This window comes from Heloderma suspectum, chromosome 6, assembly GCF_057233095.1.
Source record: "Heloderma suspectum isolate Gila_16-S chromosome 6, 16-S_ref, whole genome shotgun sequence".
Lineage (NCBI taxonomy): Eukaryota > Metazoa > Chordata > Lepidosauria > Squamata > Helodermatidae > Heloderma > Heloderma suspectum.
The window spans coordinates 85,612,672-85,674,211 of record NC_139463.1 but is presented as its reverse complement, the minus strand read 5'-3'; the positions used below and the strand labels follow the sequence as shown (position 1 = coordinate 85,674,211).

General features: G+C 45.5%; 1 protein-coding gene across 9 annotated transcripts; it reads left to right on the top strand.

Moving 5' to 3' along the window:
• Positions 1-27,487: 27,487 nt before the first annotated feature.
• Positions 27,488-61,234, top strand: LOC146341676 (butyrophilin subfamily 2 member A1-like). Of its 9 annotated transcripts, none has more exons than XM_084805138.1 (14): positions 27,488-27,560; positions 29,418-29,571; positions 31,790-31,885; positions 33,309-33,665; positions 36,365-36,649; positions 44,860-44,958; positions 45,565-45,591; positions 47,378-47,404; positions 48,490-48,516; positions 49,492-49,518; positions 54,177-54,203; positions 54,567-54,587; positions 54,767-54,793; positions 59,103-61,234. In XM_084805138.1, the coding sequence occupies exons 3-14, from the start codon at positions 31,816-31,818 to the stop codon at positions 59,657-59,659; spliced, it is 1,551 nt and encodes a 516-aa protein (XP_084661264.1). In that variant the 5' UTR covers positions 27,488-27,560; positions 29,418-29,571; positions 31,790-31,815; the 3' UTR covers positions 59,660-61,234. The 9 variants fall into 9 exon arrangements, with proteins under 9 accessions (XP_084661264.1, XP_084661267.1, XP_084661263.1 ...); XM_084805141.1 differs by having other exon boundaries at positions 33,110-33,665; positions 59,103-61,227; XM_084805137.1 differs by having other exon boundaries at positions 29,190-29,571; positions 59,103-61,227.
• Positions 61,235-61,540: the final 306 nt, after the last annotated feature.

Genomic DNA, 61,540 nt, shown 5'->3' with positions numbered 1-61,540 from the left:
GTAGGACTTTTTTCTGTCTAAACTTGCATAGGATTGCGCCCTAAGCGATTTGTAGACTGTGAGTCATGAGGCAAAGGGGCCACAGAATATAGGAAGGTGGTGGGGGAGCTCAGTTTCTCAGATTCCTTTAAACTAGCCACCCCAGGCATTGGCTGACTACTAGCTGCAATATTTGATCCAGCAGCCAAACATTGTGTATCTTTTACAAAAGACAAAGTGGTACAAAATGTAAATGGAGCATCCACTTATCTCTACTCCACAGGTCCCCAAAATATGACACACTCCTCAGGTAAGTGTTTGTTTTTATATTATTAAATCTAGATGTCACCAGACTTCTGTCACTGGGCAGGGTTACAGAGAGCAGAAAAGAATAGAACAAGAAAAGTAAAGCAAAAGGACTGTGGATGACAGAGCCAAGAAGCCCCTGATGCTAAACCAGCTTCATAGAATAGTAGGGCTGGAAGGGGCCATTGGGTCCAACCCCTTCCATACTGCATGGGTGGGATCCAGTTTTAATCAGAGTTAAAGGCCCATCAATGTCTTCCTTCTCTGAGTAGGACTACAATTGAATCTAAGCTCCTGGAGGCAATGGCGCATACTCACTCAGTCCTCATAGGCAGTGGCAGCAGCAGCTGGGGTGTGTGTGTCTTTTCCTTTTCTTTTAACTTAATGTTAATATTTTTGGTATACCAGGTGAGTCCCCAAACTATGCAGAAACCCTTATGTGATTATGATATTTTAACAGCAAGGGTAGACAAAGAGCTAATGCTCAAATTTATATAAAGCAAAACTGATAAGAAAGCATGGAGGCCTTACAATAACTGGCTACAACATGGACTAAATGGTCAGAGCGGGAAGGGTTTATTGCTTAATATATTGTTCCTTGTAATGTTGCAAAAATCAATGAAATTCTAATATTAAAAAAGAAATGTCACTATATCAGTCATTTGCATCTTATTCACAGATCCCCAAAGTATAACATTTTCTCTAGGTAAGTAACTATTTTATAGTTAACTATATAAGCTAGCTACTATTTGCTTGTCCCCAGATCCCTTGCTTGCAAGCATCCTTACTGAATGTGTTGTGAGCTGCTCCGACATCAGTAACAATATGCCTCAAAAAGCCCTTTTAGCTATTGGCTGAGCTACTGTGATGTCAGTGAACAAAGGTGAGGGCAAAAGGTTTGAATGAAAGAGAGTTGGAAGAATCATATATTTAAGGGAAAATTGGCCAAAGGGAATAGAGGGTGCTGTTGGAAAAAAAATCAGAAGGAGACAAGTAAGACATGAGTGCAAGAGCACTCTCTTGCCCATGTTCCCCAGCAACTAGTGTACCAAGCATACTGCCTCTGATACTGGTTTGAACTAGCCAGCTTAAACTGTGGCTGCATGTCTTGGTATTTGATCTAGCAGCTCAGGTGTTGCATGTAATTTATTCCTGCTGTTGAAAACAGATGCTTGCTGGGCTGTTCTTGGACACAAATGAAGCTTTTTACATATTGTAGCACTTAGTTAAGGGAAGGCTCAGTGCCATAACTTGGAATGTCTACACATTTTGGCTCATGAGTAGATATGTAAGCACCTGAATTCTTCTCTTCAAGTGAAGGATTTTCCATCCCAGACTTTACCTGTTGATGTTATTGTTTTTAAAGTAAATTATATGAACCAGCTTTGCAAGAGGGAGGGGGTTAAGTTTAACTTCATTGTCGCTCTATAATATATATATATATATATATATATATATATATATATATTAGAGAGTTCTTTCTCTCTTCCTCCACCCTATTGTTTGAGATTTCTCCCCCCCTTTTTTTACAGGGTTCTCTCCCCCCCTCCAAGAATGTTTCCCTTTCCTTTCCCAGTTTACTTACTTGTAGCTAGCCCCCCTCATTCTGGTGCTGTCCAGCTTAGTTATGGGAAGTGATTGCCCTAGGAAGAAGTAAATCAGGCACTGAGGGGAATTTAAAAGCTACTGATTTCATGAAGACATCCTAGTTTTTCGCAAACATCTGCCATTTTCTTGAATCTTCAGATGCATTCAAAAGGGCAAGACAAAATGGAAGGTACAATGTACCTCAGCTGTTTCTTGGTGGAACTGTCTGGAATTTGTGCAGCTTACAATGCTCAAAATGTAGCTACGCCATGCCAAATTTCAGAAAGCTGGACAAATCAACTTCATTTTATTAACATGTTCAATGTTCAGGCTTTAACATCTTGGAATGTTGTTTGACCTATTCACCTTAAGTATAATGACCCTACCGTGCCTGTGTAATATTACTTGCCATTTTGTTCTCTATTCAGTGTCTTTCCATTTTCATCCTGTTGAATATATGTTTTTCTGCCCTTAGCATTAGGAGTTGGCATTACAACTGTTTCCATCTTTATCTTTGCTGCAGTCTACTACATGCTGGAGAAGGGAGGTAATGTTCAAGCAAAGTATAGCAGACATGTTTAAATCTAGGTATTGAAATGTGATGCCTCTAAAATCTTTGCAATCCTAGTGAGCTATGATTTATGTGATAAAGTAGCAAAGAACAAACTCAGTTTTAATGTTTTGATTTGCATCTGAATAACTAGTATAAATACTTCCTATAAATATGTGGTGTGATGCTGGAATTTCAGTCATCCAGCAGGAATTTAAACAATATAACATTTGAGTTCAAAATGTAAAATCCACAACTTACTTACATCAGTGCAGTCCACATAGGGCCAAACCAGTCCATGCGCTGAACCAGATTTAATCGTACTTCGAATAAACCCATCGAAATCAATTGAACTTAAGGCAGTCATGCCTAACGTAAGTCTCACTGATTTCAATAAAGTATGACTAAGTATGTCCTCTTTTCCAACCATTATACAGGTGGATAATGAAGTTTCCAGCATGACATCCTAGAGTTGTATTGCTCTGGGATTGATAAGACATAACATTCATACACTACAGCAACTACACTGTAAGGTGCATACACTTATAATGATTGAGATGTTGAAGAAATGAGTACTACTACCCTGCTACCAGAGGAATAGGCAGGATAGTGCCTATGGGAGCTCTAATGGACGGTGAATTTTTAGTAGCTGTCCACAATCCCCCCCCCCCCGTCCAATTCCATTATGTCCACCACCTGAGGCAGGGCTTTCCCCTGTATCTAATGAACAACATGGCTCTATGAAAAGAGACAGATCTAAGGCAATTCAGTGTACATTCTCTCTCTCTCTCTCTCTCTCTCTCAGATATAATAAAATGGAGAGCAACAAGGTAGGTGTAATGTTATCTTCAATACCTGATACTTCGTCAGCTTAAGTGTCTGATCACTAAATCAGTGAAGAGTGATGCAGGAAAAAAAGGTTACTTGTATTTCCCCCAGAACAGCCTATATGGGGGAATAAGATCCCATCTTACTATCAGCCAGGCCCATGCCTGCTTCCTGCCAGAAGTGGATCTCTATCAAGTGCTTTCAGATTATTTTCCAGATGCAAATTACTTTCTTAGCATATGCCCATAGCATGTGCCCATAGATACACACAACATCTCCCACTCATCACACTAAATAAGTGTATTTGAGGAAACAAAATTCAAGGGGTCAATTCAGACAGCCATTTATCAAACAATAATCATGTACTGTGATACATATCTTTAAAAGATTAAGCTGATTTTGTTCATATGGAAGGGTCTAGCTCTTTTAAAAGGCCCTGGAGAAGATGGTGTGTGGATCTAGTATCTCCTCCACTGATGCTCTGGCAGTCTGTTTTCTTGCTCCCTTTTCCTACTTGCTTTGCCAGTAGAACTTCCAAAGGCAGATTTAGGGGAGGGCTGGTTCACTGCAGAAGAGAGGGTATTTGGCTTTAAGTGAACTTGGCTCCTGAAATGTTATCATGGACAGGAAAATGGACCACCAGCCAATCCTTGATATCTGTGTAACAGGCTGAGATGCAGACATTCACGTGCAAATTTGAAAAGTAAGAATTTGAGAATTTCCCTCAACCTTCATTTCAGTTCCAGCTTTATTCATCTAAACTTCACTTTTCAGAGAGCAAGGTACACCCACCTCACATACAGGAACTGAAAACCAGCCAAGTAAGCATATGCTATATTTTTTTTTCTCTTTCTCTTCCTGTATTGTCAGGCTCATGTATTTGACTGATACTATGTCTAATACTGCTCACAACATAGTTAGGAAGTTGTTCTTACTGTGAATTTCCCTTCTGTCCTCATGATGGGAAGGCAGTCAGAAATGTGTTCAATCCTGTGCACCTATATCGGAAGGCATGGCTTAAAAACTTCTCAAATCAGATGGTTAACAGTGGCCTCATTCCCCAGATTCAGATGTAACTTAATTTGAGAAGCTCTTAAGAAACGTTTAACTTCCAATTGCTAACTACCTTCTAAAGGCAGTCTTTTGATTAGAGACCCATGGACAGGAGACAAGGAAGATGAATAAGAGAGTAATCCTGCCCCTAGGCAGAGTCTGTGGGACCATAGATTCCCAGCCCCAAGGTCATAGACAAAGCTATGACCTTGGAGCTGGGAATTGGAGCTCCATGGCCCCTCCCCCTCACAGCCGGCACATAGAGAACCACGCCAGCAGCCTCTATGAGCTCACAAATGTGAGCTCATAAAGGATGGAAAGGGGGGGGGTTCTATGGATGGGGAGGAGAGGAGACTGGTGCTGTGTTTCCACCAGTGATTTACTCCAGTCTGGCTGCTCAGTGAGGTCTCTGTGTTTCCATGACATCATGGCCATTCAGCCCCAGCCCCACATTTTATCACGGAAAAACCACTTCTTCTGAGACTGGTTATAGTCCGACTTTTCGAGCTTGCTTCGGTTCTCTGAGCTGTTTCCACAACTGCACTGGGTTCAGTATCATAGTCCTGCACATGGGGCGTGTAGCCCAGCCCTTGTGGGTATGTTGCTCACCTGCCTGTGACCTCATGGGAAGCAGCGTGTGAAGGAGAGGGGGAGATGATACTGGAGGGAGCAGGCAGGCAGGGATGAAGAGATGCACTCATAAGCACCCCTGGCATACAAGTGCAGTGTCCACCCACCCTGGGCATCCCCATGAAGTTCCTGGTGGTGGCAGGGAAATTAGGGATGTCCGTGGAATCCACCGCGGACTTCAATGAGGCCGAATTCCAGTGAATTCAGTCCTGCAAAGTCTGCAGCAGAACGGAGCACTCATCTACAGTCAGCTCAGATGCGGATTGAATCCCCCCCCCCGGGCGGTTCTGTTCTGTCATCTGCATGGAACCTGGAAGTGATCGGATGCAAATGGCGTCCCCGCTACGCCATTTGCATCCCTGTTTTTCCTCACGATAGGCTACGCGCCTGTATTTACGAAGATACTTACGTAGCCTATCGTGTGAAAAACCAGGGACGCAAATGGCATAGCTGACGCCATTTGCGTACCTGGTTTTTCACGCGATAGGCTATGTAAGTAGAGATGTACGAAAGTCACTTACCTTTTCGAAGGGTGACATTCGTGGGGGGGGGGCGCTCCGTCCCTCTCCCTGAAATTCTCTCCTGCCGGCTCCACTCTGCGGAGATTCCGCGGAGCTGCCGGCCGGGGCACCCCGCACCCAGACATCCGGCCGCTGGGCAGTCTGCAGGGACGCAAATGGCGGCAACCGTAGCCGCTGCCATTTGCGTCCCTGTATTTTGCCGTGATAGGCTATGTAAATATTTACGTAGGCTAAAACGGCAAAAAAAAGGGAACGCAAATGGCGGCTGCCATAGCCGCCGCCATTTGCGTTCCCTAAGTTAAGCCGTGATAGGCTACGTAAATACTTACTAGCCTATCACAGCTTCCACAGGGACGTAAATGGTGTCCCTGCGTTAGTCGTGATAGGCTACGTAAGTATTTATGTAGCCTATCACGGCTATATGGAAGAAGCGAATAGCGGCCGCAGATGCGGCGACCATTCACAAGTCAGCGCAGATAGCAGCAGGTAGGTGCTCCGTTCCGAGCCCATTTCGCAGAGTAGGGGGCAGGGGGGCTTCGTTCCGCCATGGATTTCGGGGAGCTGAATGCACTGGCATTCGGCCTCACCGAGATCTGTGGCGGAATTCTCTGACATCCCTGTACATAAGTATCTTCATAAATACAGGCGCATAGCCTATCGCGAGGAAAAACAGGGATGCAAACGGCGTAGCTGACGCCATTTGCGTCTGGATGACTTCCGGATTCTGCACAGACAGCGATACAGATTGCAGTGGTGGCTGTATTGCTTCAGGGATGGAGCTGCCCGGTGGCTCTGCGGACTTAACGTGGAGCGGAGCTGTCCGGCTCGGATTCCGGGGGGGAGGATCGGATCGCCTCCCCCACCAGCAGACCTCCCCCTACGGACTCAAGGTAAGGATTCGTACATCCCTAAGGGAAATCAGGACAGCTGCAAAGATGGCTTCACTGAGAGTTGTTAAGTCATTAAGGCAGCTTCACAGAGAGAGGGAGAGTTATTGAGAATTAAGTCATTAAGTCGCATCCCCGCTTTAGGGGAAGAAAGGGTTTAAAAGGGAAGGAGATGCTGCACACAGCTTTTTTGCTCCTTCGTTAAAGTGAAAGTGCCCTTTAAAATTCACTTTAAAGGGGGAAAAAAGGGCTGGAGCCAAGCAGAAGCGGGGGGCGAGGGAGGCAGAGATGAAGAGATGCACGTCTAGTATATCATCCACTGGCTGTCTTCGCCCTTTCCTCCCTGTGTATTGATTTCCCCTTTAGTGCTTTGTCGTGCTTTGTATGGGCATGTGCTAGGGGGTGTTACTTCTGAGTAAACCCATTGGCTGTATGGTTTTCCTTTCCTGGGAGTAAGCGCCATTGAAATCTGTGTGGCTTGCTTCTGAGTAGGCATGCATAGGAGTGCATCCCCTTCAATGCATTTACTTCGGGTCTCCCTTCTCACTTAGCCATGCAGGAGAAAGGCTTGACAGTTAGGATTTCAATGCGTATTAAAAGTGCCTTCGATTGGGAAGCCAGCTGTCAAGGGCTCCTTGGAGGGCTCTCAGTCTAATCCAGTAGCCAAGTCCAGACACAGACAAAGGGATTCTTTTCAAAGCTTTATTCTTTTTTTACAACTTAACAGCTCTACAGGTAGCAACTAGATCTGAGCAGCAGCATCCCTATGCCCTAAGTTAGAACAGTTGGTCCCCGTTTGAAGGGCAATTACTGGCAGACCCCTGAATATAAGGACTAGGGAGAATCCCTCCACTTTTCCCTTGGATTCTCTGGGCGCAACCGTTCTTTGAGCGCGAACCATTTGGCGCCGCTCTCTGCGTCTGCGCCGCGCATCCCCCCCAGTCTGCTATCTGTGCTGAGTCACTCCCTGGACTGCTTTCTAAACTAGGAATGTGGGTGGGAGGAAGCTCTGTCAGCTGTTGGTCCTGGGAAAAAAGGAGCGCGCTCCTCTCCCGAAGGAGCGACTGCTCTTCCTCAGCATCAGAACTACTCTGGGATTCTATGGGCTCAGTGTCCACCCTGACACCAGCCAGCCACTACTTCTTCTCCTAGCCCACCTGCAGGGTCATTGGGAAGCTAGAATAAGGGGGGAGAACAACAACAACAGTGCTGGGGGGCAGGGAGAGAAAGCTAGCCACTATCTCTTCTCCTAACCCATCTTGCAGGGTTGTTGGGAAGCCAGAATAAGGGGGAGAACAACAACAGTGGGGGGGGGGCGGAGAGGCAGCCACTAACTGGAGCGGAGCACAAGGAGGTGAGGGAGGGGGAATCAGCAAGAGGAGGAGGCAGGAACGCTGATGAGGTAATCAGACCCAACCCAGACTCCACCCAGACGCCACCCAGCCATCAAGAAAATAATTCGATTAGTGCTCAGTGGAAAGAGCACAGAGCCCCAGGCTATAGCAATGATAAGCTAGCTCTTTAAGGACTGTGGAAACAGGAAAAGGAGAAGATGCAATTGGGGAAACATCACAACAAAGTTGCAAACAAAGTGAAGCTGATAGCATGGAAACACACCCTGAGGCAGCTGGCTTACGAAGAATCCTTCGGCCACCCCAGCTTCCTTCCCTCCCCCTCCGCAAAGCCCCCAGCTACAGTACATGGCTGAAATGCCCATCTAGCTAAAATAGAGCGTTAGGAGCACAGAGGCAAAGATTACCTCTACACGCTTCCCGCACTGCATAGAATTCTCATCAGCCTCCGAATTTGGAGGCTGATGGGAATCCCGAAAGGATTGCACCCTGATAGACATTTCCAGGAGGCTCTGAAATAATGAACCAAGCTTCAGTGCATGCCCAAAAAATAACCCCAGGGACACTTCAAGCATCATTGAGAAGATCAGATTCTCATTTGGTGTAGCTGAACACCAACCTACGTTGCTCACAAATCTACTGTTTTTTTGTGAGCATGCTAGGGATGTCAGAGAATTCCGTGACAGATCTCAGTGAGGCCAAATGCCAGTGCATTCGGCCCCCTGAAATCCATCGCGGAACGAAGCCCCCACCCCCCCAACCCACGAAAGGCGAGTGGGACGAAGTCCCTGCTGCCCCCACCCCTTGAAAGGCGTGCGAAACAGAGCACTTACCTGCTCCCATCCACGCTGCTTTGCGAATGGCAGCTGTCCTGCGGCCGCCATTCGCTTCCTCCCCTTCATAGCCGTGATAGGCTACGTAAATAGTTACGTAGCCTATCACGGCTAACACAGGGACACCATTTGCATCCCTGCGGAGGCCGTGATAGGCTACGTAAGTATTTACGTAGCCTATCATGGCGGGGGGAGGGGGGAAACCCAGCGTACACAAATGGCGGCGGCTACCACCATTTGTGTACACTGGGGTTTTTTTCCCCCTGCCAGGATAGGCTACATAAGTATTTAAGTAGCCTATCACGGCAGGACTCATAGTCAACAAATGTAGCAGTCATAGTCAACAAAAGGGTGGGAAAAGCTGTACTGGGGTACAATCTCAAAAACAATAGAATGATCTCAGTACGAATCCAAGGCAAACCATTCAGCTTCACAGTAATTCAAGTCTATGCCCCAACCACTGAGGCCGAAGAAGCTGAGGTTGATCAGTTCTATGAAGACCTACAACACCTTCTAGAACTAACACCAAAAAAAGATGTCCTCTTCATCATAGGGGATTGGAATGCTAAAGTAGGAAGTCAAGAAATAACTGGGAAAACAGGCAAGCATGGCCTTGGTATACAAAATGAAGCAGGACAAAAGCTAATAGAGTTTTGCCAAGAGAACACGCTGATCATAGCAAACACTCTTTTCCAACAGCACAAGAGGCGACTCTACACATGGACGTCACCAGATGGTCAATATCGAAATCAGATTGATTATGTACTTTGCAGCCAAAGATGGAAAAGCTCTATACTGTCAGTAAAAACAAGACCTGGAGCTGACTGTGGCTCAGATCATGAGCTTCTTGTTGCAAAATTTCGGCTTAAATTGAAGAATGTAGGGAAAACCACTAAACCATTCAGGTATGACCGAAATCATATCCCTTATGAATATACAGTGGAGGTGAGGAATAGATTTCAGGGATTAGACCTGATAGACAGAGTGCCTGAGGAACTATGGACAGAGGTTACAATGTCCGTAACATTGTTCAGGAGGCAGCAACTCAATCCATCCCGAAGAAAAAGAAATGCAAGAAAGCAAAGTGGCTGTCTGATGAAGCCTTACAAGTAGCTGAGGAAAGAAGGGAAGTGAAAAGCAAGGGAGAAAGGTATATCCAACTGAATGCAGAGTTCCAGAGAATAGCAAGGAGAGACAAGAAGGCCTTCTTAAATGAACAATGCAAAGAAATCGAGGAAAACAACAGAATGGGAAAGACTAGAGATCTCTTCAAGAAAATTGGAAATCTCAAGGGAACGTTTTGTGCAAAGATGGGTATGATAAAGGACAAAGAAGGCAGGGACCTAACAGAGGCAGATGAGATTAAGAAGAGGTGGAAAGAATACACAGAAGAACTATACAGGAAAGATCTGAATGTCCCTGATAGCCATGATAGTGCGGTCACTGAACTTGAGCCGGACATCCTCGAGAGTGAAGTCAAGTGGGCCTTAGGAAGCATGAGTAACAACAAAGCTAGCGGAGATGACAGTATTCCAGCTGAGCTATTTAAAATCCTAAAAGATGATGCTGTTAAAGTGCTGCACTCAATATGCCAACAAATTTGGAACACTCAACAGTGGCCACAAGACTGGAAAGGTCCATTTACATTCCAATTCCAAAGAAGGGCAATGTGAAAGAGTGTTCAAACTACCATACAATTGTGCTCATTTTCCATGCCAGCAAGGTTATGCTCAAAATCCTACAAGCTAGGCTTCAGCAGTATGCGAACCAAGAACTACCAGAAGTACAAGCTGAGTTTCGAAGAGGCAGAGGAATTAGAGATCAAATCGCCAACATTTGCTGGATCATGGAGAAAGCAAGAGAATTCCAGAAAAACGTCTATTTCTGCTTCACTGACTATGCTAAAGCCTTTGATTGTGTGGATCACAACAAACTGTGGCAAATTCTGAAAGAGATGGGAGTAGCAGACCACCTTAGCTGTCTCCTGAGAAACCTGTACGAGGGTCAAGAAGCAACAGTAAGAACCAGACATGGAACAACCGACTGGTTCCAAATTGGGAAAGGAGTACGACAAGGCTGCATATTGTCACCCTGCTTATTTAACTTATATGCAGAGTACATCATGAGAAACGCCAGGTTGGATGAATCACAGGTTGGAATTAAGATTGCCAGGAGAATTATCAACAACCTCAGATACGCAGATGATACAATCCTAATGGCAGAAAGCGAAGAGGATCTCAAGAGCCTCTTGTTGAGGGTGAAAGTGAAGAGTGCAAAAGCTGGTTTGAAACTCAACATTAAAAAAACGAAGATCATGGCATCCTGCCCCATCACTTCCTGGCATATAGAAGGGGAAGAAATGGAAGCAGTGGCAGATTTAATTTTCCTGGGCTCCAAAATCACCTCAGATGGTGACTGTAGCCATGAAATTAAAAGACACTTGCTCCTTGGGAGGAAAGCTATGGCAAACCTAGACAGCATAGTAAGAAGCAGAGACATCACCTTGCCGACAAAGGTTCATATAATCAAAGCTATGGTTTTCCCAGTAGTAATGTATGGCTGTGAGAGCTGGACTCTAAGGAAGGCTGAGCGCTGAAGAATTGATGCTTTCGAACTGTGGTGCTGGAGAAGACTCTTACAAGTCCCCTGGACTGCAAGGAGGTCCAATCAGTCCATCCTAACGGAAATCAACCCTGAGTGCTCATTGGAAGGACAGATGCTGAAGCTGAAGTGCAAATATTGTGGCCACCTAATGCAGAGAGAAAACTCTCTGGAAAAGACCCTTGTCCTGGGAAACACTGAAGGCAAAAGGAGAAGGGGACGGCAGAGGATGAGATGGCTAGATAGCATCACCAATGCAATGAATATGGACTTGATCACGCTCCGGGAGAGTGCGCAGGACAGGAAGGCTTGGCGTGCTATGGTCCATGGGTTCATGAAGAGTCGGACACGACTGAACGACTGAACAACAACAACAATCATGGCAGGGGGGGAAAAAAACCCAGCATACGCAAATTTCGGTGACTACCGCCATTTGCGTACGCTGGGGTTTTCCCCCCTGCCATGATAGGCTACGTAAATATTTACGTAGCCTATCATGGCTCAATACAGGGACGCAAATGGCGACAGCTACGACAGCCACCATTTGCATCCCTGCAGGGCTGCCCAGCGGCCAGAGCCGGCCAGCGGCTTTGCGGCTTGGCCGCGGAGTGGAGCCAGCCAGGCAGGATACTGGGGGAAGGGACGGAGCACCTCCCCCCCCGTCGAGGATTCCGGGAGGAGGGACGGAGCGCCTCCCCCCATCACGGATGCCCCTGCGCGAAGCCAGGTAAGGGATTTGACATCCCTAAAGCATGCCCTTCAATCACCCACAGAACTTTGAGAGATTTTGTGGAGGTGGAAACTGCATAAATTCTGGTCAAAAACAAACTGAAAGAAATTTCTCAAACATTCCTAATCACACATTAATGCCATTTTGCTATTGGCTACAAAATTGCATGCATAATTTTGGCTGTAGAATTAGACATGGGATGGGTAAAAAGTGAAGAAAAAGTTTATTTATTTATATGGCACCATTAATGTGCATGGCACTTGATAAAATACAAGAGGACATACCTTTCCCCCAAGAAGCTCACAGTCTCTCTCTAAAGAGAGAGAACAGATTAAGGGAATGGGGCCAGAGGTGAACTTTCTACATTCAAGAAGAAGGTCAAGACACATCTTTTTAACTTGTCTTTTGAAATTGTTAGTTTTTAATATTGTGTTTTAATGTTTTTCCGGTTTTTTATGTGAAGATGTCTTCTGTGTTTTGAATTTTTTGTAAACTGCCTTGGTTGGCCTCAAAAAGGCAGTAAAGAAGTATTATTATTATTATTATTATTATTATTATTATTATTATTATTATAAATTAACAGACCCTTCCATCCCTAACTGAGCTACTAATTTTAAATGAGCAGCCTAAATGTTAAAATTCTCATCAAAACTATTGTTTCTAATAATCATGTTATGTTGTCCCACCTCAGGGGACCGATCAGTTGATTCATTAGATGAGGATGATTCACAGGGCCATTCTATGCATTTATATTCAGAAGTAAGTCCAGTTGAGTTCAGTGGAGCTTACTCCCAGGTAAGTGTGTACAGCATTGTAGCATCAGTGAGTTAGTTCTTTCCCCACCTCAAAAATAGATTACAATCCATTGCTTTTTATTAATCAGTATTCTTATTTTTAATTTATGATGACCAACCTATTGTTCTCCTGAACTGTAATGATTCTGCTTTAGGGGACTGGGTAGATACACTATTTCAGTACCTCTTGATCATCAGGGTCCATATTCCATGGTACTCTATGCCTTCTGTTCTGGTATTGAAGCTGTGATGGGAGGAAAAAAATCTGCAGACACAGAAAGTGGAAAGATAAGGCAGGCCAGGTAGTGTTTAGCTCCTCTTACCCACTGTGGAGGTTTGAGGCAAAGGGAAAAAAGGTCAGGCTTAGAGGCCTGGAGTTTTCTCTTTGGAGGGGGTAACCCTGAGAGAAGTAGTTTCATTTCTCTGGCTAAGTGTCAGTTTCAAGTCTCCATTCAAGTTTCATTTCTTCAGGTTTGAAGTAGTACTTTTGGTTTGGGGGGAGGGGGGTATAAAAAGAGAGAGTCAGTAAGAGCAGCAGCAGCAGCAGCAGAGAGACAGCCAGAGCCTGAAGTGAGAGCAGAGTCTGAAGAGTGAGCAGGACGAACCAGCCTAGAAAAGTCTAAGGACAACTAGGGTAAAGGAACTTACATTTTGCAACGTTTATTTTCTATTAAGGCCTTTTGTATCACTCAGCTCTTCGTGTAAATACCTTTAGTTGTAATTTGTTTGCTTTAAATCTACTCGTAAACTGTTGTGGTTAAAGCCTGTGTCTAGAGTGTCAGTTACCCCACTTCTGTAGCCTAAACTCCATGTTACTGGGAAAGGGAAGTTTAAAAGAAGGGACTCTTAAGGAGACAAGAGATCCTTAAGGAGTTCCTCAGGGGGTCCAGGTCATAAGGGGAACCTTGACACCCACACAAACTTTTTGGATTTATTTATTTTTGGTAAAAATTAGACACACACACACCAGTTTTATATGTGAATGAGGCAGACATGTGGATAACAAACATGGCAGCTCCAAACAGCCATGTTTCTAGTTTGGTCCCTAGAAATGAATCACAATTATGAGACCTAGAAACTTAACAAATAAAACTCGGATTCTCATCATCATACAGAGGCATGATGTGACTGATGTATTCCTTTAATAGTGAGGAGATGCACCCAATTAGATATTGTTTGGGATGGCTTGGTGGAAGGGTTTTGTTCATGCTGTCTAATCACCATAGGGCATATTTGAGTTTAGGGAGGAAGGTTTTTCTCAGGTCAGACTTCCCAGTGATCTTGGAATTGTTCATATCTCTATCTCTATCTCTATCTCTATCTCTATCTCTATCTCTATCTCTATCTCTATCTATCTATCTATCTATCTATCTATCTATCTATCTAAATAAATAAATGTACACACACACACACATATGAAACAGTGTATCCCTTGGCTCACTTATTAGTCATGTTCAGGTTATTTGCTTTATAAGCATCTATCTTCCTGCAGTGTGGCATATAATGGTTCAAAGATTGACTGGGAGTGATGGATGGGTGGTTCTATATTGGGGCAGGAGATTATTATATCTAGGGATGCTTTCATAATCTGCCTCTCCCATATTCGTACAGATTTTGAGTTTTTCCTTTATTGGATATGTTGCTGGAGTGGAACTTATCCATGTCAGAGAATTAAGGAATTCTCTCTACCCCCCACCCCTGCGCACATTTCCAATCACCATTCTTCTTTTCTTCTTCCCTCCCCTCCCCTCCCCTCTCCTTTCTTCCTTTCTCTTCTTTATTCCACCCAGAGCATATCTTGGGGAATTCTTAAAGAGAATTCTCTTCGGTGGACAAGAGAAGTTCTGAACTATATTTGACTTTATACAAACAGACAAGAGGTTTGGTTTTTCTCCTTCTCACTCAAGCCTTTGAGAAAAGTAGGGATGTACGAAAGTTCTGCCACGGATCTCGGGGAGGCTGAATGCCAGCGCATTCGGCCCCCCAAAATTGGTGGCGGAATGGCCCGCCAACCCCCCCGGGACGGGACTTACCTGGGGTGGATCTTCCTGGCAGCGGCAGCTCCGGCGGCGGCTCTGGCGGCGGTTCGGCGGCGGTTCAGCGGCGGCGGCTGCGGTGGCTGGGCTTCCAACCGGCTGCCGCCGCTGCCTTTTCTAGATTCAAAAAAAAAAAAAAGTGATAGGCTACATAAAGATTTACGTAGCCTATCACAGCTAGATTTTAAAAAAACACCGTGATAGGCTACGTAAATGTTTACGTAGCCTATCATGGATGACTTAAAAAAAAAAAAACATGCGTATGCAATGCGCCATTTGCTTTCCTTATTTTGGCACGTCTTAGTCTACGTAAACATTTACGTAGACTAAGACGGCGAAAATAAGGGGAACGCAAATAGCATAGATGCTACGCTATTTGCGTTCCCTTTATTTTCGCCGTCTTAGTCTACATAAATGTTTACGTAGACTAAGATGTGCCAAAATAAGAAACGCAAATGGTGGCGCCCATGGGCGCCGCCATTTGCTTACGCGCGTGTTTTGTTTTGTTTTTTAATCAGCCGTGATAGGCTACGTAAACATTTATGTAGCCTATCACGGCTGACTGCAGGGACGCAAACGGTGGCGTCTATGGCTGCCGCCATTTGCGTCCCTGTTAGCCAGCGGCCGGATGTCCGGCTGCTGGAGGAGCTGGCCGGCGGCTCCGCAGAATCGCTGCATAGCACAGCCGGCCGGCCAGGATTCCGGGGGGGAGGGAGGAACGGAGCGCTCCCTCCCAGGCGAGGATTCCGGGGGGAGGGACGGAACGCCTCCCCCTGCACCATCAGCATAATCCCCGAAAGGTAAGTACCTTTCGTATATCCCTAGAGAAAAGTGGGTTCACATGGTTGCAAACAAACAAAACTGGGACAGTTTTGTTTGTCGGTTGCCATAATCCAGCAATAGGAAGGGCTGTAGCTCAGTGGCAGAGCACATGCTTGGCATGCAGAAGGTCCCAGGTTTGATCCCCAACATCTCCAGGTAGGTCTAGGAAAGAATCCTGCCTGAAACCCTGGAGAGCCGCTGCTGCCAGTCAGTGTCAACAATACTGCACTAGATGGACCCAGGGTCTGACTCAATACAAGGCAGCTTCCTCTGTTCCTCTGAACAGAAAGCTTTCTTAACAATAGGAGTTTTTGGTTTGTTGTTTAAGTGGAGGGGAGATAAATATTGCTAATTTATGCAATCCTATGTATGCCTACTGAGAAATCCCATTATGTTTAATGAGGCTTACCCTCAGGAAAGTGTGCATAGGATTCCAGCACAAGTTACTTTTGCAGGGAGGGTTGCACCTAGGGGTGTACAAAACCTACTTACCAGCCCGCTGAAGGGGTCCGTGGGGCGGGAGGTGATCTGTTCCCTCCCCCCGGAATCCTCCCCATCTGCAGCCAGACTGGCCCAACCGCAGGCAGACTTCTGTCTGCTGCCACGGAAATGGCATCCAGCATAGCGGACGCCATTTGCGTCCCTGCCCTTGGCCATGATAGGCTATGTAAATATTTACGTAGCCTATCACAGCAAAGAGCAGTGATTGGCTATGAAAAGAGCAGGGACTCAAATGGCATTCGCTATGCCTTTTGCATCCCTGCTCTTTGCCGTGATAATATTTATATAACCTATCACTGCCAAGGGCAGGGACACAAATGGCATCCTCTATGCCAGACACCATTTGCGTCCATGGACCAGCAGCGGATGGCTGCAGACTGAAGACGACGGACCCAGACCAGCCGGCGCCAGTTAGGGTCCGTCCTGACCGGAGTTTGCGAGGTGGCGGGGAGGGGAACAGTCCGTTCCACCACAGACTCCGGGAGGCCGGATTCTAAAGAATCCAGCCTCACTGGAGTCCGTGGCGGATTTCTCCACCATCCCTAGTTGCACCTTGATGTTCTGCGTGTTTACTCAGAAATAAGTCCTGAGTTGTGAGCATGGTACTGCAGACTTAATACAGTGCCTACCCAATTCTGTCTAATGAATTGAGTACCCTTTCAGCTCAGTCTTCTGCATGTTTTGTCATTTGTGGGTTTGGGGGGGGGGGTTTGCATGAACTTCAGTGGTGAGGGAAAGGCACACAGTGCATTCTCAGAGTTTCTCCATAACTGAGCCCTAGTTTTGAAAACAGACTCATTGGCTGAATCCTGGTGAAGTCTTGGCACAAATGAAGTTATGGGGAGGAAGATACAATGAGAGCTTGTGCATAGAGAGGACTTGCACAAAATTTGTTGTTGTTTATTCGGTCAGTCGCTTCCGACTCTTTGTGACTTCATGGACCAGCCCACGCCAGAGCTTCCTGTCGGCCGTCACCACCCCCAGCTCCCCCAAGGTCGAGTCCGTCACCTCCAGAATATCATTCATGCATCTTGCCCTGGGTTGGCCCCTCTTCCTTTTGCCTTCCACTTTCCCTAGCATCAGCATCTTCTCCAGGGTATCCTGTCTTCTCATGATGTGGCCAAAGTACTTCAGTTTTGCCTTTCATATCATTCCCTCAAGTGAGCAGTCTGGCTTTATTTCCTGGAGTATGGACTGTTTGATCTTCTTGCAGTCCAAGGCACTCTCAGAATTTTCCTCCAGCACAGTTCAAAAGCATCTATCTTCCTTCGCTCAGCCTTCTTTATGGTCCAGCTCTCGCAGCCATAGGTTATTACAGGGAATACCATTGCTTTAACTATGCGGACTTTTGTTGTCAGTGTTGTCTCTGCTGTTAAGTATTTTATCAAGATTTGTCATTTCTGTCCTCCCAAGAAGTAAACGTCTTCTGATTTCCTGGCTGCTGTTAGCGTCTGCAGTAATCTTTGCGCCTAGAAAGACAAAGTCTGTCACTGCCTCCACGTTTTCTCCCTCTATTTGCCAGTTATCAATCAAGCTGGTTGCCATAATCTTGTTTTTTTTTAGGTTTAACTGCAAGCCAGCTTTTGCACTTTCTTCTTTCACCTTCATCATGAGGTTCCTCAGCTCCTCCTCGCTTTCAGCCATCAAAGTGGTATCATCTGCATATCTGAGATTGTTAATGTTTCTTCCACTGATTTTAACTCCAGCCCTGGCTTCATCAAACCCAGCACGTCACATGATGTGTTCTGCGTACAGGTTGAATAGGTAGGGTGAGAGTATACAGCCCTGCCGTACTCCTTTCCCAATCTTAAACCAGTCTGTTGTTCCGTGGTCTGTTCTTACCATTGCTACTTGGTCGTTATACAGATTCCTCAGGTGGCAGACAAGATGACTTGGTATCCCCATACCACCAAGAACTTGCCACAATTTGTTATGAGCCACACAGTCAAAGGCTTTAGAATAGTCAATAAAACAAAAATAGATGTTTTTTCTGAAACTCCCTGGCTTTCTCCATTATCCAGCGGATATTGGCAATTTGGTCTCTGGTTCCTCTGCCTTTTCTAAACCCAGCTTGTAACCTCTGGCAATTCTCGTTCCATGAATTGCGGGAGCCTACCTTGCAAGATCCTGAGCATTACCTTACTGGCATGTGAAATAAGTGCCACTGTTTGATAGTTTGAACATTCTTTGGTGCTTCCCTTTTTTGGTATGGGGATATAAGTTGATTTTTTCCAATCTGTTGGCCATTCTTGTGTTTTCCAAATTTGCTGGCATATGGCATGCATCACCTTGACAGCATCATCTTGCAAGATTTTAAACAGTTCAGCTGGGATACCGTCATCTCCTGCTGCCTTGTTATTAGCAATGCTTCTTAAGGCCCATTCAACCTCACTCTTCAGGATGTCTGGCTCTCGCTCACTGACCACACCATCAAATCTATCCCCAATGTTATTATCCTTCCTATACAGATCTTCTGTATATTCTTGCCACCTTTTCTTGATCTCTTCTGCTTCTGTTAGGTCCTTGCTATCTTTGTTTTTGATCATACCCATTTTTGCCTAGGGATGTATGAATCCCTTACCTTGCTCTGCTGAGGGGCATCCGCGGGGGGGGGGAGGCGCTCTGTCCCTCCCCCCGGAATCCTCGATGGGGGGGAGGCGCTCTGTCCCTCCCACCGGAATCCTGCTCAGCTGGCTCCACTCCATGGCCAAGCCACGGAGCCGCCCGTCAACTCCGCCCACCCGCAGCCAGCCATCCGGCTTCTGGGCAGCCCTGCAGGGACGCAAATGGCGGCTGTCGTAGCTGCCGCCATTTGCATCCCTGTATTGAGCCATATTTACGTATTGAGCCATTTGCGTACACTGTGTTTACGTAGCCTATCACGGCGGGGGGGGGGATTTGTCGTTTGACTACCCACCTTAGCATTCCAGTCTCCTGTAATGAAAATAACATCTTTTTTTGGCGTACTACCCAGTAGGTGCTGCAGATCCTCATAGAACTGATCTACTTCTGCTTCTTCAATATCTGTGGTTGGGGCGTATATTTGGATCACTGTGATGTTAAATGGCTTGTTGTTGTTGTTGTTGTTCAGTCGTTCAGTCGTGTCCGACTCTTCGTGACCCCATGGACCATAGCACGCCAGGCCTTCCTGTCCTGCGCTCTCTCCCGGAGCGTGCTCAAGTTCATATTCATTACATCCGTGATGCTATCTAGCCATCTCATCCTCTGCCGTCCCCTTCTCCTTTTGCCTTCAGTCTTTCCCAGCATCAGGGTCTTTTCCAGGGAGTTTTCTCTTCGCATTAGGTGGCCAAAATATTGGAGCTTCAGCTTCATTATCTGTCCTTCCAATGAGCAGTCAGGGTTGATTTCCTTTAGGATGGACTGATTTGACCTCCTTGCAGTCCAGGGGACTCGTAAGAGTCTTCTCCAGCACCACAGTTCGAAAGCATCAATTCTTCGGCGCTCAGCCTTCCTTATAGTCCAGCTCTCACAGCCATACATTACTACTGGGAAAACCATAGCTTTGATTAGACGGACCTTTGTCGGCAAGGTGATGTCTCTGCTTCTTACTATGCTGTCTAGGTTGGCCATAGCTTTCCTCCCAAGGAGCAAGCGTCTTTTAATGTCATGGCTACAGTCACCGTCTGTGGTGATCTTGGAGCCCAAGAAAGTAAAATCTGTCACTGCTTCCATTTCTTCCCCTTCTATATGCCAGGAAGTGATAGGGCCAGATGACATGATCTTAGTTTTTTTAATGTTGAGTTTCAAACCAGCTTTTGCACTCTCCTCTTTCACCCTCAACAAGAGGCTCTTGAGATCCTCTTCGCTTTCTGCCATTAGGGTGGTATCGTCTGCATATCGGAGGTTGTTGATAATTCCCCCGGCAATCTTAATTCCGACCTGTGATTCATCCAACCCGGCATTTCTCATGATGTACTCTGCATATAAGTTAAATAAGCAGGGTGACAATATGCAGCCTTGTCGTACTCCTTTCCCAATTTTGAACCAATCGGTTGTTCCATGTCTGGTTCTTACTGTTGCTTCTTGACCCTCGTACAGGTTTCTCAGGAGACAGGTAAGGTGGTCTGGTACTCCCATCACTTTAAGAATTTGCCACAGTTTGTTGTGATCCACACAATCAAAGGCTTTAGCGTAGTCAATGAAGCAGAAATAGACGTTTTTCTGGAATTCTCTTGCTTTCTCCATGATGCAGCGAATGTTGGCGATTTGATCTCTAGTTCCTCTGCCTCTTCTAAACCCAGCTTGTACTTCCGGTAGTTCTCGGTTCGCATACTGCTGAAGCCTAGCTTGTAGGATTTTGAGCATCACCTTGCTGGCATGTGAAATGAGCGCAATTGTGCGGTAGTTTGAACACTCTTTGGCGTTGCCCTTCTTTGGAATTGGAATGTAAACTGACCTTTTCCAGTCTTGTGGCCACTGTTGAGTGTTCCAGATTTGTTGGCATATTGAATGCAGCACTTTAACAGCATCATCTTTTAGGATTTTAAATAGCTCAGCTGGAATACTGTCATCTCCGCTAGCTTTGTTGTTACTAATGCTTCCTAAGGCCCACTTGACTTCACTCTCGAGGATGTCCGGCTCAAGTTCAGTGACCGCACTATCATGGCTATCAGGGACATTCAGATCTTTCCTGTATAGTTCTTCTGTGTATTCTTGCCACCTCTTCTTAATCTCATCTGCTTCTGTTAGGTCCCTGCCTTCTTGGTCCTTTATCATGCCCGTCTTTGCACAAAACGTTCCCTTGAGATCTCCAATTTTCTTGAAGAGATCTCTAGTCTTTCCCATTCTGTTGTTTTCCTCGATTTCTTTGCATTGTTCATTTAAGAAGGCCTTCTTGTCTCTCCTTGCTATTCTCTGGAACTCTGCATTCAGTTGGGTATATCTTCCCCTTTCTCCCTTGCTTTTCGCTTCCCTTCTTTCCTCAGCTACTTGTAAAGCCTCATCAGACAGCCACTTGGCTTTCTTGCATTTCTTTTTCTTTGGGACGGATTTCGTTGCTGCCTCCTGAACAATGTTACGGACCTCCGTCCATAGTTCCTCAGGCACTCTGTCTATCAGGTCTAATCCCTGAAATCTATTCCTCACCTCCACTGTATATTCATCAGGGATATGATTTAGGTCATACCTCAACGGTTTAGTGGTTTTCCCGACGTTCTTCAATTTAAGCCGAAATTTTGCAAGAAGCAGCTCATGATCTGAGCCACAGTCAGCTCCAGGTCTTGTTTTTACTGACTGTATGGAGCTTCTCCATCTTTGGCTGCAAAGGACATAATCAATCTGATTTCGATATTGACCATCTGGTGACGTCCATGTGTAGAGTCGCCTCTTGTGCTGTTGGAAAAGAGTGTTTGCTATGATCAGCGTGTTCTCTTGGCAAAACTCTATTAGCTTTTGTCCTGCTTCATTTTGTACACCAAGGCCATGCCTGCCTGTTATCCCGGTGATTTCTTGACTTCCTACTTTAGCATTCCAGTCCCCTATGATGAAGAGGACATCTTTTTTTGGTGTTAGTTCTAGAAGGTGTTGTAGGTCTTCATAGAACCGATCAACCTCAGCTTCTTCGGCCTCAGTGGTTGGCGCATAGACTTGAATTACTGTGATGTTGAATGGTTTGCCTTGGATTCGTACTGAGATCATTCTATCATTTTTAAGATTGTACCCCAGTACTGCTTTTCCCACCCTTTTGTTGACTATGAGCGCTACTCCATTTCTTCTAAGGGATTCTTGCCCACAATAGTAGATATGATGGTCACCTGAATTAAATTCGCCCATGCCTGTCCATTTTAGTTCGCTGATTCCCAAGATGTCGATGTTCAATCTTGCCATCTCATGTTTGACCACCTCCAGCTTACCTTGATTCATTGATCTGACATTCCAGGTTCCTAAACAATATTGTTCTTTACAGCATCGGATTTTCTTTTCACCGCCAGACACATCCACAGCTGAGTGTCCTTTCGGCTTTGGCCCAGCCGCTTCACTCTTTCTGGCGCTACTTGGAAATACCCTCTGCTCTTCCCCAGTAGCATATTGGACACCTTCCGACCTGAGGGGCTCATCTTCCGGCGTCATCTCTTTTAGCCTTGTGATACGTTCCATGGGGTTTTCTTGGCAAGAATACTGGAGTGGGTTGCCATTTCCTTCTCCAGTGGACCACATTTTGTCAGAACTCTCTGCCATGACCTGTCCGTCTTGGGTGGCCCTGCACGGCATAGCTTATGGCTTCACTGAGTTACGCAAGCCCCTTCGCCACAACAAGGCAGTGATCCATGAAGGGGGTTAAATGGCTTACCCTGAATTCAAATTGAGATCATTCTGTCATTTTTTGGATTGTATCCAAGCTCTGCTTTAGCCATTAATTATGAAGGCTACTCCATTTCTTCTGTGGTCCTCTTGTCCACAGTAGTAGATCTGGTGGTCATTTGATGTGAAGTGGCCCATTCCAGTCCATTTCAGTTCACTGACACCCAAAATGTCTATATTTAATCTTGACATCTCCCCAATAACCACATCCAGTTTGCCCTGGCTCATAGATCTTACATTCCAGGTTCCTATGGTGTGTTGATCTTTAGAACATCGGATTCGTCGTTCACCACCAGCACCACTGGCTGCTAGCCGTCCTTTCGGCTTTGAGCTAGCTGTGTCATCACATCTGGGGCTAGTGGAACTTATCCTCTGTTCCTCCCCAGTAGCATTTTGACCATCTTCCGACCTGGGAGTCCCATCTTCCAATGGTATACCAACATATCTCTGGTTGTACTGATCCATTTAGTTTTCATGGCAAGAATACTGGGGTGGGTTGCCATTTCCTTCCCCAGGGATCGTATTTAGTCTGACCTCTCTGCCATGACCTTCCCATCTTAGGTGTTCCTTCATGGTTTAGCTCATGACATCATTGAGGTGCTCAAGCTCCAGCACCACGACAAGGTAACGATCTCCTTTGCTGAAGTTGCACAAAATAAGATTCATGTCCTGCTTGTGGGTTTCCAATGGGCATCTGGTTGGCCACTGTGTGAACAGAATGCTGGACTAGATGGACCTTGGTCTGATGCAGCACAGCTCTTCTTACGTTCTTAAATAGAGATTGCCTCTGAGCATGTGCAGAATGTTCTTCCTTCACCATTGAGCACTTGCATTATCCCCCTACCAATTCTATTCCCCTCTATGCAACCATCCCTCCTCATCCTACCATCCTCCAGCAACTTTTCATAAAAACAGATGTCTTGCACAAAATAAGACATCTGTTTTTATGAAAAGTTGCTGGAGGATGGTAGGATGAGGAGGGATGGTTGCATAGAGGGGAATAGAATTGGAGAACCTTGAGGAGCTCATGTTATGTTGATTTGCACATCCCTAAATGTGAGCATGATGAAATGTGGAGAAACTGATTCAGTGCCGCACATTCATGCAGCTCAGATCTATTGTTATAACATAGCATTATACTGGTATTGGCATTCCAGGGGTAGTCAACCTGGTTCCTGCCAGATGTGTTTGACTACAATTCCCAGAAGCCCTAGCCAATATGGCCAGCGTTCAGGGGTTCTGGGAATTGTAGTCCAAAGCATCTGGAGGGCACCAGGACCAGGTTGCCTTCCTCTGTTCTGTTCTGTCCTATCCTAACCATCTCTAGACATCCCAATTGTAATGGGGCAAGAATTACATGGGGATAGTTTATCCATACTCTTAGGATTTTCTTCATTGTCTCATATGCGGCCTGCATCATATAGTTATGCTTGTTTCCTAGGAGGAAGTATGATCTCCAGCTGCCAAGCCTCAACAACCACAAACCATTTCAAAATGTATGTTTGTCACCATCCTGAAAACCACTTTCATTTCTCCTGGGGGTGAAATGCATAAATTCCTGATGAATTTATGCATGCTAAACTGAACAGTAATGTTTAGTATTATGGCTGCGCATTGGAATTGCTCTGCAGCAAATGATGTGAAGATGCATCCTAAAGTTTGTAATGATGTTATGCAGATTGATTACTTTAAATAGATACTGTATAGGTTCCCAAGGAAGGAGTTGTCCTGGCCCACAAACCCCAGGAGCTACAGAAGTTAGCTTCAACAAGTTCAGTGTCAGGTGACAGCCTGCCATGAACCTTTAAGCAATATCATTGTTCAAATAAATTTGTTTTGATTTGATTTGTTGTCTGATTGTTGTTGTGCTTCTTCCAGAACATTCCGTATCAAGGGCTGGGTTTTGTTATACCATGAAAACAACTAGTACACCACAGGTTGTGCTCATATTTCTCTTTCACATATTTGCAAAGAACAATTTTGTGGTGGCAGCAATTCCCTTATTGCAGCCTCCAGGAGGATAACCCATGTGCACTTCTGACATATGTGTGCTCTTGACAGGTGTCTTGATTTAAAGGAGGGGTTTTCAGCCCAAGGGCTGCATGGCCTTTGTGGAAACCTGTCAGGGTTCACATACCAGTGGTGAGTGGGGGCATACCCAAAGTGGGTGGAGCTGGAACATTTTTCACTTCAAGCCTCTCCCCAGTATGCCCACATTCACACAAACTTTACACACAGACACACTTAACACAAACAATCACATATAGACACACACTTCCCTCTCTCCCAATTTTCCCTGTCACCCCATTCTTTCCTATGCTTTCTTATTCCACACTCTATCTATCTCCTAGCTTTATTCTCTACCTCTCTCTCTCTGCTGTGCTACCTTCCCTACAGTTTCTGCTTCTTCCTCCCTTTTTCCCTCCTCCTGACTGCTCTGAAGGACTAACAAGTACTGAGGAGAAATGAGGCCTTCCAGAACAGCACAAAAAGTCCTTGTTCATCTTCCACTGTTAGCTCTTTGAAACTACTCCCTCCCCAGTCATCGCTGCTGTTCTTTCTAGGCAGGTACAAGAATTTGTTCCTGTTTGCAAACCATGCAAACTTGTCTCATTCGCAAACCCGAATGCAAGCAGGAACGCAATTCTTGGGAACTGTTTGCACTTTCCCAAACTTTGCATTATGTTCAAAAGTGTGCAACTGAACAAGTGTGTGCACTTCCAAAAATGCATGCAGGTGCACAAATGCCCATCCCCACCCCCACCCCCATATTTTCATCATGTAGCTTATGGGGGAAATGTGCATTTTCCCCAAACACATTTTTGAAAAAGACGCTTGGGTCGGGGAATGCAAGCGAGGCGAACTGAGCTTCGAAGAGGAATTCGGAAAACCTCAGCAAGCTCCAACATGCATGTTTGCCCATTGCTAGGTCTCCTCTTTTCCTTCTGATAGCTTTGGATGGCTAACAAGTGCTGAGCCAAGAATTTCAAAGCCTCTAAGATCTAACAACTGAGGATTAATAATGACCTAATGTTGACCACTTTGCTTTTCAAGAAAAAGCAGCCACAAGAAAGGTAGATCTGGATTGGATGAGCAACATCTGGGTAAATTGTTTAGCTCTTCCCTCCCCTCACTGGTTTTCCACCAAATATTACCCCTCAGCTACTGTGTGCCCCTATAAACTGCAAACAGCACCTTTCAGAGCAAATCGCACCTGAGAGGTACAATCGTATATATCAGGGGTCCCCAAACTTTTTTGACCTGTGGGGACTTTTGGGAACTTCAGACACTACTGTGGGAACCACTACAAAATGGCTCCCAAGGAGGATATGGCTAGTGACATAATGGCTGCCATGGGGGCCTGTCATGTGTGTGCCGGGGGAGAGAAATAGTGAGGCTAGAGGTGTCACATTCCCTTGGCCCCTACCTTCCTCATGCACACACACAAGAAGAGAAGCTTCAGTCTCACGCCTTTAATTCACTTTCAACAGGTTCATTACAGATGCAAATCCCCGAAGGCTCTCAGGCTACAAAGGAATAACAGCAGGGAATCCAAATGGGAGCTACGATGTTGCCAGCAGTTTGAACAGGGACCTGCTGGCTACAATAACTTAGAGAGGGAAACCCCTCCCTTCCAGTGATGCTCCCCTACGTCGACCCTCACGCATCGCCAACTGGGTCACCCATCTGAGCTCTGCCTCTAACTTTTCCCGCTTCGCTCTGTGCCGCAGTCTAGCATCCATCAGGTCACGGCCCATGCTATCCTCCTCCTGGATTCTCATGGGGGGGGGGGGCTTCAGGCCCAGCCATCTGGGTGCTGGCATCCTGAGAAGCTTGCCTATCCATATCTGAACTCGCTGGGGAAGATGCCTCCCCCAATTCTGGCTGTTCCCCTTCTGAATCTGAACTGCTGTGCTAACTGTCTCCATACATTCAGAATCAATCCTGACAAGAGGCTGGGAGGGAGGGTGAAATAGAAAGAGTTGCCTCCTGGCCTGCCCAATCTTCTTCCACCCACACAGAACTTTCCCCTATAGTCTCTCTCTCTCTCTCTCTCTCCATTCCCAGCCTCTAAACTCACTATTTCTCTGCCCCAACCACCTTCCTTGCTATTTCTTTCCCTTCCTAGCCCCTAGTCTTGGTCTTTCTCTCCCACTCACCCCTTTATCTTGCTGTTTCTCCCCACTCCCAGCCTCTAGCCGCTCTTTTTCTCTCCCCACCCTTCAGCCTCTAGCCTCTCTCTTTGTCTCGCCTCTAGTACTCTACCCCTTGGCCTTGCTTTCTCTTTTTGCCTCTGAATGGCTGATCAGAGCAGATTCAGGAAGGGGAAGGAGAACCTGGCACCTTAACACTTTTCAATCCTTTATTAAAATGTTTTTTAAAGGCAGAGAGTTGAGAGCTTTGTGGGCACTGTTGGAGATCCTCACAGAGGACCCCTGGATACATACTTACCTGGGCACAAGTCTAAATGAATAGAGTGGGACTTACATCTGAGTAAACATACATAGGATTGCACTGCAAAGCTGGCTGAAATCCATTCATCCACCTTCCTATCTCTGCCATTCATTCAGCTTCTTCCTTGTAGTGTTTATCCCTTGCTCTCCAGCTTTCCTTCTGCATGCTACATCTGACAATATTCACAAACCTAGAGATGTGCCACAAGATACTTGCAAAGTTTCAAAAAATCCTTGGACATCCCCATCAGAATGCTCAATACACCTGTTCAATATGGCTGCTGCCCTCAGCACCATCATAGGAATTCATCTAAGTATGAACTGTGCTTGGCAGTTTTTTTTCCCTTCTCTGCCATTTTCCAATCTCCGGCAGCTAGTATGGTTCTCTCTGCACTGGCTGTGAGGGAGTGGGGTGGGCGGGGTGGATCTCCAACTCCCCCTTCTGAGGTTGGAGTGCTGTCTCCAGCTTTGGAAGAGGTTTTCTGAGTATCCTGTGGTCCCTGGGACATTTGTCCAGGGACCATAGGATTTCTCTCTTATTGAATGTATCTTAAGGAGCCCATAATGGAACAGTCTTGATTTCCCCTCTGATACTTCAACGGTGCAGTTCAGTCAATGGATGTGACTCTTGTTTACAGAGCATATTGCCAACTCCTGCCTATCTCTATGCAGTGGTTTGGAAAGTGAAAGTCAAGGGCCAAAGGTCCACATGAAGTGCGGGAGAGGTACAGCAGCTAAACAACGCAATGAAAGGGTGTATCTTGGAGTTCACAGGGTAGGTAAAAAAATATGTTTAAGAAAACTGGTACAGCTCCTTATTCTAGTCATTGGAATGTGTTTAATGTTGAATTTGTTGGTTGGCTAAAGGAACTTTCCTCCACTGAGTCCACTCTTGTTTAGGATTTAGAAGTAGGTTGTCCTCATCAAGAAACATCCAAGCCACAACACTGAATATAATTTGATAGTAGATTTTGGTGACTTTTGTGATAAAAGTAACTTAATCACAGCGAGTGGGAAGATAGCAAAATGATATGTTCCTTTCGCAGAGATCCTTTCTAGCTGTAAATTTGGTTACTGATTAGTGCAGCTTTCATTTGTAGCAGGCACGAAATGGCCAATCCTTTGCAGTTCCTGTGTTATATCCATCAGCAGACAAAGCCAGTTCTGCTGCCATAGGAAAGTTTAGACTGTTGCACGAAGTTCCTGGTTTTTGTGAGAGGGTGCCATGTGATCTTAAATTTTCAGTGGTTCTTCCTTTTTTTCCAGCTCTTTAATTCAAACTGTATCTCCTAAACATTTTATTAATTGCAGTACAGATTCTTCAAACCCTCTGGGTTTACATATTTATCAAACACAGTTCCATGCCTCTCTCAGCACAGAGAAAGGAAAGGGGATTCAGTAAGTTCTCATCCCAGAGTCAGCCATGTCTCTGGCTTTCCACAGTGGCCCCGTAGACGCTCTTCTATCTGATTTCAGATTACAGTGGGGATTCCTCCAGGGGACAGGGCTTGGAGGCCAAGCCCTGCCCCCTGGTGGAAACCCAGAAGCTCCATGGGCCACAGTGGGGAGCCTGGTGGGCTGGATTAGGTCCATGGGCTGGTGTTACTGCACCCCTGACCTATATGCTACAAGGGATTAACTAAAGGCTTTTCCTGGGCTGTAATTAGGGATGTAAGAACTCATCCTAGCTCGGTTTCTCTGGGTACTTGCCAAAGCAGCGCCCCCGCTCACACCCCCATGGACCTGTGCTCAGGCCACCCACAAAGTCAGTAAATTCCCCAGGCTCACCGCAATCCTGTTCGGTAAGCGTCTGCCATTTTCACGCCTTTGATTTCTACATAAAACAGGAAGTTTAAAAATGTGCATATTTAAATATGAGCAGTTTGGAGCTGGGAAAGCTAAATAAGCACAATATTAGGGGTATAATCGCTCTAATATTGCACTTATTTAGCTTTCCCAGCTCCAAACTGCACATATTTAAATACGCACATTTTTTTAACTTCCTGTTTTATGTAGAAATCAAAGGCACGAAAATGGCGGATGCTGACTGAACTGGATCGGGGTGAGTCCTGGAGAGCGCAAGCAGGCATGAGCGGGGGGCGAACAAGGACAGCATCTCGGCGGGCACAGTTCGGGGGTCATGGGCAGGGGTCACCTGATGAATTCCTGGACCCAGTCGGGCGCCCGCAACATCCCTAGCTGTAATGAAATTAGTCATGCTGCTCCATCTTACTGCTCCTTGCATTGCTTTTATTGTAACTGGAACTGTGTTTAATGTGGTGTTTTTAATAATGAATTTTAATATTTATTGTGAACTGTTGAGGGATTTTATTATATTTAGTGGTATATAAGTGCCACAAAAATAAATACGTAAATAAATTTCAAGATGCACACATTTTTCTAGATGTACACCTTAGGGCCGCGGTGGCTTAGTGGTTAAGACGCTGAACTGCAGACTGGAAGGTCGGCAGGTCAGCAGTTCGAGACCCGAGTGCTGCGTGATGGAGTGAGCTCCCGTCTTCAGTCCCAGCTTCTGCCAACCTAGCAGTTCAAAAGCAAGAAATTGCAAGTAGATAAATAGGTACCGCCTCTGCGGGAAAGGTAACAGCGTTCCGTGCACCTCGGTGTTCAGGCATGCCGGCCACATGACCACGGAAGCGTCTTCGGACAGCGCTGGCTCTTCGGCTTAGAAACGGGGATGAGCACCGCACCCTAGAGTCGGACACAACTGGTTGGGGACACCTTTACCTTTACCTTTTTACACCTCAAGCAAACAGTAAATGCAGGTAACACATTTACTAATTAGAACAAACCAAAAGCATAACATGTTTATTAGGAATAACCAATAGTCCCCAAAATTGGGAACCAGTTTTTGAGTTATCCAGAAGCCATCTTTGTGCTGCATTATAATAAACAAGGGTTTATTGGAACCCCGTTCCTGCAGTTTCTAATGAAGGGTGTGGCTAGGAATGGGCAAGCTTACCGCTGTTCGGGTTGCACGCCGCTCACCAGACCCCCACTTGCCACATGCCCCTGTTCACCCAGTGTGCAGTGTGCAACTGTTTGATCCCTTGCTGAGCCACCATTTTGTGTAAAAGTGGTGGCTTGGCCTTTTTTGAAAAGGCCAGTTTTATGCAAATGGCAGCCGTAAAGTGGCCATATATGCAAGATTACAGGCCGAATCCAGCAAGTGCGGGGATCCACAGACTGGTGTCAAGGGGCCGAGCTGGTGATTTCTCACCAGGCCTTGAGCCCCAGCTGGATGCCCGTGACATCCCTAGGTGTGGCTGTGTTCCTCTCCTCCGCTATCTTCCAGAGATTATTTTTTTTCACTCCCCCTGTGGTCTCCTCAGTCTCTGTCTTCTCTCAAATCATCTTCTTAAAATTGCCTCACTAAAAACACCTCTGCAGAATCTCTTATGGTAGCTTCCCAGGTCCAAAATGGGTTGTGTTCCAGGATCTGCCTTCTGAGCTTCTGCTTGTGGAATATAAACTTTGTTGCACAAAATTATCTGGCCATGTACAAGTGCATAACCAGGCAGAAGCTTGGCAGGCAGAGTTCTATCCCTCTTACCCCTTCCCTCAGAAGCACAGCTAAGGCAGAATGGGTCCCAGGCTAAAAAAAAAATCAAGTTGCCCCACACACGCCACTACTTTGTATTCTGGATCCTTATAAGTATTAACCCTGCTGTAGTCGCTACAGTTCTAATAGCATTGTTTTATTATTATTTGTGTTTTGTATTGTTACTTCATTTGCAAACTGGTTTGTGTTTTGTTATGAGGAGCAGTATAAACATCTAAGGTGTAATCGTATGCAAGTTCAGACAGAAAAAAAGACCTAAAATTCCCAGCATGCCCTAGCCAGCCATGCTGGCTGGGGCATGTTGGGTGTTGTAGGCCTTTTTTCTGTCTGAACTTGCATAGGATTGTGCCTTTCATAAACAAAGAAACAATAGCCCTGAGGCATTTCTGGCATATAGAAAATTAGCTCTCATAGGGTGCCTGGAGGACAAGGTTATTTGGGCCTGAATAGTTGCCACAGGAGATTCTGAGGAGGCATATTTTGTGAGGCAGTCATAAGGAAGAGTGGAAGATTTGAGAGCGGGAAGATGGGGAGATCACAGGGTCTGCGAATACAAAGCACCAACTAGAGAAGATATCATAGAGAGAACTGCAGTTGCACCCACACTAATGTTCAACCTGTATAGTATACGTGTAGTTTGGCCATGAGATGTCACAATCAATAACTAATGGAGTAGGCATTGTATATAGGATCTCCTAATAGCTCCCTGTGTAAAACACTAAAACGCTGGCTGTTTTCGAGCTTTAGAAAGAAACTGAGTATGCACTTTGCCAGCAGTTGCTGCCGTAGGATTTACGGGGGCAGGAAACCTTAATAACTTTTAACCCACTTTTCAGAACTTAAACAATCCAATGAAGGGTTGCCTTCCTCAACAAGTCTGAATAAAATACTTCAGTAGTTTTCACCAAAGTGTGAAAGAAATATATTATACGCCTCTTTAAAAATTGATATAAAAGGGGTAAATGTGTCAAATTGCATCACATTTTAACTTGCTGCATCTATGGAACTTTTATCGGATTGGTTCGATATTTGCCACAGTCACAGATTACATCCCATAGATCACGGATGCCTGGTTCCACGTGATTAGCTCAATAGGTGTAATTTTTATAAGCAATAGAAATTTGAGGCTTACGGTGTCAGAACCTTCTTCTCCTCCTCCTTTTGGTACACATCTTAACTAAAGGAGCACTCTTGTGCTCATTTAATTGCTCAACTGACACTTTGAGATTAATTGAACTGTGTGAAACAAATTGTTTTCAAAATTCACTAAGAACAAAACACATATAATACTACATGAAGATTAAATCAGAAAACACATGTGTTCATACAAATATTATATAAACTGTTTACAATCGTTAATAAATGGTAACGAACAGATCTTGCAACTTGCCATTTTCTTCTTCCTTCCCACAATTGCATAGGTATAGATCTTCTAAGTTCCTGATCCATGTTTTCCTCATCATCACTTGTGATGTGCATCTCCATGTTTCTGCAGATCTCCCATGTGGTCAATGCAGGTAAATTGCTTTTGTGCAGACAATCAATAACAGTGAGCAGTTCTACACCCAGATAATATATGCCTGTTAAGAAGACTGAGCCAAAATGCTCCTCCCTGCTTCATCATCCTGTAGGATGTGAAGTTACAGAGCATTTCAATAATTCTGGTGTGAGGGCAGGGCTGGCCCTACCATGAGTCAGAATGAGGCAATTGCCTCAAGCAGCAAATTTTGGGTGTCATAAAAAGACAGCAAATCATTAGTTATTTACCTTGTTGCTATTGTATGTCTACTGCCATGGAGGGGGAGAGGTGCTTATGGCATTTTCTGCCATATGTACCAAAATAATTCAGCTAACTTTGGGTACTATGCACCTTGTCCTGGGTGGGTGGGGGACACCACTTGCTGCTCTGCCTCAGGCAGCAAAATGTCTTGGGCCAGTCCTGTGTGAGGGGGACAATTGTGGGCAAAGACTGGGATGAAATCAGCAGTGACGATGATCACACTTCCACTTGGTGTGATGGCTGCCATATTTTCCCCCACAAGGCATTACAGCAGGGGAAAGAAGCATTATCCTCACTTTGATTGTTTCATGACAATGGCATGATGGCATCATGGAGCCGTGATGGCATGATGGCATCATGGAGCCAAATTAGAGTGAGGGTAATGAAAAACCCCTGAACCCTAATTTTGAGAGATCTAGTTCCACCGTAGTGTAAACCCAGACAACTGGGGCATTGCACCATTTTGATTCTGCTTATATAAAAAACTAGAAGTACCATTTCCAGAACTAGCACCTTACCTGAATATGTGCCAGAGTATTGCTGCTCATTGGCTAGCATGGTAGATAACCTATAAAACAAAATACAAGAGACCAAAGAAGCTGGAGGGGGAGAGGGGTTTGAACAATCATATCTCAGCTTAATAAACCAAGATACGAATGAGATTTTTTTGCCACACTCACAGCCCGTTCATGCGAGGGAATATCATGGGTTGTTCTGCAGCTGGTGACTATGCTTTCTTGGTTCGCACAAAATAGGAAACTGTGGTCAATTGTAGTCTCACTGTTTTGTTCACTCATGCAAAGAGAAGAGTGAAGAGCCTGTGTGTGCAACCAAAAGGCTCGATCTTATCTCAGCTTAATAAACTGGGATATGATGATCCAAACATAGTCAGAATTTGTGGAACCAAATTCCACAAAATCAAAACTTCAATTCTGTGTATTTCAACTTTTCATTTCAATAGTTGGATCTTGTGGAAGCAAAAATCCCAGCCTCTTCCAGGTTTACTGATACCTGGAAAACTTTCCTAGATTGTCACATTTAAAGATAAAGATGGAAATGATAGATGGGCAGACTCGGGAAGAGGTTAGCTACAAATGAACTAACTCTGTGCAGATATTGAATCTGCTTGATACAAACTTTGTAATCGTTCCTCATGGAAGGTCAGTTTGCGATCATTCCACCTCAAACCCCTGTCATTGGAACACTTGGAAAGGCAGTAGTATTGCCATGTCGACTAACAACTTTGAGGATATCAGACCGCAGCCGCATCACTGTTGAATGGATCTTGGATAAACCCTCAGAAAAAATTACTGTGAAGACCTATAGTGGGGAAAACCAGGAGGAAACTTCAGATAGCAGATATCAGGGTCGAGCAGAGTTCAGCCACACTGAGCTTAATCAAGGGAACACGTCTCTGATTCTGAAGAACAGCCAACTCCGTGACCAAGGAAAATACACCTGTATGGTCCACTTTGAAAACTGGTACGATGAGGTGGTCATCGAGCTGATTTTGTCAGGTGAGCAGATTTTACATTATCGTAAAATAATCCAGAATTAGGGGAACAACAAATAACCAGGGTGGGGCAGCTGTAAGTAGGGATGGGCAAACCAGTCTCTTTCTGTTCTGTGTCAGTCTTGCATATATTCAGTCATTAAGTCCATTCCATGCAATTTCTGCTTCTGTCTACTTAAAAAAAGAAAACGAAAATGCACATTCTAACATATGTATTTTTCTTCATGTATGCATCTTCATATACAAATTTCAAAATCACATGTATTTTTGTACACAGTATTTGAGCTGAGATCTCCATCACAAACTCTGGAGAAGTCCACAGTCTAAGTGTACATGTGTTCCAAACTGCATGTTAGACCAGGAAGTGCAAATTAGATTAGTTCACTTTAAAATCTGTTTGGCCACTGTGGAAACAGAATGCTGGGCTGTATAGGACTTTGGTCTGATTCAGCATGATGGTGTTTATGTTCTTATGATGGGGTAGGGAGAAAACGTATTCCTCACCCTTACACTGGGTGGTCTGGGCTCCGCTATGGGGTGTGTGTGTGTGTAATGTGCCTATATGAATACAAATGCTTCCCCTGCTTTTCTGCAATATATGAATTTCCTCACTGACCACCATTTGCTACAACAAAAGGCATCTCATGGTTGGATTAGCATAGAAGAGAATAAAGTCCCAACCCATAGCAGGCCTGATTACAACTAGGGAGTTAAATAGAGGCTCTTGCTGAGCAATGTGTGGGAGAAACCCATTGCTGGAATCCTATGGCTAGGATGGGCATCCTTCATGGAGACCCCAGGAAAATACAAAACCAGCAAGCAACCACATGGCTGTAGCCAGCTCCGTGCAGTCTCCTGTGCGCAGCCACAGGGTGGGAGAAGAGTGCAGCGTAGAGCAGGAGCTCCATCATGTTTTCCAAAATAAAAAGATGAGGACTACTTGTTTTTTTCTTTGAGGAGGAGGAGAGGAGAGTGACTGACAAAGGCCTCTTCCCTACTTAGGTTTACTTAGAACTCAGAAGTCTCACTTCATTCCATTAGGCTTATTCATCAGTGAACAGCCCAAGTCTTTAGCTTATTTAAGTTGATTTTGCTACTCGGATATAGGAGGAAACAACTGAGAGCCACATTTCTTTCTATATGGGAGCCTATTTCACCACTTCAAACCCTTCCCTGGCCATTTGACAGCAGCAAGGACCACTCTCTGATGTTTATCTCTAAACAGATAATGAGCTGAGAATGTTGACGTGCTGGAGGGCATTATCTATAGGAATCACAGCCTTAGCCCAGAAATGCGATGACTTTGGCAGGCCCACTCCATCTGTTTGCTCTGCAACCCTCACCCGCATCACAAAGCTGGATCAAGCACTTGTTTATTTCTGTTTCTCAATTTTTTCATTTTTTATGGGAAGCAACAAAGGTCTTTCAAGGTGGTTTAAGCCAGTTTGCGCTTCCCAGGATATCTCAATGTTTGCCTTTGTGCCCTCTGCACAATTCTAGGCATCTTCTGAGAGAAAATGCAAACTCCAGCCCCACAAATATTTCTGTATGAAGAAAAAATATGCAACTATATATATGCAACTACTGACCCATTCCAATAATAATAATAATAATAATAATAATAATAATAATAATAATATATAGTATCTAAGAATCTGTGAGCATTTAAAGTAAAAAACAGACAAACCAAGTCTCTCTGTGTGTTCTGTGTGTGTGCATGTGTGTGTGTGTGTGTGTGTGTGTGTGAGAGAGAGAGAGAGAGAGAGCGCTCAGCCACCAGAACCCAGCTAGACACAGCTATTTTATGAAAAATGGGGGCTTACTAAGGGGACAGACAGCCGCCAGGCACTCATGTGAGTGCCCGGTGAATGGGTCCAGTAAGTGGTGGAAGCTCAGCAAGTGGGATCTGGGGGCCCAATGGGGGGTGGGGGAGTCCATTGGACTCCACTCTCTTCTCGGACTCCTGTAGCATGCCTAGTGTAGACCTGTCTTCAAAAGGCAAAGTTAATTAGGGGTACAGTCCTATGAACTGAACCCTCACTGCTTGAAAGCTCCCTTTATTTTTTCCTAGATGGGCTTTACAGCGGAACGGAGCACTTTACAGCCCATCTAGTGAGGGCACTGTGGAGGGAGAGGGAAAGAGCCTGGAGGAGGCTTAGATTAAACTATATCCTGGCCTCTCTGGTTTTCTCCCCTCCCCACCCACCAGAATGCCCCCTTTCCCCCCTCTTGAAGGCTGATTTTCTGACCTCGGAGAGGCAGCCGGCATGGTTATCTCCATGCCAGCTGAGAGGGGGCAGCTGCCAGATTTCTGATTCCCCCTTCTGAGATCAGAGTGCTGTCTCTGACCTTGGAGGGGTTTTTCCAAGCTATCCTATGGACCCTGGGATGCTTGTCCAGGGATTTTAGGATTGCTCTCTGGAAGAGCTACTGGTTCAGCAGCTCATTCATCCAGTTTGTAAATGGTCACATGTTTTAGTGAATTAAAAGACTTCTCCATGTCTTTGCAGCCATGAATAGTACTTGCAGGAGACTCTTCAAAATGTGATGTAAAATTCAGCCTTTAAGAATTGCAGTTATGCACAAAATGTAACCTAATTAGTGTTCCATTGGCACAGTTTAGTCTCAGTCAATGCAGATAATCTAGAATGGTTCTGCTTGACTCGGGACACTGGGAACTGAACATGTGTTGTCGTTTTGCAGCAAAAGGAGCACAACCTGCCATTACCATGGTGGATTATAAGAGCCAAGGAATTGGACTCACCTGTAGCTCTGAGGGTTGGTATCCAGAGCCCCAGGCTCTTTGGCTGGACAGCAAGGGAGGAAAACGAACTGAGAAGCCAGACACTACAAACAGAAAGACCTCAGCAGGGATCTTCAGTGTTTTCAGTTCCATTACAATAGAACCGGGAGTTGACAATGAACTCTCCTGCAAAATCATCAGTGATGTGTTACAGCTGGAGAGTGAATCCAGAATCCTGGTTTCTGGTGAGTTGCATCATCATCATCATCATATTTATTTATTTATTTAGCAGCAGCAGCATCGAATGGGCTTACAATGTAAAATACTACACAAGAGGAAATTCCTTCCTTCCTTCCTTCCTTCCTTCCTTCCTTCCTTTCTTTCTTCCACCTTGCTTGACTTTAGAAGTTTGCATCTTTAGACTTCTCAAGTCTGGCCCTCATGCTTATATTTCCTAGGATGCTGAGAGAGGAAGGACAGTGGGAAGGAGAGAGAGGAAAATGGAAGTAGAAGGGTAGGGGTTGTGTTTCGATTCTAGGGATGTATGAATCCCTTACCTGGTTCCAGTCAGGGCATCTGCTGCGGGGGGGGGGGAGGCGATCTGTTCCTCCTCCCACAATCCTCGATGTGGGGGAGGCGATCCGGTCCTCCCCCCCAGAATCCTGCCTGGCCAGCTCCGCTCCGCGGCCATGCTGCGGAGCTGCCGGCCAGGCCAATCTGCAGTGGGGCCTCCAGCCACTGCCGGGCTGGTGTGGACACAAATGGCGTCCTGCGTAGGGGACGCCATTTGCGTCCCTACGGTAGCCCGTGATAGGCTACATAAATATTTACATAGCTATCATGGCTAAAGCCGCTATGCCATTTGCGCCCCTGCTCTTTGCCGTGATAGGCTACGTAAATACTTACCTAGCCTATCATGGTAAAGGCAGCCACGCAAATGGCGGCCGCTACGCCATTTGCGTGGCCACCTTTACTGTGATAGGCTACGTGGCGGCTGCCATTTGTGTCCCTGCTCTTTGCCGTGATAGGCTACATAAATACTTACGTAGCCTATCACGGCTGCCTGCAAGCACGCAAATGGTGGCCGCTACGACGGCTGCCATTTGCGGCCGCAGCAGCCCAGCAATGGCCGGCCGGGAGACCAACAAGAGTCGCCGCCGGAGCCGCCGCTCCATCCGCCCCAGGTAAGCTCCGTCCCAGGGGGATACCGTGGCGTGGCGGGGGGCAGGAGGCCAGTCCTCCAAGGATTCTTTGGAATCCAGCCTCACTGGAGTCCATGGCGGAATTCTCTGACATCCCTATTCATTCCTGCACAGGATTTCTTCCTTGCCAGGAACCAGCTACAAAATCAACTCAGCTGGCAAAATGTTAATGCACTGGTGGATTCAACCTCACTAAGAATGTTCCTTCTCTGAAAGCACCTTCTCTAGCCTGCTCTTTGAGGTGATGCTCCCAACTGCCCATCACCCTCCCCGCCTTGCCCTTGTCCCCCATTTCCCTCCCATTCAGATCCTTCTCCTTCCTTTGAGTAGTGAGTCATCACAGAATCATAGAATAGTAGGGTTGGAAGGGGCCTATAAGTAGGGGTGTACGAAACCCCGCTTACCTGGCTCCGCCAGGCTCCGCAGGTGGGGGGATGTGCTCCGTCCCTCCCCCTGAAATCCTCGCTGGGGGGGAGGCGCTCCGTGCCTCCCCCCCGGAATCTTGGCTGGCCGGCTCCGCTCCACAGCCAAGCCATGGAGCCGCCGGCCAGCTCCGGCCACCCGCAGCCGGACATCCAGCCACTGAGCAGCCCAGCAGGGACGCAAATGGCGGCTGTTGTAGCCGCCATCATTTGCATCCCTGCAGTGAGCTGTGATAGGCTACGTAAATATTTACATAGCCTATCACAGCAGGGGGAAAACCCCAGCGTACGCAAATGGCGGTAGCCGCCGCCATTTGCATACGCTGGGATTTCCCCTCCCCCCTGCCGTGATAGGCTACGTAAATACTTACGCAGCCTATCACGGCCTCCGCAGGGACACAAATGGCGTCCCTGCGTTAGCCGTAATAGGCTAGGTAAGTATTTATGTAGCCTATCACGGCTGAAGAAGGAGGAAGCGAATGGTGGCCGCAGGACGGCCGCCATTCACACAGCAGTGCGGATGGGAGCAGGTAAGTGCTCCGTTCTGCATGCCCTTCGTGGGGTGGGAGCGGCGGGCACTTTGTCCCGCGCGCCTTTCATGGTTGGAGGGGCAGGGGCTTCGTTCCGCGACGGTTTTCGGGGGGTTGAATGCACTGGCATTCAGCCTCACCGAGATCCGTCGCAGAATTCTCTGACATCCCTACCTATAAGACCATCGGGTCCAACCCCCTGCTCAATGCAGGAATCCAAGTCAAAGCATCCCTGACAGATGGCTGCCCAGCTTCATCTTGAATGCCTCCAGTGTGGGAGAGCCCACTACCTCCCCAGGTAATTGGTTCCATTGTCGTATTGCTCTAACAGTTGGGAAGTTTTTCCTGATGTTCAGCCAGAATCTGGCTTCCTGTAACTTGAGCCCATTATTCCGTGTCCTGCACTCTGGGATGATCAAGAAGAGATCCTTGCCTTCCTCTATGTGACAACAAGTACTGGAAGAGCGCTATCATATCTCCCCTCAGCCTTCTATTCTCAAGGCTAAACATGCCCAGTTCTTTCAGTCTCTCATCATAGGGCTTTGTTTCCAGTCCCCTGATCATCTGGGTTGCCCTCCTCTGAACCCTCTCCAGCTTGTCGGCATCCTTCTTAAAGTGTGGTGCCCAGAACTGGACACAGTACTCCAGATGAGGCCTAACCAGTGTTGAGTACAGGGGAACTAGTGCTTCATGGGATTTGGAAGCTGTGCTTCTATTAATGCAGCCCAAAAGAGCATTGGCCTTTTTTGCAGCCACATGACATTGTTGGCTCATACTCAGCTTGTGATCGACAACAATTCCAAGATCCTTCTTGATTGTACTATTCTTGATCCAATTATCCCCCATCTTGTAACTGTGCATTTGGTTTCTTTTTCCTAGGTGCAGAACTTGGCATTTATCCCTATTAAATGTCATTCTGTTGTTTTCTGCCCAGCGCTCCAGCCTATCAAGATCACTTTGAGTTCTGTTTCTGTCTTCCAGGGTATTAGCTATTCCACCCAATTTTGTGTCATCTGCAAATTTGATCAGCATTCCCTGCACCTTTTCATCCAAGTCATCAATAAAAATGTTGAAGAGGACTGGGCCCAAGACTGAACCCTGCAGTACCCCGCTCATTACCTCTCCCCAGTTTGAGAAGATCTTATTGATAAACACTCTTTGAGTTTGATTCTGTAGAAAACTGTGGATCCACCAGATAGTTGTTTCATCTATCCTGCTTTGATCTAGTTTGCTAATCAGGATATCATGGGGCACACAGTTTGCTGAAGTTGAGGTATATTATGTCCACAGCATTCCCACAGTCCACAAGGGAGGTGACCTGATCAAAAAATGAGATCAGATTTGTCTGGCCGGATTTGTTCTTGACAAATCCATGTTGGCTTGGAGTAATCACTGCATTGTTTTCAAGGTGCTTCCAGATGGATTGCTTTATCATCTGCTCCAGAATTTTCCCCGGGATTGACGTCAGACTGACTGGTCTGTAGTTCCCAGGTTCCTCCTTTTTGCCCTTTTTGAAGATCGGGACAATATTAGCCCTCCTCCAGTCATCTGGCACTTCGTCAGTCCTCCGTGATTTCACAGAGATAATAGACAGTAGTTCTGAGAGTTCTTCTGCCAGTTCCTTTATTACTCTAGGATGCAGTTCATCTGGCCCTAGAGATCTGAATGTATTCAAAATTATTAGGTGTTCCTTGACCATATGCCTATTGATCTCAAGCTGCAATCCTGGCCCTTCAGCCTGTACTTCACCTTTGCCGGGGGGGCGGGGTCATAGACCCTCTTTTGGGAGAAGACTGAGCCAAAGTAGGAAATGAGCAGTTCTGCCTTTTCTTTGTCATCTGTTATCATTTTGCCATCCTTATTTAATAGCTGAACCACCATTTCTTTCCTCTGTCTTTTACTTTGCACGTAGCTGAAGAAAGCTTTTTTGTTGCTTTTAGCATCCCTCACTAACCTCATCTCGTTCTCAGCTTTAGCCTTCCTGACACCATCCCTGCAATTCTGTACTACCTGCCTGTACTCTTCCTTTGTTGCTTGGCCTTCTTTCCACTTCCTATATGTGTACTTTTTTTGTTTTCAGGTCATCTCTTAGCTTTTTGTGAAGCCACATTGGCTTCTTCTGTTGTCTTCCTCCTTTTTTTCTTGTTGGAATTGTTTGTAATTTTGCCTTGAGAATTTCCTTTTTTTAAAACTCCCACCCATCTTGGACTCCTTTTCTTGTTAGAGTCGCTTGCCATGGGACCTTCCTGATCATTGTTCTGAGTTTATTAAAATCAGCTTTCCTAAAATCCATGGTACGTGTTTGGCTACACTCGGCTTTTGCTTCCTTCAGAACCAAGAACTCAAGTATAACATGGTCGCTTTCCCCCAGAGTTCCTGTAATTGCTACTTTACGCACTAAGTCATCTCTGTTGGTTAGGATCAAGTCAAGGATAGCTGATCCGCTAGTTCCTTCCTCCACTTTCTGTAGGAGGAATTTATCAGCAACACAGGAATTTCTTGGAGGGGCCATGATTTGCAGAATTTGTCTCCCAATAAATATGGGGGAAATTGAAGTCCCCCATTACTACTGCATCACGCTTCCTTGAAACATTAGCAGTTTGCTTTTCAAAAGTTTTATCCCTGTCTTCTCCTTGGTTGGGTGGCCGGTAGTAGACTCCGACCACCATGTTCCTTTTATTCTTTGCTCCATTTATTTTAACCTAGATGCTCTCGATGGGGCTATCAAGCTCATCCTCCTGTATTTCTGTGCAGAGATACGTATTTTTTACATATAATGTGACTCCACCTCCCTTTCTGTTCCTTCTGTTCTTTCTGAACAAGTTATATCCTTCAATTGTTGTATTCCAGTCATGGGAGTCATCCCACCATGTCTCAGTTGCACCTATCAAGTCATAATGTCCCTCCTGTATTAAGAGTTCAAGTTCGTTCTGTTTGTTTCCCATACTCTGAGCATTAGTATATAGACATCGAAGACCATGTGCTTTATGCTACATTTTTTAAAGACTATTATTGGGTGCTATTAGAGCTGTTCTCTCCATTGTGGTGCATAAGCCTACATCCATTGTTACCCCCAACTTTACGTCTCCCTTCCCCGTAGGATTCAGTTTAAAGCCCTCCGGATGAAGTTCTTCATGCTGTGGCCAAACACATTCTTCCCAGCCTTTGTGAGGTGCAACCCATCCCTTGCCAAGAGCCCATCTTCCAGGAAGTATAGCCCGTGGTCCCAGAATCCAAATCTCTCACCACCTTCGTAGCCAGTCATTCACCCAGAGTATTTTTCTTTCCCTTTCTATCCCTCTTCTAACTACTGGAAGTATGGATGAGAAAACTATCTGGGCCCCAAAGTTATTGAATTTCCTTCCCAAAGCTTCAAAGTCTGATGTGATTTCTTCATAGCTCCGCTTGGCAGTATCATTTGTTCCCACATGGATAAGAAGAAAGGGATATCTGTCAGTGGGCTTTATGAGTGCAGACAACCCTTCAGTCATGTCTCTAATCTGTCCTCCCAGGAGACCTGGTGAGTTCACAGGTCTTCGTGACATACTTGGGTTTCGATCCCACGCAGCAAGGAGTCTCCCACTATGATTACTCTTCTCTTCTTGTTGTTGTAGGCCTTGGTTTCATCGCCTCTCCTTGACTGATGTTCAGCCTCTTGCTCTTTCTCATGCAGGGTCCCCTGTAATTCTTCCTCTGCAGGCTGTCCTCCAATCTCATCCTCAAGAACCTGAAAATGGTTCCATAGTTCCACTGCATCCACTGGTGCAGAGTGGCTTCTAGTTCTTCTGCTCCCATTTCCAAGGTGTATCCTGTACTAGGGATGCTGGAGAAATTTGAGACGGACTAAAATGAGCTCAGGTTTATAAGAATCCGACCTGTGGAATCTGCTGCCCCTCTGGCCGCACGGAGTCCATGGACTTTGGGATGATTTTTTTCCTTTCCTGAAATTTGTGCATATATATTGGTAGGAAAATATGCAAGTTTCAGCTGAGGAAACGTTGAATGGAATGGGGGACAATACGCTAAATGTAACATACTAAGGTAAATTATGTATATACTTATGTTTATTTATTTATTTATTTATTTATTTATTAAATTTATTAATCGCCCATCTGACTGGTCACCCAGCCACTCTGGGCGATGTACAACCCACCATAAAACAATTTAAAACAATAAAATTTTACCATAATTTTTTTTTTTTTTAAATACCCTAACCCACCCCAAATGCCTGCCTGAACAACCACGTTTTTAATGCACGACGGAAGCTCATTAAAGAGGGGGCATGACGGAGTTCCCTAGGGAGGGAGTTCCACAGAGTGGGGGCCACCACAGAGAAGGCCCTCTCCTTCATCCCCACCAGTCTAGCTGTCCTGGCTGAGGAGACAGAGAGAAGGCCATCCGAGGCTGATCTTGTTAAGCGGCCTGTCTGGTGTTGCTGGAGGCGCTCCTTAAGATAGGCTGGGCCGGAACCATATAGGGTTTTAAAGGTCAAAACCAACACCTTGAATTTGGCCCGGAAAACAACTGGTAACCAGTGCAACTCCTTCAGCACTGGAGTGATGTGATCTCGCCGGCGGCTGCCTTTAATCAGGCGAGCCGCCGCGTTCTGTACCAGCTGCAGTTTCCGAACCGTCTTCAAGGGTAACCCCACGTAGAGCGCATTACAGTAGTCTAAACGAGAGGAGACCAGGGCATGTACTACCGATGGGAGCAGATGGTCGGGAAGGAAGGGGCGCAGCCGCCGTATCAGATGGAGTTGATACAGCGCGGTCCGGCTCACAGCTGACACCTGAGCCTCCATGGACAGCTGGGAGTCCAAAATGACCCCCAGGCTGCGGACCTGGTCTTTCAAGCTGTACCCCATTCAACACCAGGTCAACATCCCCCAGAATAATTACTTATGTAATTATTCGTGGATTTTTCTGCATGACAAAAAAAATACATTTGCATCTGTTTGTGGGTGGACGACAGAACAAAAGGCACCTGACAATCCATGAAACACAGAAGGAGCAGATTTTACACAGTCCATACATAGAATCATAGAATAGTAGGCTTGGAAGGGGCCTACAAGGCCACCGAGTCCAACCCCCTGCTCAGTGCTGGAATCCAAGTCAGAGCATCCCTGACCAATGGCTGTCCAGCCTCGTCTTGAATGCCTCCAGCGTGGGAGAGCCCACCACCTTCCTTGGTAATTGGTTCCATTGTCGTATTGCTCTAACAGTCAGGAAGTTTTTCCTGATGTTCAGCCAGAATCTGGCTTCCTGTCACTTGAGCCACATGCTCATGTCCTCCACATTTTTAGACGTGTGGCCATATATTATAAACATCAACCATGGACATTCAGGCAGTTAGGAGATATGTCCCAACATAATTAAGAAACATCCTATATAACCACAACTGAACTTCAGCAACCAATGGACATATATGATAGGATGTCAGTACATGCATCACAATGTCAAGAATGGGGACAGAATCGAATAAAGTATAATTAGTTTTTTCCTGGCTCCACCCTACCCTCTACTTGATTTTTCCTCACCTCAGCATTTTTCTCTTCTGCCTCAGCTTGCTGTTGCTCTTCTAGCTCCTGTACTTCGCTTTGCTAGTGTTAATTCCACTGTTCTAAGAACTCTTTGCTTTCTCTTATTCCCTTGAGGGTCGACAATCACTTGCCACTCCATAGGGATGGCAGAGAATTCCGCCGCAGACTCCAATGAGGCCGGATCCCACAGTGGATCGGCACCACTAACCTTCAGCTCCGGAGGATTTTGTGCAGAGCGGCTCTCTGGGTCCCTATTCAAGGCGATACACTAATGGCGGCTGCCATTAGCCTATTGCTAGGAAAAATACAGATGTGAATGGCATATTGTACGCCACTTGCAGCCACAAAGCACTAATTTTGGCCTAAATACAGCCGTAAACGGCTGCACTTAGGTCAAATTTAGGGCTTTACAGCCACAAGTGACATCCAATACACTATTTACATCTGTATTTTTCCCCACAATACACTAGCCTATCCAATTCCCCTGTTTAGCTGTTCAGAACCCCACTGCTAGGTCCCTTCCTCCATCTTCTCCCCTTCCTCTGAGATCAGAAGTCAGATGCAGCACAATTTGCTGAGCTTCAGCTCAATTCTGCCAGTCTGTCCACATACGGGGGCATTTAGGAGGATGGGGGTAATGGGACTATGTGACAAAGTCAGCCCCTGTGATAGTGGGAGAATTCTGGTTAAATCTGTTTTGCAACCAGATGATTTTTCTGGAGAAATAAAAGAATGTAACTGAGATTTTACTCTGTCTTTCAGATGTTTTTTTTCCTACTACTTCACCTTGGCTTCCACCCTTCATAATCATTTTATTGCTTTTCATCTGCATTGTTATTTTTGCTGTGTATAAAGTAAGATGTAAGTATTTAAAATTTATTGTTTTGGTAATGTCATGAAATTGTAAGCATGAAATGCAACAGAACCTTCTCTTTGTGGCTATGTTTATAAAAATAAGGAGTGTATGGCTGGATACGGAAAAAAATTAAACCAATACATTTTTATTAAGCCTAGTAATGCACTCAGTCAACTGCTTAAGCAGCACAGTCATCTTGATCTAACTACAGTTTCATAGACATAGAGATAGATTGGGACAATCAGGGTAATTTCCCCAACATATAATTGGCAGATCATGCAAATCAAGTGAAATTTGCTTGTCATACTTAGGGGGCCTTTGCACTGGAGCTGAAAACACAGCAGCAGAAAGTGCTGTCCTGTTGACCAGACAACTCCTAGGATTTGTACCAGGCTTGGCCAATCCAAAGGCTTCATACTACCTTCCTGCAACAGGGCCTAATGTTCCATAAGCCCTTCTATGCCTGAAGATGGCTCACAACACAGTGTTCAAGAGTCCTTGACAGGAATAAGCAATGATGTTGATGATTGGTTATCCCCTTCCCCCAATTCTTTTAAACTACTTTTGAGAGCTGTCCGATTTTCATAATTGCTGTACTTTTTTTTTTTCAGGGAGTAATCAGAATGCTTCTCAAGCTGGTGAGTAATTGAAAAGGACATATAAGTGAAAATGTTTTTTTAAAGGAAAAGGTAGGTCACTGTAATATTACAGGACAGAGGTGTACAGGATCAAAAACTGATTCCCTGGAATGTCTACATTATTTTCCTTAGTGCTCCCAAATGAAAGCACCCCCCCAACCCCCAACCCCCCGAGGAGAGCATTGCAGTATTAAGAGGAACATAGATCTTTAAACTACTTTCCCTGGTGTACTCTTGGAGACTTGAAGCAGAACTCCAGATATTCTTTAGAGACTGAAGATTCTGACTTAAATGTAACATCTCTAAAGATGTCTCCTTCCCTTTCAAGCAACCCCCACCTCTCCAGACTAGCAGATTTTAGTATTCAACTATGCAATTATATGTGGTAGAGTGGTAAAAAAGCACTTTTTCTTCCATGTCAAGGATTTTTCCCTTTAAAAAGATTATTTATTCATCTCTTTTCCTGCATTGTGTAACTTAGACAAACAGAACCATTTTTATTTTATTTCATGGGCTCCAATTTGGGTTCTTTTTGCATCAAAATTCAGATTTTAGTGTTATATGAACTAACTTGGCTATAGCCAGTAATACAGAAATTCCACACTGCTGTTTTTCTGTTCACTGAAGGATGTGCAAATAGTGCATCTGCTCCAGCAATCAAAAAGCAAATGCAACCCCACTTTCCCCACCAGCAGCCACTTGTTCCGTGTCTGAACAGTAGTAGGATGGATTGGGGGAGGGATGCCAGCCCCCACCCTCAATGTTGTATGCTTGAAATTTGAAACTGTTGTCCTTTATGTCCTATCTTCTTCACACATAGTTAAACTATGGAATTCACTACCACAAGACCTAGTGATAGCCTCCAATGTGGATGGCTTTAAAAGGAAGTTAGACAAATTCCTGCAGGAGAAGGCTATCAATGGCTACTAGTCCTGATGGCTATGTGCTACCTCCAGTATAAGAGGCAGTATGCTATGTACACTAGTTGCTGGGGAACATGGGTAGGAGGGTGCTTTTGCACTCATGCCGTGCTTGTGGGTTTCCTGTGGGCAGCTGATTGGCCACTGTGTGTACAGAATGCTGGACTAGATGGGCCCTTGGTCTGATCCAGCAGGGCTCTTCTTATGTTCTTATCTTTGTTCTAGTTCTCACTGAGGCAGTAAAGCTGCCTGGATGACAGGACTTTAGGAAAGAGATGTGGGCTCACATGATTGAATGTTCCTCTGTATCCCCATCATTACCACTACAGGGGAAAAAACCTACATAACCTAACTTTCTTCCTGACATGCTAGTTTTCTGTGTACAGAAATGTAGGTTTTTGTTTGGATTTTTAAGAGGGAGCATGTCATCATGTGAGCCCCCATATGAAGATGGAATTTGTACAATCAAAACATATTTACTGTCTCACTGAGTACTAGGGGTTTAGAATGGGGTAGTAGAGTCATCAGAACTGCACGTCACATTAAATATACAGCTGCTTCCAAAACCTGCAGCCATGCACTTAACCCCCCTGCCTTGTCTGTCCATAACATTCAGGGCAACTTATCTATGTCCTGATGCTGCAGCACTGTGTTTTTCTCTGCTCCTGTCCTGAAATTGGCTGCTACTGAAAAGGGGTGGGGAAATCAACAGTGGACACAGGTAAGATATCCCAGTTGTTTTGGCATGAGGAATTCCATACACAATTTCCATTTGTAGAGATAGCGCATTTAATGTAACATGTAGTTCCAGCTTACAATGTTCAGTAAAGGAATGAATAATGTTGCAATGCAATTTTCTTTTGCAGAAAACCAGAGAAATGAAATAAAAGGGGGTAAATACCTTTTAATATGTATATACACACACATCTTCTGTAAGAATGTTCAAGATGTATTCATTTTATTTTTTAAGTGCATATCCCATCCTGTCAGTATACCTTTCAGGGCAGTTAATGGTAACACTAAGAAATATCAATAAATATTAGCATTAAAAACATATGCTACAATTGTTATCTGAGGAGAGATAAGGGAAAGGAAGGTGGGGATAACCACTTGGGAAGGGAAGATTGGTCTGATCTCAGTCTGATCCACAAGTTTGACCTCTGAGTTAACTTCAGTTTAAATAAATTAAAGGTGCAATCCTATGCATGGACAGAAAAAAAGTCCTACAACTCCCAGCATTTCCCAGCCAGCATGGCTGGTTACGAAATGCTGGGAGCCGAAGGACTTTTTTTCTGTCTAAGCATCCATAGGATTGTGCCGTAATTTGTGTTTTGGGGGACTGAATTGTTTGGATCTCTCTGGAAGTAGATTCGGCTTCTATAATAGAAACCCAATAGGATGATCCTTTTGAGACAGGCAGCCTGCCTAATCATGATGAGAGTGTTGTCATCCTTTTTGTCACTCATGACTGGATGGTTTGAGTGGAATTGATTATCTTAAAAGGATCAGATATTCAGACAATGTAGGTGGTTTGGTATTTTTAAACTATCATTCCAAGTGAAAATGGTGTACTTTGATTTAAATTGTTGCTTAAACTATGGCAGATGGAATGAAATCAAAATATTCTAGCTCCTCTCCCCCTGGATTTTTAAGCATTAGTGCAGTTCCATGTGCCACTGAACCTCAAAACTCCATTTTGGGCATTGAACTGCAGTGGACTGCAGAGCCTCGTGGACTCTGAATTGGGATAGATTAAAAAAGAATTAGAGAAATGCTGGTGGCCTTACATCCTGACGATACATTGACGTAGTCAGTTGATCCTGATACACCAGCCCTCGAGACTGAGGCAGTGTTGCAGGTGCAAGTCCATTTCTGATCCATCAGACTTACATATATGGACAGGGTAGGCATGCCTAACTGTTGAAAAAGGTATTTGTATGTGATTCTGTATGATAACATTTTACTCTCACTGTTTCAGAGCGAGATCATTTCAAAGGTGCAATAGGTAAGTTGGAATTGTTTCCCTTTTCTCTACCTCCTTTATATACTTGAGTCGCTTTGGGTTCCTTGCAAGAGGAAAAAAGGTGGGATATAAATGCAATAAATAAATAATCCCCCCCCCCAATATTTCCAGGATGTTGAAAGCACAATGTTCTGCTGGAAAGATTCATTAGATCCTTATCTGTGTAGCCATTTTATTCATATTGTTATGAGGTGTTGTTCCTACAAATACTTCAAATGGCACAATTGCAAGAGACATTTCAGGTTCAAGACATTCCTTAAAGATGTTGACAATTCGTGAAGTATTTAGAGAAGGGCCACTCGGGCAGTCATAAACCGTAAGAGCAAAAGATGAAGGAACAACTTGCATTTAGCCTAGAGAAATGAAAATTGAGGGGGAGACATGCAGCCACATATATGTATTTGAAAAGAAAAACAGCAAGAAGAGAGGGAAGAATACACACATCATACTGCTTTTTAATATGTGTCCTGTAATGTGTGAGCTAGTGTCACAAAGATTTCAGATGCAGCAAATGCAATAATAGAAACAGCTCCAGCTGAAATTTGTGAGCTTCTAGCTGATATCTTGCTTTGCTCACATGAGTAGACCATTTCTGTGAGTCACAAGCATACTGAAAAGGAATGTATAAGTAATATGTAATTAGTTTTAAATGAACTTGAGCACACCCTGGGAGAGAGTGGAGGACAGGAAGACCTGGCGTGCTGTGGTCCATGGGGTCACAAAGAGTCAGACACAACTTAACGACTGAACAACAACAACAATTAGTTTTAAACTCTTTCCACTCTTTCAATCTCTGCTAACTTTAAAAATACAGAACACACACACACACACAGAGAGAGAGAGAGAGAGAGAGAGAGAGAGATTTCTGTCTATTTTCAGGAATGATAGATTTATCAACAACTCTGATAGATTTACTTATTATTATTATTATTATTATTATTATTATTATTATTGCAGAAACAGAGGGAAAGACAAGGCAAGCAAGTGAGTATCCTTTCAGACAATAACAACACAATACCTGCTCTTTTTCCTAAATTGCAACCTGCTTCCTTACACTGTACCTTACACATACTCCCACCCCACCCCCCTGCCGCTCAACATTCTCCATTCCTGAGTCAGCCGAAGTGGTCTCGAGATTGGTGCTGGCGTCTCCATGGCTTGTATGGACTTCACCATACATGCTGAGGCCACCTTGTCGGGAGTGACTCAGGATTTCATGGCCTCCATGGCAACCATGGGTCTGTCCCAATTAGTATCTGGCCAGGCTCAATCAGCAGGGCACACTTTCGATCTGGTTTTCTACATAGGATAGGATTATGGTAAACTGGGTGTGGAGGAACTTTCTACAGTTCCATTGTTGTAGACAGATCACTACCTAGTGGGGTTTAAACTTCTGCAGGGTCTGATTAAGAGCTTCTGCAGGGTCCGATTAAGATGGTCTGCCCCAGGAGACTGATGGATCCAAATGGTTTTCTGATGGCTCTAGGGGATTTTACTTTTACCTTGTCAGGTGATTCTGTCAAAGCTCTGGTTGATCTCTGGAATGGAGAAATGGCCCAGTTGGTTGACATGATCAATCCTGAGTGTCCTCACCCATGGAGTGAAGCCCAACAAGCCCCCTGGTTTTCCAGGGTACTGAGGCCATTGAAACAAGTGGGACATCAGCTAGAGTGACATTGGTGGAAAACCTGGCATGAATCTGATCAAACACAGGCTAGAACTCATTTGAAAGCCTACTCCATGGCAATGAGGGTGGTGAAGAAAGCACCTTTCTCCACTACCACTGTGTCTGCACAGAGTTGCCCAGCGGAACTTTTTTGGGGTGGTCAGAGGCCTATTATGCTCTGGCCTGCAAGAAGAGGAGGTGGGCCACCTGATAGCCTGCTCTGACCAATTTGCCTGACACTTTGCAGATAAAATCAATAATATCCATGGTGATGTAACTTTGGCCCCTGCTTGTCCAGTTGCAAAGATACTTTTCAATTTGTAGAGCCTGGGGATGTGGACAGGATCCTTGGAGAAGTGAGCTTGCCACTTGTGTGCTGGACCCTTGCTCTTCCTGGCTCATGAATCAGATGCGGGGGGGGGGGCTCCCACTGACTGGAGCCATGAAAAGAGGGTGAAGTGTAGATCTCTGTTAAAAGGACTTGCTGGAGACTTGGGCAAGTATACAATGGAAGCAGGGCACCCCCAAGTGTCAGTTCAACACTTCAAACCTGAGGATCAGGTTGCTAAGTGGGAGGTCTTGTCCCCCTTTCCTAACCAGTCAGTGGCTAATTTAACAGCTGTCAGTATCAAGCATCTGGAAATTACCCTTTTGCACTAACCAAGACCAAAGTAGGAGTGGAGGGGGAAATCAACAAGTTGTTTTACAAGTGGGCGCTGATGGGCTAAATGAAGTACTGTGGAGAGGATGAAACTGACAAGGATATTGACATTGACAGGAGGGGAATAATATGTGTCTGTGGGTCTACATAGAGGACACAGGTGGACTTGCGATCTGCGTCATTCTGCAAAAGTGGCAATAACTTAAAAAAAACTATGACAATATTTGCGCACATTTCAAGACCTACCAAAAACATTAAAAATTGAGCAAATTGCAGTTTGCACAAATGGTGGAACCAATTTTCCCCAAGGGGAAAATGCGCTAATTGCTGCCATAACACCACCACCCCCAATCTGCGTACTGGCTCAGCTCGCTACAAAGCAAGTTAGCACTAACAGATGGAGGTGGAACAAAAGCCATGCGGCCGAACCAGAATAAAACTGTTGGGCTGGGAAATTCCAGTTCAGTGCTATGTCTGTCAGCCTGTGATGTCCCTCAGGGGCCCATCTTATCCCCCACGCTATTTAACATATACATGAAACCTCTGAAAGAGATTGCCTGGAGTTTGGGGGTTTCATGCCACCAGTATGCTGACAACACCCAACTCGATCTCTCCTTTCCATTCAAATCTAAGGAAGCTGTTCTAGTTCTAAATTGGTGTCTGATCAGTAATGGACTGCAAACAGCAAACAAACTGAAGCTTAATCCATTCCAGACAAGACAGAGGTGCTCCTGGTTAGTCAAAAGGCAGATCAAGGAATAAGGATCCAACCTGTGCTGGATGGGGTTACACTCCCTCTCAAGATTCAGACTCACAGTTTAGGTGGACTTCTGGACTCGGCCTTGAACCTGGATGCCCATGTTTCAGAGGTGGCCAGGAGCGCATTTGCACATTCCTAGAGACATCTGATCTGGCCATGGTTACAGATGACTTAGATACATCCTGTTTGTAACATGCTCTGCATGGGTGCTGCCTTTGAGAATGGTTCAGAAACTTCAGCTGGTTCAGGATTCTGTAGCCAGATTGTTCACCAGGGCTGATTACAGGGAACACACAACTCCCTTGTTAAAGCAGCTTCAGTGGCTACTGGTCTGTGTCCAGGCAGAATTCAAAGTGCTGGTTATGACCTATAAACCTATACTGCTTATGACCATGCTCCCTGAAAGACTGCCTTTTCCCTTACAAGCCTGCCCAGTTCTTAAGGTCTCTGGGAGAGACCCCTCATTTGGGAGCACCACCTTAAGAAGCATGTTTGGTGGCACTGTGAAAGAGAACTGTGGAACTCCCTGCTGCAGGAGGCTAGGTTCACTCCTTGTCTGCTGTCCTTCCGTCGGCAGACAAAGACCATTTCATTCAAGTGGGCCTTTGGCGTGTAAGCCGGTCTGATGAGCTGGATGCTGTTTTTACTGTGTTGTTGTGTTTTTAATCATTTTTAATTGTTTTATTAGAGATTGTAAGCTGCCTTGAATGCCATTTTTAGAAGAAAGGCAGAGTACAAATCAAATAAATGAATATATAATTGTCACAGAGAAGAGGGCCACAACCTGTTCTCTGTCATCCAAGAGTGTAGGACACGAGATAATGGGCTTAAGTTACGAGAAGGCAGATTTCAGTTGAATATCAGGAAAAAACTTCCTTACATTCAAGGCAGTAAGGCAATGGAACCAACTGCCTAGGGAGGTGGTGGGATCTCCATTGCTGGAAGTTTTCAAGTAGAGACTGGACAGTAATCTGATGTCAGGGATGCCTCAAACTGGATTCCTGCACTGAGCAGGGGGTTGGACTAGGGATGTACGAATCCCTTACCTGGCTCCGCCCCGGGGCATCTGCAGTGGGGGGGGAGGCACTCCGTCCCTCCCTCTGGAATCCTCCTTGGCCGGCTCTGCTCCGCGGCGGCTCTCTGGAGCCACCGGCCAGGGCTGGCCACAGCCAGAGTTCCTTCTGGGCTGCTGCGGCCGCAAATGGCGGCCGTCCTAGCGGCCACCATTTGTATCCTTGCAAGCAGCCGTGATAGGTACATAAGTATTTACATAGCCTATCACGGTAAAGGCAGCCACACAAATGGCAGCTGCTACTCCATTTCCGTGGCTACCTTACCATAATTGGCTACGTAAATACTTACATAGCCTATCATGGCAAAGAGCAGGGGCACAAACAAATGGCGTAGCGGCCGCCATTTGCGTCTCTGCTCTTTGCCATGATAGGCTACATAAATACTTACGTAGCCTATTCCAGCTGCAAGAGTGCAAATGGCAGCTGCAGCAGCCTGGCCGCGGCCGGCTGGGAGACTAGCCGGAGCTGCTGCCGCTGGAGCTGCCGCCGCCGCATCCACCCCAGGTAAGTTCCGTCCCGGGGGGATTCTGCGGGGGGGCGGGGGGCCATTCCGCCATGAATTCTGGGAGGCCAGATTCTTTAGAATCCCTAAATTCTAAATCCGTGGCAGAATCTCTGACATCCCTAGGTTGGACTTGGTGGCCTAAATGGACCCTGCCAACTCTATGATTCTTGTGCTATGGATTGTTCAGAAATGTGGAGAGTGTTCCAGGCATGCTCTTGAAGTTAACATGCTTCAGTTTCTCCTTTCTGTAGTGTGCGGTTGCTAGCTCCTGCAGATTGAAAAACACACACAACAAAACACCCTGTTTTTTCTGTGTTTTTCTGAGGAGATGATGATATAGTTAGCACCCGCTGTGGTGACCTCTTGGTTCCAACTATGGTTACCCTGTCCTCAGCCCCACCAAACTCAGGGCTCCTTCACATGGAGCTTTTATCCTGTGATTGAGATTGCTCCATCACGGATGTTTGCGGGCTCTTTACCTGACTCTGTGACCCTGCCATGACCTTCCAGGGCCTCTCCTGCACTAAATGCCCTTTGTTCCATTTTTAAATAGATCGCAGATAATGCGCTATCAAATGACCCCGTTGTGTTCCTCTTCAGTTTCCTCCATGAAAAGAGGAAAAGAGACAAGAGGAGCGAGATCAATGAAAGATAACAGGAGACTCAGATATGGGGAGAAGGAGGGGGGAAGGGGAGGGGGGAAGGAAGCGTGTGTAAAGGGAGTCGTTGTGATCCTGCATTTAAAACGGAAGCAGAAAGCCCCCTTTTAAATGCAGGATTTTAGGCTGGTGTAGAGATGCCCTCAGTGGGCGCCAGCCACTGCTAGGGGTATGCTGTAATGCTTATTGCACACTTCATATGGCTGGGTTTAACTTTGTCTTATGTGAATTGACCCCATGTCTATGCTTAGTCATTCATTTTTTTCTTCTAAGTTCTCCTAACTCTTCACTGTGCTAATTCAAGTCATTGTTTTATAGGTGTGAGTGAACTGCAGACACGCTTTGGTAAGACAAGACTTTATATATGGATTTGAAGGAAGGAGGAATAGGGTTTGAATTAACTGATGAAGAGTACAATAATGGCATCCTTTTGAATAAGAATTATTTTGCTAACAGTTATTTCATGTCTAGTTACCCTGCAATATGTTTATACTTAAATATATTAAGTGTATATAAAAGAAACATCCATGGCTAAGATCCAGAGTAAGCCACTTTCACTTAGTTCCCATTTAAATCAATGGGAAAAGTAAGTTATGACTAAATTTCAGATTGATTTCAATGGGACCAAGTGAGACTAACAGTCTGGATGGATACAACTGTATATATCTTGAAAATGATATCACTAATTGGAATGTATTTCCATTTCAGACACACTCAAGAATGAGCTGGGTAAGCCAGAATGATTTGATGGAACAGTTACTGTTTTGTGCTGAAAATTTGTTTCTTGTGTCTGACTTGGTAAAATCAATTTATTACATTCCAAAATGATTTGGTGCTGCTCAGTTGTTTCATAGCTGTTGGTCTATTTTACTATTCTGTGCAGTTGATCATTTTTTCCTTGTTTGTAGAACTTAGAAGAGTTCAGAGTTATGCAGGTAAGGGAGCTGCCATAATTCGGACTAATGCACATCACTCAGTGTCATCACTCAGCAACTTTTCACTTGCTGAGATGCAGCTGGCTGTGTGAATTGCCTCCACAGAAACATAATGGGTTGGGTCCAGAATAAGTAATTATGCTTCAGTCCTATTGAAATCAGTGTGGGATATTAGTCTTGACGTATTTATTTCAATGGGAACCAGAACTATGTGTACCTAATTTAGAGAGCAATCCTATGGCCCCTAGACAACGTCTGTGGGGCCATAGGATACTTCAGATTCCTGGATCTGGGGTTAGAGACAGCACTTGGACTGTGGACCCAGGAGTCTGAGCTTCTTGCCCCCTTGCAAGTGGTGCAGAGAGAACCATGCCGGTTGCCTCTCTGAGATTGCAACAGCGACTTTGGAGAGGAGGGAATGGGGTCATCATTCCCATGGGCAGGTAGGGGAGGCAACTGGGGATATGAGCTGTCCCCAGCCTCCCCGCCCTCTGCCCCGACGCCTCAGCTAGACAGGCAAAAATGCCCATCTAGCTGAAATACAGAGGGGAGGGAGCACGGAGGTGAAGATCGCCTCCACGCTCCTCATACTCTGCATAGGATTCCCATCACTCTCTGAGGTCAGTCTGATAGAAATCCTGACAGGATTACATCCTTAGTCCAGACCCAATCCATTGTGTTCGAGGTGATGTGGAGTTATACGATTGCCAGGTCTACCAGTGTCACGTTTCTAGAATCTGATAGGGATGCAGAGAAGTCCGCCACAGATTTCAGTGAGGCCGAATGCACTAGCATTCAGCCCCCCGAAACCCATGGCAGAACGGCCTCCCACCCCCCACCACCCTGCGGAATCCCCCCGGGACGAAGTTTACCTGGGGCAGAGGGGGCGGCAGCTCCTGCTGTGGTGGCTCCGGTGGAGGCAGCGGTGGCTGGTCTCTCGGTTGGCTGCTGCAGTCGCAAATGGCAGCTGTTGTAGCGGCCACCATTTGCGTCCTTCCAGGCTGCCATGATAGGCTACATAAGTATTTACATAGCCTATCACGACAAAGAACAGGGGCACAAACGGCATAGCAGCCGCCATTTGTGCCTCTGCTCTTTGCCGTGATAGGCTACGTAAGTACTTATGTAGCCTATCACGGCAGCCTGGAAGGACGCAAATGGCGGCCACTACGACAGCCGCCATTTGCAGCCGCAGCAGCCCAGCCGTGGCCGGAACTCCGGCTGAGGCTGGCCCTAGGTGGCGGCTCCGCAGACCTGCCACGGAGCGGAGCCAGCCAGGGAGGATTCCGGGGGGAGGGACGGCGCGCCTCCCCCCACTGCTGATGCCCCAGCGCGGAACCAGGTAGATGTTTCGTACATCCCTAGAATCTGAGCTTAACAGTTGCAGATTCAAGGGTTCAAGAATTCCAAGGTGGTCAGCACAGACAGGGATCAGGCAAAAGGCAATGTCTCAACAGTCCATGCCACAGGCAATAAAGTTCCAAGGCAACACAACAGACAAGGGGCAGGCAAGGGGAGGGGCAGAGTTCAGTCCAGATATCAGGCAACAAGGCCCCAAAGGCAACACAGCAGACAAGGAACAGGCAAAAGGAGAGTTGGAGCTCAGTCCAGAAGTACTCACACCAGGAAGCAGTCAAGGAAACAATCCTGAGACAAGGCAACGGAAGCTAGATTCAGGAAAGTCTAGTCGAAATAGTTTCCAGCAACAATATCAGCAGTACACTGCTGTTTGTTTGTTTTTTGTGGCTACTGTCAGAGTCACACCCAACCCTCAGCTGCGAGCTGGTGGTGAATGCAGCTGAAAAGGTCCTCCTTGTGATCAAGCTTCCTACATGGAAGTAGACCTTTTCTCACAAGGAGGTATCTGGCTCAGTCTAGCACTCCTTCTGTCTTTTAGGTGGTGTCTCTCCTGAGGGCCAAGGGATTCCTCTCCCTCTTCCCCTGAGGCAGAGTCCCTGTCCTCCACAGGTGAACCCCTCATGGTAGACACCCCTGAGGGCCCAGGCTCCTCCTGGACAACTGGCAGATCCTGGCCATTGCTGGTGGTGGGCAGTTCCTCATCCTCCAGCTCTTTCTCCAAGGAGGAGTCTTCCAGCAGGGGCGTGACAAGCAGTTTTGATCTGAGGTGACTTTTCACTCATGCTACTTGTCACTTCTTGGTGCAGGCACCAAGTGACAAACATGCATGTGTGAACCCAAACACACTTCTTTTAGATGGTAAATCAACTAAGACTTGACCTATTCATTTTTCAGTTTTTAAAACCCTGTTTTGAATGTGGCCAATAAGCAATGTGTGGTTTGAATGAAAACTCATTCAGAACTTGTGTAAGCAAACAGAGACGGTTCTGCAGAAGAAAATTATTACTCTGCCTATTCCATCAGACAAATTCACTGCTTGGGTTTATGCCAATATCCTGTCTCTTGACACATTGCAGAGGCAAAGTTGTGAAATGAAAATCATCCCTCTTCCAAAGCATAGGGTGGGAAACTATCATTCGTACCTATGGATTTTGAACTGGGATTTCTCATATCCAAGCCCAAAACTCTAGCATTGCACCACAGTAGTACACACACACACACACACATCTTCCAGATGGAGGCTCTGGGCAGTTTCATACCAGCATGATAAAGCCATCGGATAATGCCAAATACAGATCGACTAGGCTGGTTTTGGGGTTCAGGAAAGGCTTCTCCAAAAAAGTAGATCTTGGGGAGGGACTGAAAGGATAAATGGAGTGGCTTGGAGAATAGAAAGATGGAGGCTGTACCAGGTTTAGGGAATGGAAAGGCAGAAGGAGAAAGATGAGAGTGAGAGGAGAGAAGGGCAGCTGCAAACACATAAGCTCATGCACAGCAGAATTAGAAAGAAAAGTGAATTAAATGATATCACTCATTGGAATTAAACCTTGGCTGATTAAATCTTGTTCTTCCTCCTCCTTATGAAGAAGAAATGCGATGCCCTGATTCATCTTGGATCATAATCTTACTAATATGAGATGCACATGGAGGGCTTAGTGCATGTAAAAAACCACATTATTGTTTTGCAGCATCTTAAAAACATGACTCTTGTTTTTGCTGCAGTTGTGGTGGCTTTTGGCTATGAGAAGTAGAGTTTATATCCACTTTGGATAGTCAGTACAACCAGATCAGTTATGAGATTAAGGGAGCAACCCTTAGGGATGGCAGAGAATTCTGCCACGGACTCCACTGAGGCCGGAACAATCCAGCCTCCAGAGTCTGTGGCAGAACGGGTCCACCTACCTCTGCCTCCCGCCAGACTTGCGCAGAGCCAGATCCTCCTCACCAGCCAGCTCCATACAGCAAGCGATATGGCCACCATTGCCGTGCCGTATCACTGAGCACTCACTGCAGGAAGGGAGCTGGATGCAAATGGCATCTGCTACGCCATTTGCATCCCTGATTTTTTCCCCAGATAGGCTACGCATTTTTATTTACATAGATATTTGCATAGCCTATCACGTGAAAAAACAGGGACGCAAATGGCGTAGCAGATGCCATTTGCGTACGGATCCCTTCCTGCAGTGAGTGCTCAGTGATACGGCATGGCAATGGCAGCTGTATCGCTTGCTGTGCGGAGCTGGCTGGCGGCTCCATGGAGTTGCCGCAGAGCAGAGCCGGCCGGTGAGCATTCCGGGGGGAGGAATGGATCGCCTCCCCCCCGCGCCCCCCCCGAACTGGAAGGTAAGGGATTCGTACATCCCTAGCAATCCTATGGCCACTAGTCAGCACCTAGACGGCCATAGGATATGTGGGTTTCTGGGAACCGACCTTGGAGCCCACGCTTTGAGGTCAGTTCCTGGAGAACCTCCCCCCCCCCTGCACTGCCTGAGAGGCCCTGCGCTCCGAGCTCAGAAGGGGAGCATGGAGTGGCCAAAATGGGGCATTCCAGGGGTGTTCCAGGGCAGGGAAAGCAGAAATGCCGGTATGACACATCCTATGTGTCATCCAGCAGCCTCCTCACCCGCTCTGCCTTCCCGCAGCTAGACAACTGAAATCGGCTATCTAGCTGCAAATGCAGGGCAGGAGAAGCACGGAGGGAATGATCCCCTCCATGCTTCTCCTGCCCTGCATTGAATAAGACGTCGCCTCCAAGTTCAGAGGCAGATGCCTATCCTCATAGGATTACGCCTTCAGGCTGCAATCCTTCCTAGGGGGTAAGTCCCATTGAATTCAATAGAAATAACATGCTTAGGGTTATACTGCAAATGCTTTCACTGTGATAGACTGTCACCTCTTTAGAGCTAATTATTGTTCCTTCATGTTGTTTTCTCTCTCTGCTTTTCCTTAGCTACTGTCACTTTGGATTCAGATTATAAGCATCTGGATGTCATCATTAGTGAGGATCAGAAAAAAGCCAAGCTTCAAGCTGTCCCCACTGGGCAACCAGAATCTGCCTTGGGGGCTCTGATTGTTGTGGGGAAAGAAAGTTATGCTACTGGGAAGCGCTATTGGGAGGTCAGGGTAGGAGACAGGTTAGACTGGGAGCTAGGGGTGCTGTCTCGAGCTGCAAGGGACAAAGCCAAAAAGGAGAATTTCGTTGGGCCCCTTGGGGAAGGATGCTGGGCCCTGAGAAGTGTCAGAGGAGATTTGTTTTTTACTCAAGATGAGAATAAGATTGAAAAGAAAGCAGTGTCCTATTCAGTGATCGGCATGTTCCTGGATCCAGAAGCAAGAACAATCTCATTTTATAATGCTGAGGTAAAATTCCGTATAAACTCTATTCCCATTCAGGCAACTGAGAAATTATATCCATTTTTAAGTTTTGGCCAGACTGCAGAGCACTGGGATCTATGTCCATTAGAGATAATACAAATTGGAGTCCCAATCCCTTTTAAGAAACTCTGATAGAAAAGAAGGGATCTCCAGGCTTTTCTGTTCACCAGAAAAGAAACGTTGACAGGAAATTCCTTGAATTCAGAAGGAAGGTAAAATAAGGAAAATAATACTAGAAATACCACCAAGATTTAACTGTTGTGTGTGGTTTATCATGGGGTGTTTTTTTTACAATTTTAAAAAAATGCTTGGCTGTGGATACACATTGAAGGCATCAGCAACCCCTCCCTACAGGAAAACTGCTGAGCTCTTCCCCCAGCCTGCTGGTCCTCAGCCAGGCATGCTGCATGGGAAACTCCCTTACATACAGAGGGTCCCGGTAATAGGAGATAGATTGTGCAATTGTTGTATATTTCCATTTCAACTTGTGCATGACTCTCTCACCTTCATGTTTGTGTTGTGCTACACATCAAAATAAAATAAAAATTAACCATGAAATAAATTTATTGAGATCTGAACACTGTCTGATGATAATCTCCCTGAGCTTCGAGTGCTGGGTCCAAGGAAGAGTCAGGTAGCAATTGTATCAGACAGAAGAATCAGAGTCCGTTGTTATTCAGCAACATTGTAAAGCAGCAGCAACTTGTAAATCATGAATGAATGAATGAATGAAGAACTGAATGGTGAACAGAAATTGTCCTACTAACCATTATCTCCTGTGGACGTCCTCTGTGACTCTACCACCCAGTGTTTGTGTATGCAGTGCTTTTGTATAACAGTGGACAAAGAATTGGATATGCCATTGCAAGCAATAATAATAAAAATAAAAATGCGAGTTTTCATTGGGCACCACCATTATTTTTATTTGTATATATTGTTCAGGTTATGGAGGGAGGTAACTCTGGGGGAGTGGGAGTGAATTGATGAATGAATGAACAAAATAAGCAAGCATTTCTTCTTCCCATGCATTTCTCCAATCTTTGGTAGGTCCGTTTCATTAATGACAATCTTGGTTGACCCACTGGTCAACATTTGTGTGTGAAGGATTCATTTCATTGGCCCATGTGGTCTGTGTTTTTACCAGCGTTACTGGAATAGTGAGAAACGCCAAGAGGAGGCAACTCCCATACCATTGCCATGAACTGTTAATCAGCCCATTACTCCTTCAACTATTCCCGTTTTCATGTGTCTAGGAACGCCACAACTATTGTTGACATTTCCCCCTTCTTAATATTGTGCACTGCTTACTTCCCAAAGCAGTAAGAAGTCCCAGAGGCCGTGTAACCCAGGGTCTGCCTTACTTTGGAGGAAAGAGCACTGGAGGCTTAAGATGTCTGTATAATATTTGTTTTATTTCAGAATATACAAGCAAAGCATAAATGGATGGAAACAGCATGTGTTCTGACATGTAGATGTAGGGAAAGTACAAATCAATTTCCATTTCTTTCCGTTTCTCAGTTTTCTAGTCTTAAGTTTGGTTCTTATTGAAGTTTGAGGATTTTTCCAGTTTTATGTTTGGTCCATCCCAAACTTTGATACTATTTCTTGTTGAAGTTTGCATGAAAATGTGTACACATTTTTGTCTGCATTTCTCCTAATACATGCATTTTGTATGCACTTTTGACTAATAAACACATTTTTGCAAGCAATCTTCTTAATATTATGAATTTTTGGATTTTTATTTGAACTCCATTGCAAAATTTGGAGAAATGCAAGTTTTGAAGAATAAGAGTTTTGGTTTGAGTATTGGTTTGAAAGTAAAAAAATAAATAAATAGGTAAGTTCACATTAAAATGTGAACTGAACAAATTTCTCCCCCATCCCTAGGTAGATGATCAGCTACCCAACTTCTGTTCCCCAGGAAGAGGAATATTGTACCCCACAAAGTGCCTCAGTCTTCTCCTTTGCCCTCTGGCTCTGCTTCTATCTCCAAGTTCCAACTCCAGCTCTTTG

Coding starts and splice junctions, on each gene's coding strand:
- LOC146341676 (XM_084805139.1), top strand. CDS start 31,816: ATGTTTTCCTCATCATCACTTGTGATGTGCATCTCCATGTTTCTGCAG. Junction 33,666..36,364: donor CATCGAGCTGATTTTGTCAG/GTGAGCAGATTT, acceptor GTCGTTTTGCAG/CAAAAGGAGCACAACCTGCC. Junction 47,405..48,489: donor GAGAAATGAAATAAAAGGGG/GTAAATACCTTT, acceptor TCACTGTTTCAG/AGCGAGATCATTTCAAAGGT.